This window comes from Pelophylax lessonae, assembly GCF_965119305.1.
Source record: "Pelophylax lessonae genome assembly, chromosome: 4".
NCBI classification, from domain to species: Eukaryota; Metazoa; Chordata; class Amphibia; order Anura; family Ranidae; genus Pelophylax; species Pelophylax lessonae.
Window position 1 is genome coordinate 606,484,942 of NC_138771.1, and position 72,089 is coordinate 606,557,030.

General features: G+C 45.6%; 1 protein-coding gene across 1 annotated transcript; it reads left to right on the forward strand.

Moving 5' to 3' along the window:
* Positions 1-1,136: 1,136 nt before the first annotated feature.
* Positions 1,137-41,982, forward strand: FBXW9 (F-box and WD repeat domain containing 9). Its single transcript, XM_082256664.1, has 10 exons — positions 1,137-1,617; positions 4,152-4,291; positions 8,545-8,673; positions 8,782-8,894; positions 12,459-12,550; positions 22,091-22,239; positions 24,388-24,501; positions 29,114-29,203; positions 33,818-33,883; positions 41,630-41,982. Exons 1-10 carry the CDS (start codon positions 1,206-1,208, stop codon positions 41,702-41,704), a joined length of 1,380 nt encoding a protein of 459 aa, XP_082112790.1. The 5' UTR covers positions 1,137-1,205; the 3' UTR covers positions 41,705-41,982.
* Positions 41,983-72,089: the final 30,107 nt, after the last annotated feature.

The window sequence follows — 72,089 nt, forward strand, 5'->3', positions numbered from 1 at the left end:
GTTATCCTGCTGAAAGGTGAACCTCCGCCCCAGTCTCAAGTCTTTTGCAGACTCAAACAGTTTTTCTTCTAAGATTGCCCTGTATTTGGCTCCGTCTATCTTCCCATCAACTCTGACCAGCTTCCCTGTCCCTGCTGAAGAAAAGCATCCCCACAACCTGATGCTGCTGCCACCATGTTTCACAGTGGGGGTGGTGTGTTCAGGATTATGTGCAGTGTTAGTTTTCTGCCACACATAGCGTTTTGCTTTTAGGCCAAAAAGTTAAATTTTGGTCTCCTCTGACCAGAGCACCTTCTTCCACATTTGCTGTTTCCCCCACATGGCTTTTTAAAAAGTGCAAACAGGCTTCTTATGACTTTCTTTTTGACACTCTTCCATAAGGGCCGGATTTGTGGAGTGCATGACTTAAAGTTGTTGTGTGGACAAATTCTCCCACCTGAGCTGTGGACCTCTGCTGCTCCTCCAGTTCCTGCTTCTCTGATTAATGCGCTCCTTGCCCACCCTGTCAATTTAGGTGGACGGCCGTGTCTTGGTAGGTTTGCATTTGTGCCATATGCTTTCCATTTTCGGATGATGGATTGAACAGCGCTCCATGAGATGTTCAAAGCTTGGGATATTTTTTTTTTTTTATAACCTAATCCTGCCTTAAACTTCTCCACAACTTTATTCCTGACCTGTGTGGTGTGTTCCTTTGGCCTTCACTATGCTGTTTGTTCACCAAGGTTCTCTAACAAACCTCTGAGGGCTTCACAGAACAGCTGTATTTATACTGAGATTAAATTACACACAGGTGAACCCTATTTACTAATTAGGTGACTTTTGAAGGCAATTGGTTCCAGTAGATTTTAGTTAGGGTTATCAGAGTAAAAGGGGCTGAATACAAATGCACGCCACACTTTTCACATATTTATTTGTCAAATATTTTGAAAACCATTTATCATTTTCCTTCCACTTCACAATTATGTGCCACTTTGTGTTGGTCTGTCACATAAAATCACAATAAAAAACATTTACGTTTTTGGTTGTAATATGACAAAATGTGAACAGTTTCAGGGGGTATGAATACTTTTTCAAGGCACTGTATATCCTATAATGCTGATGTAAACGATAACCAAATATTCTCTGTACTTTTTTCTTAATGAAGGTCTAGTTGTGGAAGCAGCGATTGACCCTGACAGGACCTTCTATGTCCTCCAACACCTAACATGGCTACTGCTCAGGGGGCGGACTCCGAGAATGACTCTGATGGTGAAATTTCTGAAGATACGGAAAGGCAGGCACTAGATTATGTGTCCAGGGTACTTGGCGCTCACACCCTGCAGGACAAAGGCCAGCAACCTCCACACACACTGCCCGTGGGGGCTCACGACAGCATCAAGCATGAAGGTCTGGATCTGAAGAAATCTCCAGCAACCGCAGACCATGGGGAGATGTCCTCAATGCTCTTGCGTCTTCCCTTGGAGCTGATCCTGCACATATTGACCTATCTGGATCCACGGTTCATCCTTGGCGTTTTGCCTCTTGTGTGCCGCGCTTTCCGGGATGTTGTGGTGGATGAGGTGACATGGAGGTTGCGGGTTCAGAGGAGGATAGGTGCTAATTATCCAGTGGTAGAACGTGAGTAATGCTATAAAGCAGTGATTCCTGTTCTCCTAATACACAGTATCAGTACACCCTGACCTCTCCTGTCCTAATACACGGACACACTGACCTCTCCCCTCCTAATACACAGACATCAGAACCCACTGACCTCTCCCCTCCTAATACACAGACATCAGAACCCACTGACCTCTCCCCTCCTAATACACAGACATCAGAACCCACTGACCTCTCCCCTCCTAATACACAGACATCAGGACACACTGACCTCTCCCCTCCTAATACACAGACATCAGGACACACTGACCTCTCCCCTCCTAATACACAGACATCAGAACCCACTGACCTCTCCCCTCCTAATACACAGACATCAGAACCCACTGACCTCTCCCCTCCTAATACACAGACATCAGGACACACTGACCTCTCCCCTCCTAATACACAGACATCAGGACACACTGACCTCTCCCCTCCTAATACACAGACATCAGAACCAACTGACCTCTCCCCTCCTAATACACAGACATCAGAACCCACTGACCTCTCCCCTCCTAATACACAGACATCAGAACCCACTGACCTCTCCCCTCCTAATACACAGACATCAGAACCCACTGACCTCTCCCCTCCTAATACACAGACATCAGGACACACTGACCTCTCCCCTCCTAATACACAGACATCAGGACACACTGACCTCTCCCCTCCTAATACACAGACATCAGGACACACTGACCTCTCCCCTCCTAATACACAGACATCAGGACACACTGACCTCTCCCCTCCTAATACACAGACATCAGGACACACTGACCTCTCCCCTCCTAATACACAGACATCAGGACACACTGACCTCTCCCCTCCTAATACACAGACATCAGGACACACTGACCTCTCCCCTCCTAATACACAGACATCAGGACACACTGACCTCTTCCCTCCTAATACACAGACATCAGGACACACTGACCTCTTCCCTCCTAATACACAGACATCAGGACACACTGACCTCTCCCCTCCTAATACACAGACATCAGGACACACTGACCTCTCCCCTCCTAATACACAGACATCAGGACACACTGACCTCTCCCCTCCTAATACACAGACATCAGGACACACTGACCTCTCCCCTCCTAATACACAGACATCAGGACACACTGACCTCTCCCCTCCTAATACACAGACATCAGGACACACTGACCTCTCCCATCCTAATACACAGACATCAGGACACACTGACCTCTCCCCTCCTAATACACAGACATCAGGACACACTGACCTCTCCCCTCCTCCTAATACAAAGACATCAGGACACACTGACCTCTCCCCTCCTAATACACAGACATCAGGACACACTGACCTCTCCCCTCCTAATACACAGACATCGGGACACACTGACCTCTCCCCTCCTCCTAATACAAAGACATCAGGACACACTGACCTCTCCCCTCCTAATACACAGACATCAGGACACACTGACCTCTCCCCTCCTAATACACAGACATCAGGACACACTGACCTCTCCCCTCCTAATACACAGACATCAGGACACACTGACCTCTCCCCTCCTATTACACAGACATCAGGACACACTGACCTCTCCCCTCCTCCTAATACACAGACATCAGGACACACTGACCTCTTCCCTCCTAATACACAGACATCAGGACACACTGACCTCTCCCCTCCTAATACACAGACATCAGGACACACTGACCTCTCCCCTCCTAATACACAGACATCAGGACACACTGACCTCTCCCCTCCTAATACACAGACATCAGGACACACTGACCTCTCCCCTCCTAATACACAGACATCAGGACACACTGACCTCTCCCCTCCTCCTAATACAAAGACATCAGGACACACTGACCTCTCCCCTCCTAATACACAGACATCAGGACACACTGACCTCTCCCCTCCTAATACACAGACATCGGGACACACTGACCTCTCCCCTCCTCCTAATACAAAGACATCAGGACACACTGACCTCTCCCCTCCTAATACACAGACATCAGGACACACTGACCTCTCCCCTCCTAATACACAGACATCAGGACACACTGACCTCTCCCCTCCTAATACACAGACATCAGGACACACTGACCTCTCCCCTCCTATTACACAGACATCAGGACACACTGACCTCTCCCCTCCTCCTAATACACAGACATCAGGACACACTGACCTCTTCCCTCCTAATACACAGACATCAGGACACACTGACCTCTCCCCTCCTAATACACAGACATCAGGACACACTGACCTCTTCCCTCCTAATACACAGACATCAGGACACACTGACCTCTTCCCTCCTAATACACAGACATCAGGACACACTGACCTCTCCCCTCCTCCTAATACACAGACATCAGGACACACTGACCTCTCCCTTCCTCCTTATGCACATATATCCGGACACAGTGACCTTTCCACTCCCCTCCTAATATAGAGACAGAACTCCCCCCACCATAGTACATAGACCCGAGGACACCCAATCCTGTAGTTCTGTACATGTAATCATTTATGTGATCTTTCTACAGAAGAACATTTTGATTGGCCAACTGCTTGCATTGAATTAGAAGAGCAGGTGTCTAATTGGTCAGATGAAGGAAAGAAGGCAGAGCATTTCTCATTGGCTGAGGGCCATTTTGCCCCTGTGGATGCCGTGCTGGTCTTGGAGGTAAGTTTCCTTGGCTGGCCCCATTACTGCAAAACTAAGCAGCCCAGTCAAATGTTTAGAAAATGAAGTTAAACTAAATACCTCTTCTGATGAAAAGCTTACCTACCTGATGGCTGCCTCCTGTGTCTTTTGAATGTGTTTTTCTTTCTGAAGATTTTAGAAGTCTTTTATACATACAAGACCCCAATTAAAATCCTACTGTATAAAGTAAAGTCCACATTGTGGTGGGCAGGCTCCTGCTATAATGTGCCTATATGATAAAAGCATTACTTGTTATGACTCCCTTCCTTCCCAATGGCACCCTCCTCCGGCATTGAGGCATCTGTGTTCTTCTTTGTTGCTCCATCATCACCTCTAGCACCTTTTTGAGAATTGCTCATGCCTGGTGCCAAGTGAAAAAAGACAGAAAACCTGAAAAAAAAAAAGGTGGCACTGATGAGGCAGAACTGGCAGACGACACTGATGAGGCTGCGCTGATGGGCACTGATGAGGCGTAACTGGCAGGCAACACTGATGAGGCTGCGCTGATAAGTAGTGATGGGCACTTATAGGTGACGCTGATGATGCTGTGCTGATGGGCACTGATAGGCTGTGCAGATGAGGCGGCACTGATAGGTAGCTCTGGTAAACTGCATTGACAGGTGTCACTGATGGGTCCTGATAGGCGACGCTGATGAGGCTTTGCTGCTAAGCACTGATGGGTGGCACTGATGGGTGCAGATGAGGTGGCAGTGATGAGCACTTATGAAGTGGCACTGATGAGCACTGGCAGTAAAGAAAGGGCGACCGATCAAGCCCAACTAATAACCTAGGAAGATGATGTTGGAGGTGGGCGGGCAGTGAGAGCAAGCCGCGCTCATCACAGCACCTTTAATCAGAGGGCCCTGGTTCGCACATAGGACTGTGTACCCTGCTCCAGCAGGCCGAAAAGCCAAGGCCTCAATTATCAGCCAGCCTGACACTAGTCCACGCACCCACGGGTGGGCTACATGGGAAGATCCCGATCACTGCTGCGGTGTATCCCAGGCGCCAGAATGCGATTTCCAGTTGCCATTGCAACCTGGCGTCTAGGTTTTGTCGAGTCCTGATCTAGGGTGACAACACCCCTATGCTCCCAAAAGGCATATTCTACAAATTTCTGTAAATGAGGAAACATGGGATTATGCCGCAAAGGTAGAGCTACATTGATGTCTCGAATTCCTCCAGTCGCTTAGCTTCCCTCCAAACAGTACAAGCCAAGTTCAAAATTGGAACTTTCCTCCTTTCCGGTAAATTTGAGGGAGCCTCTAATGCTATAAGCAAGTGGTTTAATTCAAGCACATGAGCTAAATGCGATTCCACTACAGCTGGGGTGACAGGTACCAGCCAGCCAGTCAGTCAAATGGCGCAGCTGTCCAGCTAAATAGTAGTAGTACATGTTAGGGAGTGCCATCCCAGCTTCAGCCTTTGGCCTTTGCAGGACAGAGAGTTTCAACTCCTGTCTATTGTTTGCCCATAAAAATGTGGTAAACAGTGTATCCAAAGTTTTGGAAAACGACTTGGGCACTACAGTCGGTATGTAAGAGGTCACATATAAACACTTGGGTAGAAGGATAATCTTGATTAGATTGATTCTGCCTGCCACAGATAGAGAGCTTGTCCCAAATAGTAAGTTTATTTTTGATCACTAGAAGGAGAGGATCTAGGTTAAGGCTTAGAGCTGTCATGGTTGATCATGTAATATTTATGCCAAGGTATTTAAAGGAGGACACTGTTTTAAGGGGACTGACTGGTTCCTCCCTAGCAAAGGCCTGAGGGTGTAGGGGCATCAAGGCTGATTTCTGCCAATTCATTTTAAGGCCAGAAAAAGCGCCATATGTATTGATAATCTGCATAGCTGCATCCAATGACTCCGCCGCATCTTGCGTCCGATCACCCGGAGAAATGCCCTTGATGAGGGTAGACTGGAAATCTTAGTGCCAATGTTTCAATAGCTAATAACAAAGGGGACAGAGGACACCCTTGATGGGTACCTCTATTCAATGAAATTGTCATGGATAATACACCATTTACCAACAATTGGGATACAGGATTCGCATAAAGGATGAAAACCCATTGTTGGAATTTCTCCCCAAATCCAAAGAACCTCAGTCCTGCCTTTAACCGGACTTTTTTCCATGTTTAGAGTCTTCAGCCATCTTGATTGGCTGGCCCATGATTACCTAACTTCCACACATGTGCATGGAGTTAATTCATCCTGGCACCCAAAGCATGCTTGGTGTTCAATTAGAAGAAAATTGCTAGCAGGAAAAGCAGAAGCTTTTATGAGAGAAGAGACATACATCAGTATTATGGTAAAAGCTTGTTGACGTGTATTAAAATAAAAATAAGTTCAGCTTTACCCCCCCCCCCCCCCCCCTGGATTCTGCCATATATTAAAAGAACAGTCTAGAGGTGGATTCTTATTTCTTGGGCAGCGTTTCTAAACAGTGCCACAGAAAAAAATCTGACACAGATGGCAAGTGCGCCTGTCGAATGGCATCAGGTTGACCAGCACAAACCATAGGGAAAATGCACAGAGCCAATCAGAGTGGCTTTGTACCTTGTAACCAGTGTGATGGCCAATCACAACATGTTTTCATTTCAGAGCTCCCCTCTCACAAGGAAGGGAAGTGGGGGATGAATAAATGGTTTATTATTATGCAGTATTTATATAGCGCCAACAGTTTCCGCAGAGACAACCTGAGGGCAGACAGTACAGTTGCAATACAATTCAATACAGGAGGAATTAGAGGGCCCTGCTCGTTAGAGCTTACAATCTAGGAGGAAGGGTCAAGTGATATAAAAATGAATAAGTGAGGGGGATGAGCTGGTTGAAAAAAGAAAAATACAGTTGTTATGTGGGGGTAGGATAGGCTTCTCTGAAGAGGAGGGTTTTTTAGGAATCGCCTAAAAGCAAACCGAGTAGGAGATAATCAGATTGGAGTAGGGAGTTTTATAGGATGGGAGAGGCTCGGGAAAAGTCCTGGAGGTGAGAATGGGAGGGGATGACAAGGGAGCTAGAGAGCAGGAGGTCTTGAGAGGAATGAAGAGAACGATTAAGTTGGTATTTTGAGATTAGGTTAGTGATGTAGCTTGGAGGCAGAGTTGTAGATGGCTTTGTATGTTAGTATTTTGTTGGGTGAGTAGGAGCCAATGGAGGGATTGACAGAGAGGGGTAGCAGACACTGAGCGGTTGTTAAGGTGGATGAGCCTGGCAGCAGCATTCATAATGAACTGAAGAGGGGATAGCCTATGTAAAGGTACGCCAATGAGGAGGGAGTTGCAGTAGTTGAGGCGAGAGATAACCAGGGAGTGAATTAGGAGCTTTGTGGTATCATTGGTTAGAAAGGGACATATTTTGGAGATGTTGCAGAGGTTAAGGCAGAATGATTTGGACAATGATTGGACACGGGGCCGAAAGGATAGAGTCCAGGATTACACCTAGAATTTTGGCATGCAGGGATGATCATTGTGCAATCGATCTTGACAGAGAGATCAAGGGAAAGGGCGCGTGGGGGAGGAATTATTATGAGCTTGGTTTTGGATAGATTGAGTTTGAGGAAGTGGTGTGACATCCAGGCTGATATGTATTAGTAAATTGGTGATCCGTGAGGAGGCTAAAGGAGTGAGCTGAGGGGTAGAGAGAGAAACTTGGGTGTCGTTGTAGAATTAATGAAGAGATTGTAGGCAGAAGCAGATCTAATGTGGGGGGGGGGGCTAATTATTTTGATTGTGGCCTTGTTTTGTTAAAATATAATTCCAGACTAAATCTAACTAATCTTAAAACGCTCCTTCCCCACTCCTAACACCTATGCTAACTAACTTGTGCAAAAAAAAAAAAAAGATGTATATATACTTACCTATTTCTAGGCCTTTCCAGTCCAATCATGTGGTCTGGCACCCCTTAGTCCGCCTTCGGCAGCTGCATGGGAGAGTAGGGAGCACCGACAACGTTATTCAGTCAGTCTAATCACTGTTGAGCTCTCTCTCCCCTCCCCTGTAGCTGCCCCTGGCTGACACGGGGGATCATGTGACTGGACTGGAGTAGCCTGAAAATAGGTAAGTATATACATCTTTCTTATACAGGTGGGGAGGGAGCATTTTTAGGATGGTCACTGTTCAGCTGACAATTTTCCAATTGGCTTCTTTGATTTTTCAGTTGTTTAATAGTTTGATCACCTAGATTGTGCAATGACATCACATTCTAACATCATATGTTATCATTTCTGCAGAGAGGGTCACTGTGTGTGTCTGGATCCCGGGACAGAAATGTCATCCTTTGGGACCTGAAAAAACTGGGGAAAAAACAGGAAAAAGTAAAAAGCAAGATGCTAGGAACCACAAAAACAGGAACTCACAAGGTAAAGTTGCCTTTCATACCTATTTTATACACGATAGCACCAAAAGCATAGTAGATTTTGTCACAGCTCTTAAATTGTGCTAAATGCTTTCTGCCCTGAATGTTCTAGGGGTGGGCCTGGTCCCTTGCCGCCTGTGACAATCATGTCTGCTCGGGCTCCTGGGATAGCACCATGAAGATATGGGACATAGCAGCCGATGGACAACAGGTTGGAGAGATCCGGTATGAAGGCTTTTTTTTTTTATTTAACATAGAAGCAAATTATTCATATAGGATAGATGGCATTTCTTTGTGCCCTTACATGTAGATCAGTGATGGCGAACCTTGGCACCCCAGATGTTTTAGAACTACATTTCCCATGATGCTCATGCACTCTGCACTGTAGTTGAGCATCATGGGAAATGTAGTTCAAAAACATCTGGGGTGCCAAGGTTCGTCATCACTGAATTGTAGATCAATCGTAAGTGATTCACAAGGGTGCCAAAAAGCCCCATCAATCGATCGTGTACCTTTTTTTAGTTTTTTATCACCACAAACAGTCAACTTGGGCCAATCAGTACTGCCACTATTTGTTGCTTATTGCGACAGATAGTGTTCGCTACATACAGTATACTGTGCTGTGTTCCAGCAGTGCTACAGGAACTTTCTGTCTGCTGCCAGAAAAAAAATCAACTCAGGCTGAGCACTTGAACAGACAAGGAGTCACTGCTCAAGGTGGTGTAATTGCCTGATGACTCACACAGGTGCATGCCCCGGCTCGCCTCCGTGAAAACTTGATAAAAGAAAAGGAATTGGCAGTCAAAATCCAGGTTTATTGACTGGACATCCAAATATGACAATCGTGACAAGGTAGACGCGTTTCACACACTGACTGTGTGCTTAATCATTAATTAATCATCAACCTGGAGTGCTGCCAATTCCTTTTCTTTTATCAGGCTGAGCACTGCTGAGCTATTCACGGGAAGCATTGTGTTTTTTCTTTTTTGACAGAATAACGGCTGAATGGCTGAAGTGGAGAGATGGGTGGAAAACTCCATGATCTCCGCATCAGCCATTCAGAGAAATCATTGTATTAATTGATAGCAGAGCTCAGCTCGACTTGATTTTGTTCTGGGAACAGAACAGAAAGTCCCCGTATCACTGCTAGCACACAGCACTGTATGTAGCTATGCGGTGTGCATCAACCTTGGAGCTGCGTACAGGCAGCCCATAGAAGTAGATGCATACGCAGTCCGTCATGGAGACAATTGCATGTCAGAGTTTGACATGCAGGCAGAATTGGGTGCATGGATCTGAACGCAGAGCCTCTAGTTAGTTTGGCACAGCTATTTAAAATGATACCAAAGCTGGAGGCTTTAAGGCTAGCTTCTCTGCACACTCTGCTTTTTTAATAAGTAAAATTAACCCCCAAATGATTCAGATCGCCAAACTAATTTTAACATTACACCAAGATAACCACAGTAAATACTAAATGCAGTTTTTAAATGATGATTTAATTTATTAAGGGAAAAAAGCTGTCCAAACTTGCCTGGCCCTATGTGAAAAAGTAGTATTTGCCCCCTAAGCTCCTACGCCGTCACCTGGAGGGAGAACAGCTCCCCCCCTGCCTTTGCTGAGCTGGCAGACCAGCTGGTCCAGAGGCTGCAGTTTATCTATGATGCCTCATTGGATGCGGCTCCTCTGATGGCTCACCTCTCTGTTTGGCGGTGGTCCTTCGGCGTGTCGTTTGGCTTAAATGCTGGTCTGCAGATCAGACTTTTAAAAAGGCCTTGCCTGATCTTCCCTTTCAAGGAGATCACCTGTTTGGAGCTACCCTGGATGACATTAAAGGTCTCACGGGGGGAAGAGTACCTTTCTTCCGCAGGCTACTAAGGGCAAGGAATCTGTCGTAGACATGGATCTTCCTTCTGAGCTCATAAGAGGTTTTTTCGTCCCTCAGGGGCGACTGACAAGGGCTTGAAGCCTTTCAGGACCTCCTCTTGCAAATCCAATTCAACCTGATCTGGCAAGTCGGGACCGGCGGACAAGGCTCCTTCTGCATGAAGGTGTACCCTCACCTGTATCAGAGGTGGGGGGAGGTCTTCGCTGGTTTCCGAACCCGTGGACTTCCCTGGTACAAGACTAGTGGGTCCACAATGTAGTTTGGTCCAGCTACAAGATCGAGTTTTGCTCTTGTCCCCCGTCCCCCGGTGAGGTTTTTTCCTTCCAACCTGCGCCTGTCTCCAGACCGGTTGCAGGGTCTGTTTGGGGCGGTACAAGACCTGTTCCTTCAAGGGGTGATTGTTCCAGTTCCGACTTCAGAACGTTTTCAGGGTTTTTACTGAAACCTGTTCACAGTCCCCAAATTTACTTCTAGGAAGATCTACCATCGTATGTGGAAGATGTACATTGCGAGGTGTGAGTCTTTTGGGGTGCATCCTTACTCCATCTCGGTGGCTCAAATCTTAACCTTCCTTCGACAGGGGCGTTGAACAGAAGTTGGCCTTGAGTACCATCAAGAGCCAGGTGTCGACTTTGGCGGTCTTCTTCCAACAACCTTTGGCCACACACTCCCTGGTGCGTACCTTTTCTTCAAAGTGTCCGACATTTGGTCCCTCCAGTGCGAGCCCTGTTGCCTCCTTGGGATCTCAATTTGGTGCTTTCAGCTCTACAGATGCCTCCCTTTGAAAATATTCAGGAGATTCCCCTGCTTATGCTGTCCCAGAAGGTGGCCTTTTTGGTGGCTATCACCTCTGCACACAGGTTGTCGCAACTGGCTGCGTTATGCTGAAGTTCACCTTATCTGGTGATTTACAAGGATAAGGAGGTGCTTCGCCCCTGTCTATCTTACCTTCGTAAGGTGGTCTCGGACTTTCATTTGAATGAAGACCGTGTTGGCTTCCCTGTGTCTCAGGCCTAAACATCCAAAGGAAATTGCATGCCTTGGATATAGTCCGGGCGGCCACCTGGTTGTCGGTGCACTCTTTTACAAAGTGGATGTACTGATCCTTTTAGCTGCAATGTTTTACAGGCTACTGTTTAGAGGACCTGATCCTCTTTGAGGGTGTATTGTTTTTTTTTTTGGGTGGGCTCCAGTTGTTTTTGGTTGAGCCCCTGTTGCCTGGTTGACTAATTTTTAGCCTTGGAAATGTTTTTGCTGTTTTTTACCCCTCATGTTTAACACTGCTTTGGGAAGTCCCAATGGTCAAGAATGACAGGAGCTGTGTCCGCCAGTGAACGAAAGAGAAAATAGGATTTTTGACTTAATGTAAAATCCATTTCTCTGATGTTCATTGACGGATACAGCACCCACCCTTATGTGGAGTTATAATTCTCCTGACACTGCTTGTTACAAAACTGAGTGACTATAGCAGGGAGAGGGAGTATACCCCCTGGGACTGCCCATGGGTGTAGCCAGAAGTTTTTTTTTCTGTAAACGAAGTGGAAAATAAAAGTTCTGACATTTGAATAACCGGGAGTTGGGCTTATTCTACACTTTGGCAGAAGATCAAGCACTGTGTACAATCTGGGCCCCGGATCCAAGGGGGCTATTTCAAGCCCAGCAAAGGTACTTGTGGACACCACCAAATAACTCTACTTCGGCACTCTTGTTACCTGGAAAACATAGTCCAGCTCTAGGTTCTTCATTAAACATGGAAAATCCAGCTGACATTTATGTATTGACTGTGAAGAAATAAAAGGGAGTTGATAATTTTTGAATAACTATCATGCAGCCACAATAATGGTGACTTTTTCTGCTTCTTGTAGCATATTCTAACCAGAAAACCCCCATTTTTTTTTTCTTAGTGGTCGGGCAGCAATCCTGTGCCTGGCTTATCTACCGGACATCTTGGTTGCAGGATCCTACGACAAGAGAGTGAGCATGTATGATCCAAGAGGTAATGAATTAATGCAGTAAGATAAAAAAAACTTGCGCCTTTACAACCACTTTAAGTTACTGTTCAAATAAATTCATTAAACAGATTCAAGATTGGGTCAGATTCAAGATTTAAAAAAAATAACAAATGGTATTAAGTGTTAACAACCTCTGCCCAGTATCTGTGTAGTGTGGGACACCTCAGTCAATGGAATTTAGGACACAGTGGGGAGATTCTGTGACACAGAAGCTGCCATAAAAATCCAAAAGTATGGCATGTTCCAGCCATTGGTCATCAGATTGTCGTGGTCAGGTTTCCATTGAGGGCCTACTAGGGGGATTGTGGCTTGTTCCTTGGGCAAAGAGGAAAAATTATTACATTCTGAAGATCAGACCTTTCTTAACTTGGACCTGTACAACTGATGTGATATTGCGGTAAGTTTGAACTGTGCCATTATAGCATGTATCAGCTAGAAGTATATAGTGGTTAGCACTTTCACCTAGCAGCAAGAGGGTCGCTGGTTCGAATCCCAAATACGACACTACCTGCCTGGAGTTTGCATGTTCTCCCTGTGCCTGCGTGGTTTTCCTCCGGGTACTCCGGTTTCCTCCCACACTCCAAAGACATGCTGGTAGGTTAATTGGATCCTGTATAAAGAAAAAAAAATTGTCCCTACTGTGTATGTATGCGAGTTAGGGACCTTAGATTGTAATCTCCTTGAGGGCAGGGACTGATGTGAATGTACAATGTATATGTAAAGCGCTGCGTAAATTGACAGCGCTATATAAGTACCTGAAATAAATAAATTAAAATATAAAGAAATCTTTTTACTCTAGAATAAAAAAGCAATCCTTAAAAAAAAAGTGTGTTCAGTTTGGAGCTGCAATAAAGTTTTTAAGGTGTTGCTTAAACATAGTTGTAAAAATATTAGATCCTAAATATCTCAAAAGGCGCTACCCTACAGATAAAGTACTGTCCTTCCACTATTTTTGGGTTCCCTCATAAAAGAGTATATCTAGACTAACGTTTATGCTGCATGTGGCTTTTCATAGCTAGCCAAACCTTTTGTTGTGAAGTATGAGTAGAGTACTTTGTGGATTTGGAGAGCAGTCTTGCCTCCAGTAATTATATAAATGAGATAGGCAAGGAGATTATATACAGTAAAACCTTGGATTATGAGCATAATTCGTTCCGGAAACATGCTTGTGATCCAAAGCACTCGTATATATCAAAGCAAATTTGCCCATAAGAAATAATGGAAACTCAGATGATTCGTTCCACAAAGTCCTTCAGTTTATAGACCATATATAAAAAGATTATAGCAATGTGATAGGTTGTGTAACCATAAAATGTCCATCCACTAATGGCGCCTCCACAGGGGGATTAGAAGCAAAAATCCAGCAGGAGCTACAGAGTATAAAATAGAAGAGAGACATCTCTAAGTGTAGCAATATGGTTACATTTATTGAGGTTTCAACATTTAGCAACTCGCATGGTTGATGAATAAAAGAGACAGATCTAAGAATGCAGGGATCCGGGGTAAAGCTGTCCACATAGACCATTTTCCGCACTGCCGGCTCTCACTGTCGTCAGTCTGCAGTCGTGACGAAGACTACCCTGCAGTAGAGCGATCTGAAAACGTGGAGCGCAATGTGGAAGGTATGATGTCGATGGCGGTGCGGAGCCGGGTCTATGCGGACAGCTTTACCCCGGATGCCTGCATACTTAGATGTGCCTGTTTTAATCCTCAACCATGTGAGTTGCTAAATGTTGTACCTTCATTAAATGTAACCATATTGCTACACTTAGAGGCGCCTCTCTTCTCTTTTATACTCAGTTGTGATGTGACGCTACTTGAGCAGTTAGACCCCCTTCCTTCCCAGACCAATTTTCAGCTTTCAGCGCTCTCACACTTTGAATGACAATTGCTCAGTCATGCTACACTGTAACCAAACAAAATTTTTATCATTTTTTCCACACAAATAGAGCTTTCTTTTGGTGGTATTTGATCACAACTGGGTTTTTTTTTCTTCATGATATAAGCAAAAAAAGAGCAAAAATTTTGAAAAAAAAACACTTTTTTTTAGTTTCTATTATACAATTTTGCAAAAAATTAATTTTTCTTCATACATTTGGGCCAAAATTTATACTGCTACATATCTCTGGTAAAATTAACCCAAATTAGTGTATATTATTTAGTCTGTGTGAAAGTTATTGAGTCTAGAAGCGATGGTACCAATTACTGAAAATTGATCACACCAGATGTACTGACTGCCTATCTCCTTTCTTGAGGCCCTGAAATGTCAGGACAGTACAAATACCCCCCAAATGACCCATTTTTGTAAAGTAGACAGTCCAAGGTATTTAGTAAGAGGCATGGTGAGTTTTTTTGAAGTTATAATTTTTTCCCACAATTCTTGGGAAAATGAAGAAAAAAAAAAAACGTTGTCAATTTATAAGCTATTTCTAACACATAGCATGTACACAGCAAAAATGACACCCCGAAATTCATTCTGTTACTCCTTCTGAGTATGGTGATACCACATGTGTGAGCCTTTTACACAGCCTGGCCACAAAAAGAGACTCCACGTCCAAGTAGCACCATAAGGCGTTTTAGGAGCATAAATACACATAAAACTTTCTTACTACCTATCACACTTTTCAAGGCCCTAGAGCACCAATACAATGGAAAAGTCCACAAAATGACCCCATTTTGGAAAGCAAACACTCCAACGTATATTCTATGAGGCATTATGGGTCCTTTGAACATGTCATTTTTTTCCACAAGTTTTTGGAAAATGTGGGAAAAAAATAAAAACTTTTTTTTTTTACACAAAGTTGTCAATTTATAGGATATTCCTAACACATAGCATGTACACAGCAAAAATGACACCCCAAAATACATACATCATGCATCCTAGCCACTTGCCTAGGCCTATTTTTGACATTTGGTGTTTACAAGCTAAAATCAGTTGTTTTGCTAGAAAACTGCTTAGAACCCCCAAACATTATATATTTTTTTTTAGCAGAGACCCTAGAGATTAAAGTGGAGATTATTGCAATATTTTTTATCACACCGTATTTGCGCAGCGGTCTTCCAAACGCAATTTTTTTGGAAAAAATTCACTTTTTTTAATTAAAAAATAAGAAACCAGTAAAGTTAGCCCAATTTTTTTCCATAATGTGAAAGATAATGTTACGCCGAGTAAATAGATACCCAACATGTCATGTTTCAAAATTGCGCACGCTCACGGAATGGCGACAAACTTTGGTACTTAAAAATCCCCATAGGCGACAATTTAAAAATTTCTACAGGTTGCCATCTTTGAGTTACAGAGGAGGTCTAGGGCTCAAATTATTCCCCTTGCTCTAACGATCGCGGCGATACCTCACATGTGTGGTTTGAACACCGTTTACATATGTGGGCGGGGTTTCCATATGCGTCGCTTCTGCGCGCGAGCTAACGGGGACAGGGCGCTTTAATTTTTTTTTTTTTTTTTTTTTTACTATTTATTTTATTTATTATTTTTTATTTTTACACCGTTTAACAAAAAAAAAAAAAAAAATTGATCATTTTTATTTCTATTACAAGAAATGTAAACATTACTAGTAATAGAAAAAGGCACGACAGGACCTCTTTTTTGTGAGATCTGGGGTCAAAAAGTCCTCAGATCTCACAAGTACACTAAAAGATAGAAAAAAAAATAAAAAATTATTATATAAAATGAAAAAAAAAAAAAAAAAAAAGGACATTTAAACCGGTTGCTAGGCAACAACATTTTCCGTAGCTCCGGTCCTCCAAGACCATAGAGTCAAGTGAGGGCAAGCTTGCCCTCACTCGACATCCTGTCTGTGAGGATCCGGGACCGGATCGTTTTCCCCGCTGCCGGCGGGTCCGGTAAGCGGGGAAAAGGACCGGACGCGGCGGGAGGGGGGGGGCACCTCTACCGCCATCCCGGAAGGGTGAACCCACGGCGAATCCGCCGCTGGGACCACCCTTATCGGAAAGCCAACCGTCCACCGTTTAAAAAAATACCAGGGTTATGGCAGCTATCTGCTGCCATAACACCGGTATTTAGGTTTAAACGGAGGACGTATATAAACCTTTTTGGACTTGGACATGGTGGCTGTATGTAGAGTGACAGGTACTCGGGTACTTTGTTGGGCAGGTGACAGGTACTCTGGTACTGATGAGCAGGTGGCAGGTACTCGGGTACTCCGATAGGCAGGTGACAGGTACTCGGATACTCTGATGGGCAGGTGACAGGCAGGTGATAAGTACTGATGAGTAGTACTGATAGGTGATACTGTACTGATGGGTACTGATGATCAGTACTGATACGTGATAGGTACTGATGAGTACTGATGAGTAGTGATGGGTACTGATGAGCAGGCGGCAAGTACTCGGGTACTTCAGGCGTCAGGTACTCTGATGAGCAGGTGGAAGGTACTCGGGTACTCTGATGGGTAGGTGACAGGTACTCAGGTACTCTGATGACGGGTACTCCGTTGACAGGTAATCAAAGTATCCGAGTACCTGTCATCAGAGTACCCGAGTATCCGTCATCAGAGTACCCGTCATCAGAGTACCCGAGTACCTGTCATCAGAGTACCCGAGTACCTGTCATCAGAGTACCCGAGTACCTGTCATCAGAGTACCCAAGTACCTGTCATCAGAGTACCCAAGTACCTGTCACCAGCCCATCAGAGTACCCGAGTACCTGTCACCAGCCCATCAGAGTACCCGAGTACCTGTCACCAGCCCATCAGAGTACCCGAGTACCTGTCACCAGCCCATCAGAGTACCCGAGTACCTGTCATCAGAGTACCTGATGGGCTGGTGACAGGTACTCGGGTACTTTGATGGGCTAGTGACAGGTACTCTTTATTGGGGGGGGGGGGGCAATCAGTGTGTTTGGGGTGCACTGTATTTGGTAACTAGCTGTTACCACACTCTCTTCCTCACACAGGATCAGTGTGTGAGGAGGAGAACACGGTGACAGCTAGTTACCGTGTTCTCTGTTGACATTTGTGACCGGCTGTGATTGGACACAGCCGGTCACGTGGTAAAGAGCCAATTTCATTGGCTCTTTACCTAGATCGGGGATCGACTCTGTCCGAGGGACGAGCCTCGTCCCCGATCGCTGCTTTGCGCGCCCCCGGGGGCGCGCATTGCAGAGAGAATGAGCGGCTCGTGCAGGAGCCGCTCATGTGATCGGCTGTGACTGACACAGCCGATCACATGGTAAACAGCCAATTTCTATTGGCTGTTTACCTTGATCAGGGATGGGCTATGTCCGAGGGACGAGCCTCACCCCCGATCGCCGCGCTGCGCGCCCCCGGGGGCGCGCAGTAGCCGCTAGAGCGGGCGGACGTCATTCCCCCCCCCCCCCCCAATGCCATCTCGTCTCCGCCACATACAACCTACTTTCTTCGGACTCCCCAGTACATTCCAACAAAGCATTATCTGCTTGGCAATCTGATCTCGCTTTATCACTCACCGATCAGGACTGGAAGAATATCTGTTTTATTTCTCACAAAAGTTCTCTTAATGTCTCGACTCAGGAGAACTGCTATAAGCTCCTGACTCGTTGGTACAGAACCCCAACGGTCTTACATAAGTATTACCCTGACTTGCCCGTTAATTGCTGGAGATGCCACAAAGACCCGGGCACACTCTTGCACATTTTTTGGATGTGCCCACGAAACCAGCCATTCTGGAAACAAATCGATGACATTATTACAAAAATCTTAGACACCCACATAAAAAACTTCTCACCAGCGCAATATCTGCTACACCATATCGGCATCCCTCTGCATCAATATTGCAAAACACTCCTCCCACGCTTGATTAATGCTGCTAAATCATGCATACTCGTGCACTGGGAATCAAACACATCACCCTCTGTACTGGAATGGCTACAGGGGATAGATAAAATAGCTAAACTTGAGGAATTGATTGCCATTGCTCAGGATAGAACTGATAAATACGCTCGCATTTGGGACCCTTGGATTTAATTTGTTAATTCACCCATGTACACCCTATTGACAACCACACTCCACTCTAGAAATATTTCCATTACCCACATGCCATAGTTTCTAAACAATCAGTACCTTTTACACCTGCTCTTTCAGACCCTACCCAACTCGCACCTCACAAGGATGAAGTGAGTGGGGATCATATTTTGCTTAATTGATCACGGTTTCTGGCTCCTCCCAACCCTAAACAAGAGAAGAAGATGGTAGATAGCCTCATTACATCCCCATTCCTTCATCACTTACATATGCTGCTTTCTTACGCTACTACTCCTTGGAGGCCATCCGTTGGCCGCCTGTGGGACAGAGACTGGGAGGGATCTCCCCTTCCTCCCCCTTATTCCCTTCCCTCTCCTGTTCACCCTCCGCCCCCCATTCCCCCCTCTCCCACTCCCCAATAGGCAAACGGAAGTGGAACCTGGACCCTTATATTCTGGGGACAGGACCCCGACCCCCCACACCAGACCCCTCACCCAGCAATGCAACTTTGCCTGCTTATCCCTTAACTAAAGTTTCCTGCCGATTAGACTTTGCTCCTCAGGGTGCTACTCCTGACCTCTATTGATACAAACAGACGTTACCTATATTGTTATACGGATCTAATTCTATCGCCCTAATTTTGCAATGCCTCCCTATGTGTTGTTTTGATCATTCTTTCTCAAGTAATGGCTTCAAAGTTTGTATCAAGCACTCCATTATACAATGGTCACAACCTTATATGAGCCCTGGTAAAAAGCTACTAACACGGCACTCTCTTTGATGTTCAAGTTCAATATTGTCTAAAAAAGTAATGTTTCTCCTGTTTACTTTGCCATTACTGGTTTTCTTATTGTTTTAATGGCTGTATGACTTCTACCATGTTACTCAATTTAAAATATTTTGGGGGAAAAAAAATCAACTACCTTTTTAAAAATGGAGTTAATCTGATTAATCCAGCTTTACAGGCAAGTCCCAAAGTTACAAACATCTGATTTGCATATGACTCATACTTAAAAATGGAGGGAGACAACAGGAAGTGAGAAGAAATCTCCCCCTAGGAAAGGAAATTCACTCCTGGAAGAGTTCTCATGGGATAAAGTTGTCTCCGTTGAAGCTTTATCACCAATCCTTGTTTCCACAACAACCAAAAATTTTAAAAAATCCCATTGTCACAGGGACAGAAAATGATGTGAAATCTTCTGAACAGGGGCACAGACAGCAACACAAACATTACAGGGGTGTTAACCCTTCCTTATCCTATCCAAAAAACATAAAAATATTTTTTTTGGCTGGAGTTACTCCTAAAAATGAACCTGTTCCAACTTGCATACAAATTCAACTTCAGAACAAACCTATAGGATCACAGGAATTAAGTTTACTTACTTAGGCATTGCCCCAAGCTACACCACTACTGGAATAAAGTACCGGATACCCTAAATGCAGTTAGCAGGGTAAATATCCTGTTATCCTAAATGCTGCCTTTTTAAGTGTCTTTGAGGATGTTGTACAGGAGGAGTGCCCTAGGATAGCCATAGGGCGCGCCATATTCCATGCCCGAAAACGAATCTTACAGCTTTAGAAATCTCCTGACCCCCCCACACATAAATCATGGGTAACCTTGGTAGGCAATTTGTTACTTCTGGAGAGTCCTTTTTATCAACGCAAGGGTTGCTCCAGTGAGTTTGAAAAGCTGTGGGGTAGGTGGTTGGATACCCTGCACTCAGCCCTAATCAGCTTATATATCAGAGGCTTTTTCTGTGCCCAGGTCTGCTGTAGGGGTTTGACTCTTATCCATCTACAGTATCTCACAAAAGTCAGTACACCCCTCACATTTTTGTAAATATTTTATTATATCTTTTCATGTGACAACACTGAAGAAATGACAGTTTGCTACAATGTAAAGTAGTGAGTGTACAGCTTGTATAACAGTGTCAATTTGCTGTCTTCTCAAAATAACTCCACACACAGCCATTAATGTCTAAACTGCTGGCAACAAAAGTGAGTACACCCCTAAATGAAAATGTCCAACTGGCCCAATTAGTCATTTTCCCTCCCCAATGTCATGTGACTCATTAGTGTTACAAGGTCTCAGGTGTGAATGGGGAGCAGGTGTGTTAAATTTTGTGTTATCTCTCTCACTCTCTCATACTGGTCACTGGAAATTCAGCATGGCACTTCGTGACAAAGAACTGTCTAAGGCTCTGAAAAAAAATAATTATTGTTCTACATAAAGATGGCCTAGGTTATAAGAAGATTGCCAAGACCCTGAAACTGATCTGCAGCATGGTGGACCATACAGCGGTTTAACAGGACAGGTTCCTCTCAGAAGAGGCCTCACCATGGTCGACCATAGAAGTTGAGTGCACGTGCTCAGCGTCATATCCAGAGGTTGTCTTTGGAAAATAGACGTATGAGTGCTGCCAGCTTTGCTGCAGAGGTTGAAGGGGTGGGGGGGTCAGTCTGTCAGTGCTCAGACCATACGCCGCACACTGCATCAAATTGGTCTGCATGGCTGTCGTCCCAGAAGGAAGCCTCTTCTAAAGATGATGCACAAGAAAGCCCACAAACAGTTTGCTGAAGACAAGCAGACTAAGGACATGGATTACTGGAACCATGTCCTGTGGTCTGATGAGACCAAAATAAAATGTATTCGTTTTAGATGGTGTCAAGCGTGTGTGGCGGCAACCAGGTGCGGAGTACAAAGACAAGTGTATCTTGCCTACAGTCAAGCATGGTGGTGGGAGTGTCATGGTCTGGGGCTGCATGAGTGCTGCCGGCACTGGGGAGCTACAGTTCATTGGGGGAACTATGAATTTCAACATGTACAGTGACATACTGAAGCAGAGCATTATCCCCTCCCTTCGGAGACTGGGCAGCAGGGCAGTATTCCAACAGAACGACCCCAAACACACCTCCAAGGCGACCACTGCCTTTCTAAAGAAGCTGAGGGTAAAGATGATGGACTGGCCAAGCATGTCTCCAGACCTAAACTCTATTGAGCATCTGTGGGACATCCTCAAAAGGAAGGCGGAGGAGCGCAAGGTCTCTAACATCCAACAGCTCCGTGATGTCGTCATGGAGGAGTAGAAGAGGACTCCAGTGGCAACCTGTGAAGCTCTGGTGAACTTCATGCCCAAGAGAGTTAAGGCAGTGCTCAAAAATAATGGTGGCCACACAAAATATTGACACTTTGGGCTCAATTTGGATATTTTCACTTAGGGGTGTACTCACCTTTGTTGCCAGCAGTTTAGACATTAATGGCTGTGTGTTGAGATATATTGAGTGGACAGCAAATTTACACTATTATACAAGCTGTACAGTCACTACTTTATATTGTAGCAAAGTGTCATTTCTTCAGTGTTGTCACATGAAAAGATACAATAAAATATTTACAAAAATGTGAGGGGTGTACTCACTTTTGTGAGATACTCTATATTTAATGATTTCAGATTTGCATCTTTTAGAACTACCTGGAATTCAGCTGTAAACTAAACTGAGCAAATATATTAAAGTGACCATTGATCATTTGGATAATTATTTTCCCAGCCTCAAATCCAGTGATCAAATCCAGAAAGTTACATTCCAGTCCAGTGTTGTCACTTGTGGCCGACGATCGTCACATTGTGTCAGGTGGTGAGGACCGAACATTGGTGGTGTTTGACCGCAGAGGGAATGCAGTTCTGCAAACCATACAGGTAAGGCATGAAGGTTTATGTGTGTTTACAATATTCTTCATGTCCCTTTTTTTCCAGTTAACAATTTAATAATGGGATGATTTTTTTTTTTTTTTTATTATTCCGGGAGGGACTTGTGTATGAACTTTCGTTCCTTTGTGAGCAGTATCATTTCAAACAACTTCTCAATATGTGTGTAGTTGTACAGCTTTCTACTTTATACCAGAGCAGAGGAAGGGAAGCTTATTGCAGCAGAACTTCAGCATGTGTTGCGTTTGTTGGGCTAAAGTCAGTTGGTAGGTAAACCCTTCTATTCTACATTAATTATGTAACTAAAGTCAACAAGTCAGGTAGCTAATGGTCAGCATAGCTTGACCTTTTGCCATCTACAGGTTGAATTGTGACATGTTTTTCCCATACAGTATCTCACAAAAGTGAGTACACCCCTCACATTTTTGTAAATATTTTATTATATGTTTTCATGTGACAACACTGAAGAAATGACACTTTGCTACAATGTAAAGTAGTGAGTGTACAGCTTGTATAACAGTGTATATTTGCTGTCCCCTCCAAAATAACTCAACACACAGCCATCAATGTAGATAATAAAAAAAAAAAAAGATTGAGGGACTTTATATGAGGTGCTTATGAAAAAAGCACCTCCATCCCTGTTATGGTCAAAAAGAGGGCCAGGGAAAAATATAAAACTATAAAACGGAGTAAAAAGGGGGGACCAGAAATGTATTTCAAGAGGTTCTTCTGTGTTGAAAAGTTTGAGAAAGGCTGATCTAAATGAGTGTAGTGATTGGCTTTAGATCTAATTCAACTCTTAACTGTAGTGGTAGGCAGGGCTGGCCCAAGACATTGTGCTGTCTGGGTCCGAGAATGAAATGCTGCCCCCCCCCCCCCCCAAAAAAAAAAATTCACGCCGTCCAAAAGGCCCCCACATTCTATAAGACTATGAAAGCAGTCAGAGGAGTGTGAGTGTGTATGGAGTGACAGCAGGAGCAGGACAGAGCAGTAGACACTGGGCAGATGAGCGCACCAGGCTTTCTACTGTCTATAGTGCCACAGTGCCCTGCAGGGCTGCGGGCATGGTACAGGAGAATGCAGTGCTGCGGGCATGGTACAGAAGAATGCAGTGCTGCGGGCATGGTACAGGAGAATGCAGGGCTACGGGCATGGTACAGGAGAATGCGGGGCTGCGGGCATGGTACAGGAGAATGCGGGGCTGCGGGCATGGTGCAGGAGAATGCGGGGCTGCAGGCATGGTGCAGGAGAATGCGGGGCTGTAGGCATGGTGCAGGAGAATGCGGGGCTGCGGGCATGGTACAGGAGAATGCGGGGCTGCGGGAATGGTGCAGGAGAATGCGGGTCTGCGGGCATGGTGCATGAGAATGCGGGTCTGCGGGCATGGTGCATGAGAATGCGGGGCTGCGGGCATGAGAATGCGGGGCTGCGGACATGGTACAGGAGAATGCAGGGCTGCGGGCATGGTGCATGGGTTGCGGGCATGGTAGAGGAGAATGCGGGTCTGCGGGCATGGTACAAGAGAATGCGGGGCTGCGGGCATACTACAGGAGATGCAGTGCTGTGGGCATGTACCATGCCTGCAGCACTGCATCTTCTGTAGTATGCCTGCAGCCCCGCATAATGGCAGATTGGCAGGTAGTGTGGCTGCAGTGTGTGTGGAGCAGTCCCACTTACCTTTGTAAAGGCGCCTTAGGATTTAAAAATGGCGCCGCCCGGCACCACATGTCAAAACGTCCACGGCCGGCCTGACATGCACACTGCGCATGCGCCGCCGCCGCCGCTCGGGAAAGCTAATACATGTTCGCCTATTCCCGGAAATAGCCGAACGTTTACGGGCTTTGCCGAGCGGCGGCGGCCCATGCGCAGTGTGCATGTCAGGCCGGCCGCGGGTCACTTTGTTTTTTTTTTACCGATAGCCAAAGAAGAGAAGAGGCGGCCGGGGGCCGCCCCTCTCTAGTGCTGCCTGGGTCCCATGGTCCCACCGGGACCCATGGTAGGGCCGGCTATGGCGGTAGGTGTTTGGCAGTGTGACAGTGGTGGGTCAGGCATTCATTTACCATTTCATCAATATAATTTCTCACAATCTGTATCTGTATATAATAACTCCTGTCCTCTATTTGTTCCTCTCTTACATAGATGGACTATTATGTGTTCTGCATGGTTTATGAGGCACCACAGCTATGGGCAGGAAACAACCAAGGACTAGTCCATGTGTACGAAAGCCAAGGAGGAACATTCCAGCACCTGCGGGTACTGGAAATTACAGTTTATTATTGGTATATTGTGGAGAGAGATCTGAGTGCAATTTTTCAATTTTTGGAATCATTGTAATGAAGGTTATTTGCTAGAAATGGAAACCAGTAGCCAGAACCTTCAGACTAAGCTGAAAACAGCAGTAGATGAACAGCATCCGGGTTATGGGATGTTACAGCAATACAAGGTTAAAATCCAGAAAGCAAAAATCTGTAACAAGTGGAGGAAAGAATCCAAGCTGCCAAGATCCTGTGTAACAAGCCAAGGTCCGAATACAGACAGCGAAGATCAGAGTCCATGTAACAAGCGGAGGTTAGAAGTTTAGATCCCATAAGAAGCCCAATAATCAGGCAAGGAAACCGTAAACTAAGTGGAGTTATTTTCATAATCCTTCTGCGCTGCATCCCCAGAATCAATATGCAATCCTATATCAATTGCAGACAAAATTCCACAAATGTGAATAAAAATAATGACAAAACCACACATAAATAAAAAAAAAAAAATCCAAAGCAAATTTTCTGGAATGTTTTTCGGCAACAACCGCTTCTTCAGGAGGAATTATATAAAGTACCATCTATAATAGAGACAATAGCCTGTTATTATGTCCTAACAAGAGAATGGGTGATAATGGGGGGGTAAAGGTCATTCACATTAATTAGAAAACAGGAAAAAATCCAAGCTAGGTCAAGCAAAAAGAACGAAAGGGTAAGCAGCCACTTAACCAACTATGATACCAGCTGTAAATGATCAATATAAATAAGAAGCGATGTTAAATCCTAGTAGTACAATCATGAATAATCATATGGTAAATAATGTGGCATAAAAACAACCAAACCTGCAGTGAATAAATTATGAGCAAATTATATCATTGAAAAAAATCAATCATTTTAAAGTGATGATATAATGAAATGGTTGCAAAATCCACTGTTAGGTGAACATAAAGTCCTTTCAATGAAAAAATCCTTTTCAGTATTAAACAAGAGTGTCCATAAAGTGCAAAAAAGTGTATAAGTAATGTTGATTGATGAAATCCACCACTAAGCACCAACACTTGGCATACGCTTCTTACCAGATGGCATGGACCATAAATTATAATGGTCATAAAAGCACACAATAACCCGACATCCGAGGTGTACAAAGGACAGGAGGAGTTGCAGTCAGGTGGAGGGGAGGACGGAGCCAGGTGCACAGAGGACAGGAGTAGTTTCAGCCAGGTGGAGGGGAGGACCGAGCCAGGTGCACAGAGGAGAGGGGGAGTTGCAACCAGGGGAATGGGAGGATGGAGCCAGGTGGAGGGGAGGATGGAGCCAGGTGCAAAGAGGAGAGGAGAGATGCAGCCAGGTGGAGGGGAGGACGGAGCCAGGTGCACAGAGGAGAGTATAAACATTTAATTTTTTTTATAGAAGTAGATCATCCCTATTATTTTTTGTCTGCAAGTTGCTTTACACAGATTTTTCAATTTATCTGTATGCTTCCTGCTGCCTGTTTTCCTCTGTCCGCTTATCAGAGGAGAAGCCAAGCTGATGGGAACAGCCTGTATAGATACAGAGCAATGGGCGGGTGTAGTTGGGTGTAGGCGGGGCATAGGTGGGAGTGGACGGGGGCTTCATGAGGGGGAGTGGGCGGAGCCTTGTCAGGACTTCGCTAATGATTGAGTTGCCAGAGCTTTTCATGGAGTGTATGAGCAACTCCCCCAGTGATGTCATGACAGCACAGTGTAGTCTCTTCAGAGCAGTATCACACAAAAGGAGATGACAAAGGAGGCATTTAGAAACCGAGGAAATAGCGTTGTCTCCTCATTAAAGGAAGTGGACATGAGAGCTTTCAGCTGCAGGGAAAAACATTCAGTGAGATGTTTAACAGATTGTAGAGTTGCATCACATGTTTTTTTTCATGTTGAGCATAGTTCTTCTTTAAGGTGTGTACCAGGCTTTAGACACAACCTTACTTATATTTATGTATTAAAGGTGATATGTATAATTATATAGGTGACCCTCGCTTTTCCTTGTATTATTCTACTAATCCTTTTTTTCCTTTTCTTTGTTCTGTGTTTTTTCTTCCTGTTTTGTGGTCGCCTTCTCCTCCTGTCCATTACTGCGATCTTACTCCTCCTCCTCTTCTTACTTTTTTTTTTTTTTGTCCCCTTTATCTTTTTACTCTCTCTCTTTTATTCATCCTCCTCATTTTACTCTTTCTCCCCCCTCTCTCCTCATCTCATTACTGTTCCTCTCCCCTCTTCTCTTTGCTCTTCCTCTCCCTTCCATCCTCGTCTCTTTACTCTTCATCTACTTATTCACCTTTTATATTTACTCTTCCTCCTCATTGATCTTCTTGTTTATAATGTTCCTCCTGCTTCTCCACTTTACTCTTTCTCTCCTCTCCTCCTTCACTTATTTTATTATTACTCTACCTCTCTTGTGCTTCCGTTTTTGTTTTTTTTGTGTCTGACTTCATGTCATCTTTTTGTCTCTCACATCTACTGCTCATGTCTTTCTCTCTCACTCCCTCTCTTAACTCTTCCTATTTCGTCGATCCTCTTCTTTTTAATCTTCCTCCCTCCTCTTCTCTATACTCTTCCTCTCCTGTTCCATATTCTCTTGCCTTCCATCTTGTTCTCTTAACTCTTCCTGTTTTTCGTTGATCCTGTTCTTTCTAATCTTCATCTCTCCTCTTCTCTTTACTCCTCCTCTTCTGTTCTGTCTATTCTTCTTTATTCCTCCTCTTGCCTTCTGTCCTCTTAACTCTTCCTGTTTTGTTGATCCTCTTCTCTTTTTACTCTACTCTTCCTCCCAATTTTTTTCTATTCTTTTTATTATTCTTCCTCTTGCCTTCTGTCCTCTTCTCTTTACACTTCCTGTTTCATTGATTCTTTTCTTTTTAACCTTCCTCCCTCCTCTTCTTTTTACTCTTCCTCTCCTGTTCTGTTTTCTCTTCTTTATTCTTCCTCTCGCCTTCTGTCCTCCTAACTTTTTTTGTTCTCTTCTCTCTTTACTCTTCCTCCCTCCCTCCCTCTTCTCTCTTTACTCTTCCTCCCTCCCTCTTCTCTCTTTACTCTTCCTCCCTCCCTCTTCTCTCTTTACTCTTCCTCCCTCCCTCTTCTCTCTTTACTCTTCCTCCCTCCCTCTTCTCTCTTTACTCTTCCTCCCTCCCTCCCTCTTCTCTCTTTACTCTTCCTCCCTCCCTCTTCTCTCTTCTCTCTTTACTCTTCCTCCCTCCCTCCCTCCCTCTTCTCTCTTTACTCTTCCTCTCTCTCTTTACTCTTCCTCCCTCTTCTCTCTTCTCTCTTTACTCTTCCTCCCTCTTCTCTCTTCTCTCTTTACTCTTCCTCCCTCTTCTCTCTTCTCTCTTTACTCTTCCTCCCTCCCTCCCTCCCTCTTCTCTCTTTACTCTTCCTCCCTCCCTCTTCTCTCTTCTCTCTTTACTCTTCCTCCCTCCCTCTTCTCTCTTTACTCTTCCTCCCTCCCTCTTCTCTCTTCTCTCTTTACTCTTCCTCCCTCCCTCCCTCCCTCTTCTCTCTTTACTCTTCCTCTCTCTGCTCTCTTTACTCTTCCTCCCTCTTCTCTCTTTACTCTTCCTCCCTCCCTCTTCTCTCTTTACTCTTCCTCCCTCTTCTCTCTTTACTCTTCCTGTCGCCTTCTGTCCTACTTCTAACTCCTTTCTGTTTTGTTGATCCTCTTTTCTTTACTCTTTCTCCCTCCTCTTCTCTTTACTCTTTCTCTCGCCTTCTGTCCTCCTAACTATTTCTGTTTTGTTGATCCTCTTCTCTTTACTTTTCCTCCCTCCTCTTCTTTTTACTCTCCTCTCGCCTTCTGTCCTCCTCCTAACTCTTTGTTTTGTTGATCCTCTTCTCTTCTCTTTACTCTTCCTCCCTCCTCTTCTCTCTTTACTCTTCCTCCCTCCCTCCCTCTTCTCTCTTCTCTCTTTACTCTTCCTCCCTCCTTCTCTCTTTACTCTTCCTCCCTCCCTCCCTCTTCTCTCTTCTCTCTTCTCTCTTTACTCTTCCTCCCTCCTCTTCTCTCTTTACTCTTCCTCCCTCCCTCCCTCTTCTCTCTTCTCTCTTTACTCTTCCTCCCTCCTCTTCTCTTCTCTTCTCTCTTTACTCTTCCTCCCTCCTCTTCTCTTCTCTCTTTACTCTTCCTCCCTCCTCTTCTCTTCTCTTCTCTCTTTACTCTTCCTCCCTCCTCTTCTCTCTTTACTCTTTATCCCTCTTCTCTTTACTCTCTATCCCTCTTCTCTTTATTCTCTATCCCTCTTCTCTTTACTCTTTATCCCTCTTCTCTTTACTCTTTCTCTCGCCTTCTGTCCTCCTAACTATTTCTGTTTTGTTGATCCTCTTTTCTTTACTTTTCCTCCCTCCTCTTCTTTTTACTCTCCTCTCGCCTTCTGTCCTCCTTCTAACTCTTTGTTTTGTTGATTCTCTTCTCTTCTCTTTACTCTTCCTCCCTCCTTTTGGCCCTCCCTTCTTTACTCTTCCTCTCGTCTTCTGTCCTCTTTTCTTTGCTCTACTTTCTCTGCTGTACTTCTGATTTTTGGTCCTTGTCTTCATCTATCTTCTTTTTTATTCTTGTCTGTCACATCCCTGTTCTTGTCTCTCTTTCCCTCCTATCAGTGTTTTGATGTAGGTCACACCTCACAGATCACAGGTATCTGTCACTCTGCAGGAGCGCTCTACACAACTTCCACTGATAAAACCATGAAGGTGAGTAAGCAAAATAGTAGGCACTTAGTAAATAATGTACTGTGGATCTTTTTTTAGAGTAATGAACTGTGCAGTCTGTGGAAATTTTAATAATTTGAAATGTTTTGAGCTGAACTCTGGCCAGTTCCTGATGAACTGCACAAAATTAGCTTTGTGGGTGGCGCTGCTGTTCCTCTCCTGCCTGGCATCTTTCGAACTAAGGAGCCGAGCAAAAAAATTGTGTAATGAAATTGGAACTGAAGAATTGTTTATTTATTTTTTTTCCTTAAAAATAAATTACAAATCCAATAACCAGGTCCTTTCAAGGGGGACATCCATATGAAGGTGTAAATATTACAGATATAAGTACAATACTCCCATACATATGCCCTTTACTATCCACTCATTGGTATACAATGAAAAATAATTATTTCATCCCCTGCAGATTTTGTAAGTTTTCCCACTTAGAAAGAAAGGGTCTATTTTTATCATAGGTGTATTTTAAATGATAGAGGCCGAAAATCTACCAAAAATCCAGAAAAAAACACATGATACAAATTAGGGATAGACCAATTATCGGCAAGGCCGATATATCGGGGGCCGATATGCACTTTCCCTGATATGTCGGTATCAGCCCTGGAACTGGCCGATATTTTTGTGACGTCATTCTGCCATCTTAGGCCGCCTCCCTCGCCTTGGACAGCCTCGTCTGGAGTCGGGACTAGTCTCGCGGGAGTGTATCACAGCCATCCACCCACCCGTAGCAGCCCAGTGTCAGCCAGCGACCCAGATCCCCAGGCCCTGTGCCAGCCAGCCAGCCACAGGCCCTGTACCAGCCAGCCAGCCACAGGCCCTGTACCAGCCAGCCACGGGCCCTGTACCAGCCAGCCAGCCACAGGCCCTGTGCCAGCCAGCCAGCCACAGGCCCTGTACCAGCCAGCCACAGGCCCTGTACCAGCCAGCCACAGGCCCTGTACCAGCCAGCCAGCCAGCCACAGGCCCTGTACCAGCCAGCCACAGGCCCTGTACCAGCCAGCCACAGGCCCTGTACCAGCCAGCCAGCCACAGGCCCTGTACCAGCCAGTCAGCCAGCCACAGGCCCTGTACCAGCCAGTCAGCCAGCCACAGGCCCTGTACCAGCCAGTCAGCCAGCCACAGGCCCTGTACCAGCCAGTCAGCCAGCCACAGGCCCTGTACCAGCCAGTCAGCCAGCCACAGGCCCTGTACCAGCCAGTCAGCCAGCCACAGGCCCTGTACCAGCCAGTCAGCCAGCCACAGGCCCTGTACCAGCCAGTCAGCCAGCCACAGGCCCTGTACCAGCCAGTCAGCCAGCCACAGGCCCTGTACCAGCCAGTCAGCCAGCCACAGGCCCTGTACCAGCCAGTCAGCCAGCCACAGGCCCTGTACCAGCCAGTCAGCCAGCCACAGGCCCTGTACCAGCCAGTCAGCCAGCCACAGGCCCTGTACCAGCCAGTCAGCCAGCCACAGGCCCTGTACCAGCCAGTCAGCCAGCCACAGGCCCTGTACCAGCCAGCCAGCCAGCCACAGGCCCTGTACCAGCCAGTCAGCCAGCCACAGGCCCTGTACCAGCCAGTCAGCCAGCCACAGGCCCTGTGCCAGCCACCCACCCACCACAGGGTGCCAGCACTCCACCCACCACAGGGTGCAAGCCATCTACCGTCCACAGGGTGCCAGCCAGCCATCCACCACAGGGTGCCAGCCAGCCATCCACCACAGGGTGCCAGCCAGCCATCCACCACAGGGTGCCAGCCAGCCACCCACCCACCACAGAGTGCCAGCAAGCCAGCCATTAGGCATTAAACAAAAATTAACATGTTCAGTACCAGATTTGTGTCAAAAATTGTCTTTATTTTTCAAAACTTTAAATGTACAAAATATCGGCCGATACCGATACGTTGTGACCAAAATATTGGTATCGGCCCTGAAAAAAACCATATCGGTCTATCCCTAATACAAATGTTATAAACTGAGTTGCAGTTCAGTGAGTAAATATTTGATCCCCAAGCAAAACATGACCTAGTACTTGATGGAGAAACCCTTGCTGGCAAGCACAGAGGTAAGACGTTTCTTGTAGTTACTGACCAGGTTTGCACACCTCTCAGGAGGGATTTTGGTCCCCAGTTTTTTTTACAAATCTTCTCTAAATCCTTAAGGTTTCTTGGCTGTCGTTTTGGCAACTCAGTTTCAGCTCCCTCCATAAATTTTCTATAGGATTATTGATCTGGAGACTGGCTAGGCCACTCCATGACCCTAATGTGTGCTTCTTTTCTTCTTTAGCCTCTGTATTTTTTGGGTCATTGTCATGCTGGAAGACCCATCCACAACCCATCTTCAGTGTTCTGGTGGAGGGAAGAAGGTTCTCATCCAAGATTTTTCAATACATGGCTCCATCCATTGGCCCCTCAATGCAGCAAAGTCGTTCAGTAAGTACCTTTAGCAGAGAAACAGCCCCAAAGCATAAACACAGCAAGTCCCCCTCCTCAAGAAAGCACATGTACAGTCATGCCAGTGAACATTTAAATCATTCAGGGAAGGATTGGGAGAAAGTGTTGTGGTCAGATGAGACCAAAATTGAGCTCTTTGGCATTCACTCCACTCGCCGTGTTTGGAGGAAGAAAAATGCTGTCTATGACCCTAAGAACACCATTCCTACAGTCAAGCATGTAGGTGGAAACATGAGGCTTTGGGACGTTTCTCTGCTAAAGGTACAGGCTGACTTTGCCTCATTGAGGGGCCAATGGACGGGGCCATGTATTGTAAAATCTTGGATGAGAACCTTCTTCCCTCAGCCAGCACACTGAAAATGGGTTGTGGATGGGTCTTCCAGCATGACAATGACCCAAAACATACCGCCAAGGCAACAATGGAGTGGCTAAAGAAGAAGCACATTAAGGTTATGGAGTGGCCTAGTCAGTCTCTAGACCTTAATCCTATAGAAAATTTATGGAGGGAGCTGAAACTTCAAGTTGCCAAGAGACAGCCAAGAAACTTTAAAGTGATTGTAAAGTCTAGTTAAAAAAAAAATGACAAACCTGTTATACTTGCCTCCTCTGTGCAGTTGGTTTTGCACAGGGCAGCCTGGATTCTCCTCTTCTCGGGTCCCTCGTTGCTGCTCCTGGCCCCTTCCTCCTAACCAGTGCCCCAACAGCAAGCAGCTTTCTATGGGGGCACCCGAGCCAAGCTGCACCTCCGTGTGTCCATTCAGACACAGAGCTGCCGTTTGGCCCACCTCCCTGTCTCCTGATTGGCTAACTACCTTTGACAGCCATGGGAGCCAATGGCGCTGTGGCTGTGTCTCAGCCAATCAAGAGGGGAGATTCATGGATGGCCAAGGGACTCGTGGACATCACTAGACAGAGATGGGGCTCAGGTAAGTATTAGGGGTGCTGGGGAGGCTGCTACACACAGAAGGATTTTTATCTTAATGCATTGAATACATTAAGATAAAAAAAACCTGCCTTTACAACTCCTTTAAGGATTTAGAGAAGCTCTGTAAAGAAGAGTGGACCAAAATCCTCCCTTAGATGTGGGCAAACCTGGTCACTAACTACAAGAAACGTCTTACCTCTGTGCTTTCCAACAAGGGTTTCTCCACCAAGTGAAGTGGTTAGCAGGTTTGTTATTTACCTAGAGAATATAGGAAGTGGTGTTTGTTCACTGATCTTGGAACAAGGTGTTATCAATTTAAAAGTTCCACTGGGGATTTGGTAAGTTATGGTGTTTGAATGTAATGTATCCTCTGGAGTTCTGTTTTAGAGTAAATTTGGCCTGGCCTGTAAAATTTATAAAAATTTAAATTCAAAATAACAGCATTGCTGAAGAGCAGACCCTTGTTTTACCCGATAATACCTTTTTATTTTTTAAACAGATCCTTTTCTCCCAAAACCCCTAGGACCAAGTTTTGCATTGAGCCTTTACTCCTGCCCAAGTCATGGTTAAAGCAGCGTTCCACCCAATAATGGAACTTCTGCTTTAAGGACTCCAGACCCCAGTACATGCCACATTTGGCATGTCATTTTTTGGGGGGGAGCAGGTACCTAGTTTTGATAGGTACCCGCTTCCACTTCGCTCAGGCCGCCTAGGCGGCTCGAGCGGAAGTTCTCCTCTCCTCCTCCCTGCAATCCTCTGGGGCACGTCACGGATCCCAGAAGATTGCACGGATATTCAGGACACGCAGCGCGACTCGCACATGCGCAGTGCCAACCGGATGTGGTGCCTTCCTTTGAGCTGTGATTAAAATGCAGAAGGTCTGCATGTTATCGTAGCTCACTGCAACTCACCTGAAGGCTGCTTTGCAGTGAGAAGGGGGCACATGACAGGTGTTTTTATGTGCCCTAGCAGTGATTGGTGTTCTTCCAGTGTGGTAAAACACCAGTATCACTCGTGTGAACGACCCCTAATCACAGCTTGGGCAGAGGTTGATTTTCCATGTACCATATGAACCTGTGATGCAAAGGGCTCCACCAGGTGACAGACATCAGTCTGAAAACTAACAGAGTTGTTGGAAGACATTCCAAGGATCTGCTTTTGAGAACTGTTGTTTCATAAAAATGGTTCTTTTTAAGAACTAAATGTATTCTCTATAGCCATCAACATTGTGCTTTCTACTTCCAGGTCCATATTCCTACTGACCCTCCACGCACACTGTGCACACTGGGACACAGCAACGTGGTCAATGGGGTAAGTCTATTGTTTGAAAAATAAAATTTAAAGAGCTACTCCTTTAAATATATTATTGTAATGTTTACCTAAATGTAATTTTTAATGTGAATTTCTCACTTGATTGTCATTTCATATTTGAAATAATACTTTGGAAATCATTAACATGTTGGATTGTCATCTGTTCATGTCTGCGACTAGCAGCTCTACACAAGGAGAACCTGCCAGGTCTGAAATGTTGGCTAAGCTAAAAATGCTGCTGAAGTATGGCCACCCTGTGGTACATGCAAGGACATGTGATAATCTTTAAATCCGTCCCTATGTTTTTGTGGAGCTCCTGGATTGCAGACCCAGGCTAAATAACTCAGCCTCCACTTATGTCTCTCTTGACATCTACCCAAAGCCCACCTTCGCCGCCTAACATTCCAATGCCAGATCCTCAGTAGCCAGTAACGTTGAATGCTGGGAGAGGAGTTAGTGCCATCTTTGTCTCCAGCGGTTTTGCTAGCTGAGCCAGTTTTTAGGGCATGACCAGTTCACTTTAAAGAGAGGCTTGATTAGTCTTTTGGTCTGTTGCTATCAACCAGGTTGGACCTGACTACCAGGCATTATTAAAAGAGAGGAAAAGTAAAGCCTCAGAATTGTGTTGCATGGCACAGCAGGAGGTTGAGCCTGTAGTGAGCAAATGTGGCTGCTTCCATATTAAAATAATAATATTTAAAAAAAAAATTGGATGAACATGACAATAATTTGCCTATCCTTGATCAATTCTGATTGTATTATGCATAAAGCCTGTGTAAATTTAAATAGTTCATTTGGAACGTCCCTGGATTAGCACTAGCGGACTTGGTCATGGACCGGCTGCTAGGTCTAAATGCCGATTAATGCCCTATTCTTGCTGATGTATATACAACAGTACCAGTATTGGGGCTATGGTTACTACTTTAATGCAAAGATCTCATTTGTACGTGCATACACACTGTGACATGGTGCTGATGAAATTGTGTCTGTATGTATATTTTATACAAATCCAACCTGCTGGCTATGTGGTACTGGCTCAATGTTAAAGTATTTTCTCTGTCGCTCATTGACAGACGTAGTCCTCGTTGATTAATAACAACTCGGGTTATACTGCCCTCTACAGGAGTAGGACTAGACAGGAAAGAAAACGTTCTGGCCACACCCTAGGGGCAGTCCCAGAGGGTATATCCTCTCACTTCCTGCTACAGCAAATCAGTTTTTTTTCTGTCTAGTTAGGAGTAAGGACCTAGATGCCTTGCTAGGATCTTCGGTCCTGGCAGGATTTTTTTCTTAGAAAGATTTTTTAGACAGCTTTTTTCTCCAGTGTTCCTGTGAGATCTTCAAGCAAGAAAGCTGGAACTGGGCGACGGGCTGGATGTTGAGATCCAGTGGTCACCCCAGTTCAGCCTACGAGCGCGTGCAGGCCATAGCTCCGCGCTGGGTCGGCCGCGACATAGTCCCACTGGACGGGGACTGACCCTGCGAGTTAAACGTCTCGCTTAAACGCCAATGACCATGAGTCACGGCGTCCGTATTGGTCGACAGCCCTCCCACCCCGGCGGAGAGGGGTACTGTCAGGAGTTGGCGCCCGCCTGGTTCCGGTATGGTGAGTAGTATGTTCCCCCTTTTCCCCCTGACGGGTTTGTGGTGAACGCGGGCCCCTCTCTGAAATGGTAAGGATGGGTCTCCCCTCTATCCTATAACATGTCACAGATCCCCCTATTTGAGTGTGATTTTTGTGAACAAGAAACCAGGAGGCTTGGTTTGGGAGCTGACAATCTAATGTCATTTCAAAACTGTAAAGATGACTGAAGTCAGTGGCAGTACTAGAATATTACTGTGGTAGCATAAGGTATCCTACCTGTCAGAGGTGTTCACAGGGCGATGTCTATGCATGTATAACTGCAGTCCAGATCGCATTCCTCCAGCAAGGGCAGGCTGCCTTCCGACGGCCCACGGACCGCATGCGGCCCGCCAGGGTCCGGTACCGCCGGCCAGGCTGATCACCATCCAGGGTGAAGTTTGGGGGGCCGATGCACTCCCGCAGGCCGCTAGGCCGAATACAGCATCCCGCAGGCCGCTGCTAAGCCGCCGCTATCCTACAGGCCGCCGCCATTGTCTTGCAGAGCACACGAGGCCACCATATTGGCGTAGCCTCGTGTCTCCAGCATGGGGGCGGCCATGTTTGAGGTGACCAAACACCTCGTGGAGCCAGAGGGAGGCGCCGGAAAGCGTGTTAAGGGGCGGAGCCGCCTCCTTTACCCAGGAAAAAGGGCCAAAGACTTCCTGTCTGTAACAGGACAGCACTGAGCAAGCTGATGAAAACTTCTGTGCATCAGGGATGAGCCTTGGGGTCTCTCTCTATCTCTCTCTCTCTCTCTCTGTGGGGTCCAAAAAGGCAGGTAACACTGAGGGGCGCTGTTGCGACTGGGGGATACAAAAAAAAAAAAAGTTTTTTGTTGCTGGCAAATGTCTTGTATAATCATTGACCCTGCCGCATAGGTATCCCCACCTGATCCCCTCAAGGTGGCCGCAGGACCCTCCAGTACCCCACTTGTTTTTAATGCATTATCGGCAGTTTTGGAGTCTTTGGTATCCCAAGTGGAGGTGGCCTGTCAGGGACGGGGGTCAAGAAGCGACCCCCGCCTACCCCTATTTTTTATCTGATACTTCAGATACGGATTCGGAGCTGGTCAATGCAGCTGCAGGTCCCTCTTATGGGGCTGTTGTCTCAGGTAATGTCTCCTCAGCAGTGAGGAGAACGTTTCTGCCTCTGCCATAGCACAAGAGTGGTGGATGCACTAGTTGTGTCCGTCCGGGAAACCTTTAGTCTTGAGGTTACACCGGCAGAGGTAGCTGAGACTGAAATTCTTTTTTTGTACTTGTTAGCCTACCAAAAGGGCGAAGGATTTTCCTTTACCCAAATGGGGTCGTTTTGAAACGAACCCCTGTTATTTCCGAATGCATGGCTAGGCGCTATCCGTTTGAGGAATCCCTCTTTAAAGGATAGACGGTACCACCTGCTGTCTTGCCACAGACTGTTAGGATAAAGAGGACCTCGTAACCAACGAGGACCTTCCCTTTCTGCTCATAAAGAGTTTGTTTGTTCCGCGAGGGCGGGCGATAAGGCGAAACCCTCCAAAGCCCCTTCAGAGGGTTTTTCAAAGGGCGCTGGTCGGCTAAACAAAAAGTCCGGCTCAGCCAAGCCTGAAGAATACAGCCTGATGCGCCCCTACCCATCTCTGGGGTGGGGGGATGTCTTCACCGGTTTCTGGATCCATGGCTTGCCAGAACCCCGGACTAAGGGGTTCGCGAGGTCATACGGTCAGGATACAGGATCGAGTTTCGATCACTTCCACCGGTACGATTCTTCCCTTCTAACATTGAACGGTTTCAGGGGTTCTATTCGAACCTGTTCACAATGCCCAGGAAAGAGGGCAAGGTGCGTCCAATTCTGGACTTGGGGAAAGATGGAGTCCATCCGAACAGTGGTGGCCTCCCTGCATCAGGGGGAGTTCCTGGCATCCATAGACATTTAGGATGCCTATCCTTATATCCCCATCATCGCAGGACATCAGCGTTTTCTTCGCTTTCCCAAAGATCATCCCTGGTTCCCACCAAGAGACTGAACTATCTGGGCCTAATGTTGGATACATCCTGGGCAAGAAAGTTTCTCCTTGCGGAGAAACTCCAGAAGGGTCAGTCAACGATTCGGATGTTGCTGTCCGTCAATTGGCTGGGACTGATGGTGGCCTTCTTAGAGGCAGTACCGTATACCCAGTCTCATACCCGAATTCTCCTGAAGGAGATTTTTTTCTAATGGAATCAGAATTCCGATTTCCTGGACAATCGGATCCGGTTGAGCGAGCAGACCAGGAAGTCTCCGATGCTCAACCAGGGGAAGTCATTCCTTCCGATAGCATCCAGGTTACCAATAGGGTATCGGAACTGAGAGCGATCAGATTTTGTCTGATTTACTGGACCGAGCAGCTCTAGAGCAGCCCGATTCGGATCCAATCGCACTATGCCACGGTCGTGACTTATGTCAAGAAAGGGGCACTTAGAGTGTCCTGGTGGCCATCTAAACGACTAGCATCTTTCATTGGACGGAACGGTTTGTTCCGGATCTCCCCGCAGTTTTCACTCCGGGGGTGGGAAATCGGCAGGCAGATTATTTCAGCCATCAGATTCTGGATCAAGGGGTATGGCCTCTTCATCCAGAGGTTTTTCACTAGCTGTCCCTTCATTGGGGCACCCCGGATGTGGATCTGTTGGCACCTTGGCTCAACAGGAAGGTGCGGAGGTTTGTAGCTCGCACCCGCGATCCTCTAGCGGACGCAGCAGAAATGCTGATCGCCCCGTGGGAGCAGTATCCGCTACGGCATGCCTTCCATCCTCTCAAGTTACTGCGGGAACTTCTTCGCAGGATAGAGGTGTAGGGAATTCCAGTTATTCTGGAAATTCCGGACTGACCTCGTCGAGCCTGGTACGCCGACTTGGTGAGGCTACTCGTGGACGCTTCTTGGAGACTTCCTCTCAGGGAGGATTTGCGGTCTCAGGGACCGATCTTCCATCTTGCTTTACAATCGCTGGCTTAATGGCCTGGCCATTCAGACCCAGGTACTGAAGGACAAGGGAGTGTCAGCTTCAGTTATTCCTACCTCTAGTTAAAGCAAGGAAAGCGACTTCCAGCACATGGAAGTCTTATATGGCGTGGTGTGAATCTTTTGGATTTCCCCCACATACCTATTCGGTGAACCGAATCTTGGTCTGTCTGCAACAAGGGGTTGAGCAGAAACTGTCCTTGAGCGCTATCAAGGGTCAGGTTTCAGCGTTAGCAATCTTCTTTCAGAAACCTTTGGCTAACCATTCCTTGGTGCGGAATTTCATCCAGGGGGTGCGACATCTGGCTCCGCCAGTGCGCGCACCCTTACCGCCTGGGATCTTAGTGTGGTCGGTTCTTCAGAAACTTCTCTTTGAAGATATTAGGGAGATTCCCTTGCTTACATTATCCCAGAAGGTGGCCTTCTTGGTGGCCATTACTTCTGCACGCAGGGTGTCAGAACTGGCCGCATTATTTTGACGTTCCCCAGATCTGGTGGTTCATAGGGATAAGGTGGTTCTTCTTCCAGATCCATCCTTCCTTCCTAAGTGGTTTTCAGAGTTTTCATCTGAATAAAAATATTGTGTTACCTTCCCCGTGTCCTAAGACTAGCCATCCTTGGGAGTTTGCATTACACTCCTTGGATGGGGTTCAGAAGGATACACTTGACTACTACGAACTTGTTTTCGTAAGACGGACTCACTTTTTGTGATCACGGATAGCCCCTGAAGGGGGTTGCCTGTGTCTGCCGCGACCATATCTAGATGGACCAGTCAGACGGTGGTACAGGCTTATTCTATTAAGGGTCGGAATCCTCCGTTCCCTGTTAAGGCGCACTCTACTCGGGCGCCTAGTGTCTCCTGGGTCTTCCGCCATCAGGCGTCAGCGATCCAGGTTTTCAAGGCGATGACTTGATTGTCGGTTCATACCTTTACAACATTTTATAAAGTTGATGTGATGGCATCGTCAGATGCCTCTTTTGGCCACAAGGTTCTGCAGGCCGCAATCTGAGGAGACTGTTGGTCTACCTCAAGGGTTTGTTGGGTGTTTCACTCTTTTTGCTCGATGAGTCCTTGATGCTTCTGGTTGGCTCCGGTTGGGCCTTCTGGATTTTGATTTCTGTTATCCCACCCCTCATTTGTGGTACTGCTTTGGGACGTCCCGAGTTGTTATTAATCAACGAGGACTACGTCTGTCAATGAGCGACAGAGAAAAATGGATTTTTGTAAAATCTTACCGTAAAATCCTTTTCTCTTAAGCTCATTGACAGACGTAGTACCCGCCCCTCTGTTTTTGAGTTGGGTTGGGTTAAATTCTCTAAACACTGCTTTGTGACATAACTGATTTGCTGTAGCAGGAAGTGAGAGGATATACCCTCTGGGACTGCCCCTAGGGTGTGGACAGAACGTTTTCTTTCCAGTCTAGTCCTACTCCTGTAGAGGGCAGTATAACCCGAGTTGTTATTAATCAACGAGGACTACGTCTGTCAATGAGCTTAAGAGAAAAGGATTTTACGGTAAGATTTTACAAAAATCCATTTTTTCTGGATTAAAAAAAAATAGTTTAATTTGGGTCAAGTAGGCCCAATCAAATTATTTTCATTGCTAATAAATGCGGCCGCTGTCAACACTGCTCCATCAGCAGAAGGAAGTCCCTGTACTGCTGCCAGAACACAGCGCTGTATACTGTATGTAGCTGATGTTACATACAGATTGTACAGTGCTGACCGCAGCCACATGTCTTAGCAATGGAAACCGTTTGTTCAGGCCTGCTTGACCTAAAATGAACTACAATCAACTGCCGGACTGGGCAACGGACAGGATAATATAGATCCAGTGGTCACCCCAGTCTGGCCAGTGAGCTTGCGCAGGCCTCAGCTCCGCGCTTGGTCGGCCGTTACCTAGCCCCACCGGACGGGGGCTGGCCTGCAAGTAAAACGCCTCGCAAGGTCGCATATGACCGGGTCTCGGCCCAAGTCACAGCGTTCCTCCTGGCCAACAGCCCCCCCATTTCGATGGAGAGGAGGTTCTGTCTGGGGCGGTGCCCGCCTGGTTCCTGGTATGGTAAGTAACTTTACCACCACCGGCTGGAAAACCTGCTCACCTCAAAGTTAAGATCAATCAGTTTTGTAAATAAATCACTCCTGCAATCTCATGCTGCGATCTCCCCTCCAGGTAAGTGTGCTTTATTTAATAAGGGAGCATTTTAAATAAACTTTGTTTAAAGAGAAAGTAAACCCTCCTCTGCAAGTTGTACCTATAGGTAAGCCTATGATAAGGGTTACCTATAGGTACTGTAAATATCTCCTAAACATGTACCGTTTAGGAGATTTTTACCTTACATGCAGCCAGTGACATCACTGGCGCATGCGCTCTGAAGGAACGGCCGCTGGTTCCGTTCCTTCAGAGTCCCGTGCCGTGACAGTCGGCTCCCGCACGCGTGCGCGGGAGTGACGTCACCGCGGCTCCAGCCAATCAGATGGCCGGATGCCGCGATCCCGGAAGACGGGTGACTGAACATGTCGCCCGTCATAGAGGTAAGCGGGCGGCACGGCGGGGGCACGTTCTAAGGTAAGTATTTCATAATGAGCTAGTATGCGATGCATACTAGCTCATTATGGGGTTTCTCTTTCAGGTTGAAAAAAAATAAATAAATTTGGGTTTACAACCTCTTTAAATGGAGAGCACTATGTTGTCTGCCTTTGTGATTACATGAGGTTTGACAAGCAGTAAGAGGAGATTACAGAGCCGAATGCCTGGAATGGAGATCGCAGAATGAGATTGCAGGAGTGATTATTTACAAAGCTGGTTGATCTCAACTTTGAGGTAAGCAGGTCTTCCAGCCGGTGGTGGTGTGCATTTTTTGGTGTCATTAAGTGAAGGGTGATTGAAGAACACTGCGGTGGATCATGTTTTATTTATGGACTTTGTTTTTTGGGAGGAGATTTTTTCATGAATTTTTGATGTTTATAAGGTTTTTGATTGATGACACATGTACAGCCGTACATGGCTTTACAAGGAGTGAAAATGATGAAATGATGCGCTTGTACCATTGGATTGGCTTTATTTTCTGCCATTTCACATTTTGTTTTCAAGTCTTTAATCAACCCTCATCCCCCTTTTTTTTTTTTTTTTTCCACACAGGTCAGTGCGGCTGGAAGCACTGTGGCTGCGGCTTCTGGAGAGCAAACTGTGGAGATCTGGAGGTTTCCAGAATAAAATCTTTAACTGCCAGTTGTTCTTATGTCTCGTGATTGTAGTATAATGTGGTGCATAGTCCATGCAAAAGAGCTTATCATGCCATGATATGCATTTTCATCTGATGGATACCTTTAAAAACCAGTATAACCACCAGTAATCTGTTTTTATAGGGCCTTTCCACAATCTCCTGCATTTCATAAATCAGGCTGACATTAGGGAAGTCAGTGTGACCCAGCATGCTTGACTACATTAAGCAGTGCTGGCAGTCTTGCATGGTTTGAGGCACAGGCGACAGAAGGAGAAGACGCATACAGGGTGGACAGTGTGATGATGCTCCTTTTAATCAGTTTTTTAAAAGCTATTTAAATCCAATGTGCAGAAGCTTTAAAACTGCAGTATTGAATAGCGGTGTTGCGTTGCTCATTATGAAGTGTGGCATAAATGTGTAAATTTAAAGGACTGGTTGAGCAGAATTACATTCATTTCAGCTTTGTGTTTAGCTGTCTTGACTAAAGTCACTTTCTTATCCACTTCCAGACCAAGTTTTTTCTTGTAACAACCAATATTTTTTGCTAGAAAATTACTTAGAACCCCAAACTATATATATATATATATATATATATATATATATATATATATATATATATATATATATATAATATATTTTGTGTGTGTGTGTGTGTGTGTGTGTATGTGTATATATATATATATATATATATATATATATATATATATATATATATATATATATATATATATATATATGTATATAAAATGTGTGTGTGCATATGTATGTGTGTGTGTGTGTATGTATATATGTATATATATATATATATATATATATATATATATATATCCGATATATCGAGGGCTGATATGCACTTTCTCCGATATATCGGAATCGGCCCCGGAGGTTGCCGATATTTCGGAAAGTGCTGTACCAGAGCAGCTAGAGGCATTACCCCGGTACCGGCGTCCATAGCCGACGGTCGGCTGTCTTGTAATGACAACCGATGCGGCTGAGAAGCCTCTCGGCTGTCATTACAGGGAGCGTCGTCGTACAACTCCCCCCCGCGGCTCGCCTGGGTCTCCCGTCCCACCGGGAGACCCGGGCAACCAGCCTGCACGGCCGCCGAAGACCTGATCAAAGCCGCATTCGGCTCTAAACGGGTCTCCGTGTATAAACCCGGAAGTGATGTCATGATATCACTTCCGGGTACTCGGCACCAGATTCAAAAAAATTACAGTATTCAAAACAGCCAAACTTGACGTTTTGAATGCTTTTAAGTGCAGAGGAGGGGTTTGGGGTCTTTTAAGGCCCGTACACACGTACCGATCGTCGGCATACAAACGTCGGTGGACGAAGGATCTGCCGATTGTACGCGTGTTAGTATGGTGCCTCCGACAGATGTCTGCGCACAATCCGCGGACAAAAGTCTTTCGTGCAAACATGAAAATATTTGTATGCCGACACCAGAACGGACGATTGTTCGCCTGTCAGTACACAATTCGGCCGACAGACCGCAGATTTGCAAGACTGGGCATGCTCAGAAAATAGAAAACACAGGGAAAGTTAACCATTACATGACATCACTTCTGCAGTCGGCGGACAAAATTCTTGTGCTGTCCTTGTGCTGTCCTTGTGCTGTCTTTGCACTTTTCAGCAGACACCGACATCCCGGGGAGAAAAGAGGAACATTTGTAAGCCGACCATCGGTACGTGTGTACGGGGCTTTAGACCCCCAGATCCCTCCACAAGAGTACCTGTCAAGTGATAAAAATAAAAAAATTTTTTTAAATGTACGAAAATATCGGCCAATATCAGTCGATACCGATATGCATTGGCCAAAATATTGGTATTGGTAACGTAAAACTGATATCGGTCTATATATATATATATATATATGTGTTTGGGGGTTCTAAGTAATTTTCTAGCAAAAAATACTGGTCGTTACATGTAGGCACAAATTGCAAAAAAAAGACTATATAAAATATAATACTAATAAAATAATATATATATATTTTTTTTTAGGCTGAGGCCCTAGAGAATAAATTGGTGGGTTTTGCAATTTTTTTTTTTTTATGTCCCACACTTTTTGCACAGCAGTTTTTGAAACGCAATTTTTTTGGGGAAAAAATGCACTTTTTTTCATTTTAATGCAAAGCAACACAATAAATAGCCCTTTTTTTGGTAATGTATAAAAGATGATGTGAGTAAATAGATACCAAACATGTCACACTTTGAAATTGCGCAACAGCGACAAACAATGTAAATTTTACTATCCATAGACGACGCTTTAAAAGCTTTTGCAGGTTGCAACTTTAGATGAACAGATGAGGTCTAGTGCTAGAAATATTGCCCATGATCTGATGTTCACGGCAATACCTCACATGTGTGCGATGATTGCTGTTTACATGCGCACAGGTCCGACGCGCGCATTCGCCTTTGCTCGTGAGCACAGGGCACTTTAAAACAATTTTTAAATTATTCATTTACTATATATTTATTTATTTTTACAATGTTGCTTTACATTTTTTTACCACTTTTATTGCTGTTTTAGGGAATGTAAACATCCTTGTGGCAGCAATAGGCATGCGACAGGTACTCTTTTTGGAGAGATCTGGGGTCCATCTACCTGTTTTATTTTTGGCAAAAACTCTTTCATTATGTTTTTTAAACAAGTAGAAACTTTGTAATTATTAACCCCTTCATTAGCAAAGTAAAACGAATCCGAATGCCTGAACACAGTTTTGCAACTTTGGAAAAAAATGTTGAATGTAGCTGTTTATTTTTTGGTATTACCATAACCGACCACCAAAGAACAACGTAAAAATAAAGTCTCCTGCTCCTGACGAATGCAGCAATACCACACCTGTGTATTATTTTTTGTTTGTGACTGTAGTAGAGCCCAGAAATCTTAGTGCACTTTTTGTTTTATTTTATCCTACCTAAAACACCCTGACACTAACACTGATCCTACATTTAAAAAAAGGCCTTTTATTTTTTAAACTACCGGTCAAAACAAAATCTTTTACCGTATGTATTTTTTTTCTATAGATTCCATAGAAAAATATCTTTTGTAAAAGAATATGGCCTAGTTTAAAAAAAAAAACACTGTATGTATTTGTTATCCTAACTCCTTCCCGATGAGCCTCCGCATACATTCAGCCTGATGGAAGTGGATCTTTATCCTTGGGGCTGCATATACTGTATATCCCGCAGTGTTTGTGCTAAGAGCACACTGCAGAGGATGCTCCAAGCACACAGAATGAGCTGCCAGTGACAGCTCTGGGTCTCGTACTAACGATCAGGAACCTAGAGGCTTGTATCCTGATCACTGGAATAGCTCTTATTGACTATCGCAGTGATCAGTCACTGTACAGCCCACTCCTGTTTTTTTTTTTTTTTTTTTTTTTTTTTTTTTACCTATTAAGGGCCCATGCACACAGGGCGTCAGAAAAAACGAGCTACAGAGCCACTTCTAACACCAGGAAAAAGCAGCTGTAAAAACATGCTTTTAACAGCTTTTTCCATTGGCGTTATTGCACGTTTGGCCACGTTGCTTTTAGCAGCGTATATTTTTCTGCCTCCATTCAAAATCAATGGTTACCTATGGGAGTCCATTGATTTGAATGGAAGGCGCATGCAAAGTCGGATCAGGATGATCCGACTTGCGGTGCGACTTGTGCTCTGAGAATCTTGAGGGGGAACTCCACGCCAAAATGGGAAAAAATGGTGTGGGGTCCCCCCCAGGTTCCAATCCAGGCCCTTCAGGGATACCCCATGTGTGAGACTTTTTTGGCAGTCTAGCCGCTTACAGGACCCCATAAACCAATCACCACCTTCAGGCTTTCCAAGGGCGTAAATTGTTGATTTCACTCCTCACTACCTATCGCAGTTTCAGAGGCCATGAAATGCCAAGACAGCACAAACTCCCCCCAAATTACCCCTTTACGGAAAGTAGGCACCCTAAGCTATTTGCAGAGAGGCATGTTGAGTGTTTTGCAGATCTCACTTTTTGTCACAAAGTTTTGAAAATTGATTTTCCCGAAATAAATGAGAGCTGCAAAATACTCACCATGCATCTTAGCAAATACCCTGGGGTGTCTACTTTTCGAAAGGGGTCAGGAGAAGCAGCAGAATGTATTTTGGGGTGTCATTTCACATGGCATGGCATGTGTGAGCAATATATAATTTAGTGACAACTTTGTGTAAAAAAACAAAAAAAAAATAATAATAATAATTTTCCCAAAACTTGTGGCAAAATATAAAATATTCCATGGACTCCCCATGCCTCTCAGCAAATAGCTTGGAGTGTCTTCTTTGCAAAATGGGGTCATTTGGGGGGGTTTTGTGCTATCTTGAAATTTCAGGGCCTCCGAAACTGTGACAGGTAGTGAGGAAGTAAAATGTGCAATTTACGCCATTAGAAAACCTGAAGGTGGTGATTGGTTTTCGGGGTCCCGTACACAGCTAGGCTCCCAAAAAGTCTCACACATGTGGTATCCTTGTACTCAGGAGGAGCAGCAGAATGTATTTTGGGCTGTCATTTTACATACATGTGTGGGCAATATATCATTTTGTGACAACTTTGTGTAAAAAAAAAAAAAAAAATTAATTTTCCTGAAACTTAGGGCAAAATATAAAATACTCCATGGACTCAATATGCCTCTCAGCAAATAGCTTTGGGTGTCTACTTTCCAAAAAGGGGTCATTTGGGGGGTGTTTGAACTGTCCTGGCATTTTATGCTCAATCTTAGCCACACATCACCCACTCTTCTAGCCACTTGAAAACCAAGCCTTTTCTGTGACTTTTTGTTTACATGAAAACATTTTTTTTTTTACTAGAAAATTACTTTGAACCCCCAAACATTATATATTTTTTTAAAGCAGAGGCCCTACAGAACAAAATGATGGATATCGCAATTTTTTTCATCACACGGTATTTGCGCACAGATTTTTCAAACAAAATTTTTGCGAAAATAAAACCCTTTTTTTAAATTTAATGCACAAATACACTGTATAATTCCTAATTGTTTGGTAAAATTTAAAAGATTATCTTATCCCAAACATGACATACTTTAAAATTGCACACGCCCGTGCAGTGGCAAAAAAATACGTACATTTTTAAAAGCCTTTACGGGTTACCACTTTGGACTTGGAGGATGTCTACTGCAAGAATTACTGCCCTCGACCTGGCGTGCGCGGCAATACCTCACATGCATGCTGCAATTGCTGTTTACATAGACCAACCCTTGCGTGCACCTTTGTGCGCAAGCACGGGGGGACAGGGGTGCTTGAATTTTTTTTATTTTTTTTTTATTTTGCTTTTTTAGGTTAGTTTGACACCTTCCCTTTCATTTTTTTTTTTTTTTTTTTAATCCTTTTTATTGTTATCACATTGAATTTAGCTGATGAGTGTACCTGCAAGGCAAACTGAACAGTAAACATAAAACACTACATTGGTACCTGAAAAGTAAAAAATGGTTATCAATGAAAAACAGTAAATGTAGGAAGAGAAGTAGAAGGGCAGAGTAAGAATAGAAAATTAACTCAAACGACAACTATTTTTGGCTTTTTTATTTTATATTTGTTTTCTCATTTTTTTCTTGTAACCTTTTTTTTTCACTTTTTTTTTTTTCTTCAACTCAACTGTAACATTCCAGGTTAGGGTCTCTCAAAATGTCGATAGCCATCGAACATCTTTCGAGACCCTGTGTTAGTGTGCCCTACACTGTGCCGTGCTGTACCCTACGCTAATACTCCACTAGTGTGTGGTAGCTTTGGAAACATTCCCCGATGCAGAGACCATGTTGGTCAGGACAGAAGGGACAATAAAAATGGGTGTCCCGCCTAAATCCACGCCTGCTACAGACACAACATCTTCTTTGGGGGCTTCTTTTGGCAGGGGTACTCGGGAGGACATGTGGAAAATGCCTCTCATGCAGCCAGCTCACTGCATCTGGTAGGGAAAGTGAGGCAGGAGCACCTCCTGGATTCAGGTAGTTCGTCCTGATGCTTTGTATAGCACAAAGGCGTTCAGCAAAGCCAATTGGAATAAATAAACAGACACTTTTTTGTACCAGCGTCTGGCTTTATAGGCAACTAAGTACGGCGCCAAAAGCTGGTCGTTGAGGTCCACCCCTCCCATATTAAGGTTATATTCGTGGACACAGAGGGGCTTCTCCAAAACACTAGTTGCCATATAAATTTGGATCGTCGTGAATGGAGGACAGAACGAAAACATCCCGTGTATCCCTCCACTTCACTGCAAGCAATTTGTCAGTTTTCAAGCAGGCTCTCGCCCCCAAACCAAGACAGGAATCTACAAGCCATTGGGGGAAGCCCCGGCGATTAGGTCACACGGTGCCACATGCGCCAATTTGTAATTCAAACAGGTGACTAAAAAGTGGCACGCTTGAATTAAAATTGTCCACGTACAAATGGTACCCCTTTCCGAATAAGGGTGACACCAAGTCCCAAACTATTTTGCCGCTGCTCCCTATGTAGTCTGGGCAGTTGGGGGGCTCCACAGTGCTATCTTTACCCTCATAAACACGGAAACTAACTGTATAGCCTGTGGCCCTGTCACACAGTTTATACAGCTTGACCCTTATCTGGCACGCTTGCTGGGGAGATACTGCTTAATAGCAAGTCGGCCAGTAAACTTAATCAGGGACTCCTCAACGCAGACAACTTGTTGGGGGGTAAACAGGTCCGGACTGGGAAAAAAAATAGGCCCGGGCATTTTAGGCTGAGCAGCCCATTTTTTTTTTTTTTTAAACAAAATGACCAATGATGAACAACTACCGGTTTCTCTATGTTTTTTTAGTTATATTTAGCCTGCACATCCATGCGATCCGATTCTGCGAATCGCACTGCGTTTTAAAAAATGATTGCGGGGTGTCGTTAACCTAACATACACTCCGCAATCATAAATGTCATCAGTTCAAAGTTAACCATGAATAATGATCCTATAATTATTGCTCTCATTCCAGTGTGCAGGGTCATATATTACACCTGTAGTAAAATCAAGGTTTTTGTTCAGAGGCGCCCCCAAAATGTGTATGTAGTTTCTTATGGTATTGGTGGGATAGGGGTGACATCCGTAGCAGTGGTGGTGGTGGGATAGGGAAGACATCAGTAGTGGTGGTGGGATAGGGATGACATCAGTAGTGGTGGTGGTGGGATAGGGATGACATCAGTAGTGGTGGGATAGGGATGACATCAGTAGCAGTGGTGGTGGGATAGGGATGACATCAGTAGCAGTGGTGGTGGGGATAGGGATGACATCAGTAGTGGTGGTGGTGGGATAGGGATGACATCAGTAGTGGTGGGATAGGGATGACATCAGTAGCAGTGGTGGTGGGATAGGGATGACATCAGTAGCAGTGGTGGTGGGATAGGGATGACATCAGTAGCAGTGGGAATAGGAATGACATCAGTGGCAGTGGGAATTGGGATGGCATCAGTGGCAGTGGTGGTGGGGATAGGGGTGACATCAGTGGTGATGGGGGATAGGGGTGACATCACTGGCAGTGGGGATTGGGATGACATCAGTGGCAGTGGCGGTGGGGGATAGGGGTGACATCAGTGGCGGTGGGGGATAGGGGTGACATCAGTGGCAGTGGTGGTGGGGATAGGGGTGACATCAGTGGTGGTGGGGGATAGGGGTGACATCAGTGGCAGTGGTGGTGGGGATAGGGGTGACATCAGTGGCAGTGGTGGTGGGGATAGGGGTGACATCAGTGGTGGTGGGGATAGGGGTGACATCAGTGGCAGTGGTGGTGGGGATAGGGGTGACATCAGTGGTGGTGGGGATAGGGGTGACATCAGTGGCAGTGGTGGTGGGGATAGGGGTTACATCAGTGGCAGTGGTGGTGGGGATAGGGGTGACATCAGTGGTGGTGGGGATAGGGGTGACATCAGTGGCAGTGGTGGTGGGGATAGGGGTTACATCAGTGGCAGTGGTGGTGGGGATAGGGGTTACATCAGTGGCAGTGGTGGTGGGGATAGGGGTGACATCAGTGGCAGTGGTGGTGGGGATAGGGGTTACATCAGTGGCAGTGGTGGTGGGGATAGGGGTGACATCAGTGGCAGTGGTGGTGGGGATAGAGGTGACATCAGTGGCAGTGGTGGTGGGGATAGGGGTGACATCAGTGGCAGTGGGAATAGGAATGACATCAGTGGTAGTGGGGATTGGGATGACATCAGTGGCGGTGGTGGTGGGGATAGCGATAACATCAGTGGTGGGGATAGGGATAACATTAGTGGCGATGTTGAGGATAGGGATGATATCAGTGGGAATGATGAGGATAGGGGTGACATCAGTGGCAGTGGTGGTAAGGATAGGAATAACATCAGTGTCAGTGGTGGTGGGGATAGGAATGACAATGTCCACTGCCACCGATGTCATCCCTATCCCCACCACCACCGCTACTGATGTCATCCCTATCCCCCCCATCACCACTGCCTCATGGGAGGGGGGGAGAGATCAGGCAGAGGTATGGCGGTGGGAGAGATGGGATCAGGCAGAGGTATGGTGGTGGGAGAAATGGAATCAGGCAGAGGGATGGAGGTGGGAGAGATGGGATCAGGCAGAGGGATGGAGGTGGGAGAGATGGGATCAGGCAGAGGGATGGAGGTGGGAGAGATGGGATCAGGCAGAGGGATGGAGGTGGGAGAGATGGGATCAGGCAGAGGGATGGCGATGGGAGAGATGGGATCAGGCAGAGGGATGGAGGTGGGAGAGATGGGATCAAGCAGAGGGATGTTGATGAAAAGATGGGATCAGGCAGAGGGATGGCCGTGGTAGAGATGGGATCAGGCAGAGGGATGGCCGTGGGAGAGAAGGGATCAGGCAGAGGGATGGCTGTGGGAGAGAAGGGATCAGGCAGAGGGATGGAGGTGGGAGAGATTGGATCAGGCAGAGTGATGGCGGTGAAAGAGATGGGATCAGGCAGAGGGATGGAGGTGGGAGAGATGGGATCAGGCAGAGGGATGGAGGTGGGAGAGATGGGATCAGGCAGAGGGATGGAGGTGGGAGAGATGGGATCAGGCAGAGGGATGGAGGTGGGAGAGATGGGATCAGGCAGAGGGATGGAGGTGGGAGAGATGGGATCAAGCAGAGGGATGGAGGTGGGAGAGATGGGATCAAGCAGAGGGATGTTGATGAAAAGATGGGATCAGGCAGAGGGATGGCCGTGGGAGAGATGGGATCAGGCAGAGGGATGGCCGTGGGAGAGAAGGGATCAGGCAGAGGGATGGCGATGGGAGAGATGGGATCAGGCAGAGAGATGGAGGTGGGAGAGATGGGATCAGGCAGAGTGATGGCGGTGAAAGAGATGGGATCAGGCAGAGGGATGGAGGTGGGAGAGGTGGGAGAGATGGGATCAGGCAGAGGTATGGCGGTGGGAGAGATGGGATCAGGCAGAGGGATGGAGGTGGGAGGGATGGGATCAGGCAGAGGGATGATGGTGGGAGAGATGGGATCAGGCAGAGGGATGGCGGTGGGAGGGATGAGATCAGGCAGAGGGATGGCGGTGGGAGGGATGAGATCAGGCAGAGGGATGGAGGTGAGAGAGATGGGATCAGGCAGAGGGATGGCGGTGGGAGAGATGGGATCAGGCAGAGGTATGGCGGTGGGAGAGATGGGATCAGGCAGAGGGATGGCGGTCAGAGAGATGGGATCAGGCAGAGTGATGGCGGTGGGAGAGATGGGATCAGGCAGAGTGATGGCGGTGGGAGAGATGGGATCAGGCAGAGTGATGGCGGCGGGAGAGATGGGATCAGGCAGAGGGATGGCGGTGGGAGAGATGGGATCAGGCAGAGGGATGGAGGTGGGAGAGATGGGATCAGGCAGAGGGATGGAGGTGGGAGAGATGGGATCAGGCAGAGGGATGGAGGTGGGAGAGATGGGATCAGGCAAAGGTATGGCGGTGAAAGAGATGGGATCAGGCAAAGGTATGGCGGTGGGAGAGATGGAATCAGGCAGAGGTATGGCGGTGGGAGAGATGGGATCAGGCAGAGTGATGGCAGTGGGAGAGATGGGATCAGGCAGAGCGATGGCGGTGGGAGGGATGGGATGAGGCAGAGTGATGGCGGTCGGAGGGATGGGATCAGGCAGAGCGATGGCGGTGGGAGAGATGGGATCAGGCAGAGTGATGGCGGTGGGAGGAATGCGATGAGGCAGAGCGATGGCGGTGGGAGGGATGGGATGAGGCAGAGTGATGGCGGTGGGAGGGATGGGATGAGGCAGAGTGATGGCGGTGGGAGAGATAGGATGAGGCAGGCTGTCACATCACATGTAACAAGCAAACTGGCATGCCGCACGGCACATGTTTTCTATTAGCAGTGACTCACTGCTGCTAGAAAACATGTGCCATGCGGCATGCCAGTTTGCTTGTTACATGTGATGTGACAGCCAGGTGCACATTTTCAACTTGAAAATGTGCACCTGGCTGTCACATCACATGCAACAAGCAAACTGGCATGGCATGATGGCACATGTTTTCTAGCAGTGACAGCAATTCCAGAGCAGTCTGACCAGAACACTGCTCTGCCGGTGGAGGCCAGGCCAGAACCACAAATCCCAGCGATGACACATGGTGTGTTGTTTCCTTTCCTTACCTTGTTGCAGCAGCCAATGTTCTTGTCTCTCCCTCTGTCAGTGTCTGGCTGGCTGTCTGCGGTGCGGTGCCGGCGACTTCCTTCCCGCTTTTTGCCGACAACAAGCAGGGGGTCCCCGGCCTCTAGCTCCACCCCCTTCAGCCTTCAATCACCTGACGCCAGTCCACCCCTCCTGAGCGCCGCGGATGCCGCTGCGGAGCCGGCCGCAGTGAGCGGCGCTGGGCTCAGCTCAGCATCAGCACGGCTGCCAGCTGAGCCCAGTGCTTAGGAGTGAGTGGCGGGGAGTCGGGGACAGCAGCGGACGGCCTTCAGTCTCCGCGGAATCGGCCGCGGAGAGGCCAGCAGCGGCAACCGCCATTATCGGTACACAGTCCAGACATAGTTACACTGTCTGTCTGTGACTGCACTTCATGCGCCCGGAGCGGAGGCCTCGGCCCACCGGGCATATGCCCGGTCTGCCCTATGGTCAGTCCGGCCCTGGGGGTAAACAAGGCTGCAAACCGCTGATTGAAGTGGTTTACGAGGGGCCAAATATTGTGGAGCCGGTCATATTCAGGGTCTCCCCGAGGACAACAGAGTTCATTGTCACTGAAGTGCATGAACCGCAGAATTTGCTCGTATCTCGCCTTGGACATAGAAGCAGAGTACACAGGTATATGGTGAATTGGGTTAGTGGACCAATATAACCGCAACTCACTCCTTTTAGTTATACCCATGTTGAAGGAAAGGCCCAGAAAAGTTTTAAACTCTGAAACTGTTATAGGTTTCCAGACGAATTCTCTGGCAAGTGACGAATTTTCAGTTTGCAGCGATATATTGACCAGCATATTAATTGCTTTGGTCCACAATAGATCTGTAAAGATCTTCCGTGAAAAACAGCTAAAAAAAATTAAGGGGAGTAAAATTGGCTGTTTCCAGGGTTGGGCAGTGAATGGGGGGGGAAGTACGGGCGCTGTAGAATATGTGGGCTGCCAATTAGGATATGCCAGTTCTTCAGGGAGGACACTATGGGTCTACAGGCCTGTCTTCGAATTCTCTGTGGCTGCGGGCCACTACTCGTGCTAGCCACCGCACCAGCTTCAACTGCACTTATGGGACTCGCCACATCGTCAAGTGCTGGTATGTCTAGATCCAGGGTGTACTAGGCCGCTGGTGCTTGCCAGTTCACCAGAAGTGTGAGCGGCACTAGTACTGGCGCTGTTCCATACGAGCACCCTGCAATTCGTGCACCTCCAGAACGGGGTCGGGTACGCCTGACCTCAGCAGGGACCTCTTCGTCGTCGGAGCTATCTGTCAGGGAGCTACTGCTCTCTACAGGCTCGTATACTAAAGCCCCGTACACACGATGAGATTATCGAACGATCTGTCGTCCGTTTTTTGTGGCATGCTAGTCTGATGTGGAAAGTCAAGAGGTTATTTTCATACGAATTTTCCCGTACGACAGAATTCTAATTCAGAAGTGATGTCATGTGTTGGAGGGTTTTGTATGTGTTCTTTCGTCTCTGAGCATGCCTAGTCTTGCTCTTAAGATTTTTTTCCGTCGAAAACTGTACTGAGATGAAAATCGGAAGTTGTGTTGACGGACGATAAAAATTTTATAGCCTGCACATCAGGATTTTTTCGGCTGAAAAGTCTGAGTCGGCTGTCGAAAGCACCATACTAACAATCCGAAAATCGGCAGATCGGTCGTCGGACGAAATTTCCCTTCAGATTTTCTTATCGTGTGTACCGGCCTTTACCCTGATTCTGCCAGTGAGGCTTCCCCATCACTCTCATCTGACATGGTCAGTATGCTGTAGGCCTCTTCACTACTGTACCACCATTTGGACATTTTAGCCACTAAATTTACAGGTACAGTAGTGTGACTCACAGGTAAAAAAAAGCACCTGGTTGTCAAGGACTATTTCAAAAGCTACAAAAAAACTGCTAGTGCTAACAGGGATCAGGCCTGACTCTTCTAACGCAGCGGTTTTGTGTGTTGTGTTTTTTGGAAGTGACAGTAATCTATTGATTACTGCACTTGCCTGGGTGGGGTGGGCTGGGCTGGACGGAGGGGCTAAACGCAGGTGCTGGCAGGTGTCGTGACTGATCCTGCTAACGCTGCCTTTTGGGAACCCTAAACTATTGGGGACGCTAGTATAGTTCTGATCAGATCAAAGATATTGATCCGTTCAGATAATATACTAGTAATGGAGGTGTATGTGTGTGTTACTGGTAATCAAGGGGTTAACTAATATTTCTAACTATGCGGCAGGGATCTGCGCTGTCCTGGATTGACGCTAACTAGTGTTAACACTAACTAATGTCACCTGTGACACTAATAATAGTGATCAGAAAAAAAACTGTACACTACAAAAGTGACACTGGGACAGGGCAATGAAGGGGTTAACTGGGGGTGATCAGGGGGTTAAATCTTTATTTGGGGGGGGTAGGGGGTATCCTAAGCCTACTTGGGACAGAAACTAACTTACTAACGCTAACTGAAGTCACAATCACACTATTACAGAAAACCACTATATACCTGTATATAGTGTGCAATGTGACAGGGGGTGAAGGGGATAACTGGGGGGATCAGGGGGTTAAATCTTCATGGGGGGGTGGCGGGTATTCTAAGCCTAAAAGTAATGGTCGCAAGTGCTAAACCAAGTCACACTATTACAGAAATATAGAAAACTGCTATATACTGTCTATAATGTGTAATGTGACAGGGGGTGTAGGGGTTAAATCGGGGTGATCAGGGGGTTAAATCTTTATAAGTGGCGGGGACCCTAAACCTACTTGGGACAGAAACTAACACGCTAGCGCTTACTGAAGTCACAATCACACTATTACAGAAATACAGAAAACCGCTATATACCTGTATATTAGTGTGCAATGTGACAGGGGGTGAAGGGGTTAACTGGGGGGATCAGGGGGTTAAATGTTTATGGGGGGGTGGCGGGTATCCTAAGCCTAGAAGTAACAGTCGCTAGCGCTAAACCAAGTCACAAGGCACACTAATATAGAAATATAGAAAACTGCTATATACTGTATACAGTGTGTGCAATGTGACAGGGGGTGTAGGGGTTAACTGGGGGGGGGGGGTTGATCAGGTGGTTAAATGTGCCTATTTACACGTGTGGAAGTGTGCTTGGTGCATTACTTACAGTTGATCTCTCCTCTCACGCTGGAATCCAAAAAGGATTTTGGGAGGGGGGAGAGGGTCATTTCTGTGCCTGTGTTTACATTACAAGGTCTGTGATTGGTCAGGACCAAGCAGCAGGTCAAGGCCAAAAAATAATTGGCCTGGACCTGATGACTGATCGGTTCTGAACCGAATCAGATCATCGGTGGGGCCAGGGGCCCCGGGAGCGAGCTCCGTACTTGTACGGGGCTTTGCCTGTACGAGCCAGCCTGCTGCAGTACATCTGCGGCGGTTGGTCGTAAAGTGGTTAATAAATATAACAAAAAGCTTTCAATGTGATAGATCAGAAAGGGACAAAAAAGAAAACTTCATTGATAAGGTTTTGAAAAGATATGAAATTATATCTTTGTGGTCTCTAACTCCATCAAAAAGTTAAAAGTCTACTGGTGCAGAATATCATACATAATAAAACAAAAAAAAATGTTTGGAAGACTACAACAGACTATGAATATTTTTTATATATAATATATTGGATGACAGGAATTTTTAATGACCCGTGTCCTTGTTTGAAACTCTATTAACAAAAAACGAAATAAAATAAGGGCCACAATAAAGCCTGGTTCACAAATATGCAAATTGGATGTGTTTTTAACTGGAAAATGTGAAATAACATTGGTTTCCATTGAAGCTGTTCGGGTCTGGTATGGATTTTAGGCGAAAACACCGCACCAAAATAAAAAAATTAAAAAAAAATTGCGTGAGGTCCCCCCCACAATCCATACCAGACCCTTATCTGAGCATGCATCCTGGCAGTCCAAAAAAGGGGGGGGGAGGGCGATCAAACGCACCCCCTCTCCTGAATTATACTAAGCCACATGTTCTTAACATGGGGGGGGTTCTTGGGGTGACCCCGCCCCCTTGGGACATCATCGACCCAGCATGCCTTGGTTGATGACATCAGAAGAGGCAGGGCCACGCAATGGCATCACCGGGTGCCCCCACTTCTTAAGCCCCGTACACACGTACCGATGGTCGGCTTACAAATGTTCCTCTTTTCTCCCCGGGATGTCGGTGTCTGCTGAAAAGTGCAAAGACAGCACAAGGACAGCACAAGAATTTTGTCCGCCGACTGCAGAAGTGATGTCATGTAATGGTTAACTTTCCCTGTGTTTTCTATTTTCTGAGCATGCCCAGTCTTGCAAATCTGCGGTCTGTCGGCCGAATTGTGTACTGACAGGCGAACAATCGTCCGTTCTGGTGTCGGCATACAAATATTTTCATGTTTGCACGAAAGACTTTTGTCCGCGGATTGTGCGCAGACATCTGTCGGAGGCACCATACTAACACGCGTACAATCGGCAGATCCTTCGTCCACCGACGTTTGTATGCCGACGATCGGTACGTGTGTACGGGCCTTTAGTTTGTTTAGCAGGGGGAGGCGGTGGAGCCGTCAGATGGCTAGAGCCTTCGTCTGGCACAGACCTTTTTTTTTTTTTTTTCCGGTCAGTTGACAATGGATTTACACCAGGGGGACATTATTAAGAAAAAAAAACAAATGTCAAAAACTGTGTGTGCTTTTATTTACTTTTTGACACTTTTCTATGTGAATGAGTAGGGGTACTATGTACCCCTACTCATTCACATGGGGGGCCCTTCTTACAGGGGTTTTAAGATTTCGATAAGTCACCCCCCTGCACCCCCACAACCATTGGGCCAGGGTTGTGGGGAAGAGGCCCTTGTCCTCCTCAACATGCGTACAAGGTACTTTGGGGGGCACCCCCCCCATGTTGAAGGCATGTGGCCTGGTATGGTTCAGGAGGGGGGGCGCTCAATCGTCCCCTTTCCTGGCCTGCCAGGCTGCATGCTCAGATAAGGGTCTAGTATGAATTTGGGGCCCCCCATGCCATTTTTTTTTTTTCAAAAACATTTTCGTGTGGGGTTCCCCCTCAAAATCCATACCAAACCTAAGGGTCTGATATGGATTTAGGGAGGCAACCCCCAACCTATTTTATTTTTTTTTTAATTCTGGTGTGGGGTTTCCCTTAAAATCCATACCAGGAAAAGGGAACCCCACTGACAGCTGATAAGTCATCAGTTAGGGACGCGGTGGTTGTCTTCCCAGCCCAATCCTTAACAACCAGATATTGTTAAGGACACCAGCGCCCTTCCGCTCCTACAATTTGCATCAGAACTGTATTTAAATCGCAGATGAACCACTGAACAGCTACTTTGGAAATTCGCTGTGAAAACGGACCTGAAATATGCAACGCGAATTCGCACCCACTCACTATTAACCACTTGCTGCCCAGCTACTGTACTTATACAGCGGCAGGTCAGCTCTAGTTTCGCAGTTTTCGTAGGACAGCTAGAAGGGGCACGCGAGGGGAAGCCAATCAGTGAGTCCGGCGGCCATGATGTCCGCCGGGCACTCCCCGTTGAGACAGAACGGTGGTCTGCCAATGTAAACACGGCACAGCGGTCAGTAATGAACACAGGGATCCTGTGTTCCTCCAATTTAGGAACACAGGTCTCTGTGTTCATTCAGCAAGCCCATCCCCCATACAGTCAGAAAGCACCCACTAGGGACAAATTTAACCCTTTGATCGCCCTTGGTGTTAACCCCTTTCCTGCCAGTGTCATTATTACAGTTATAGTACATATTTTTAGTACTGATTACTGCAGTAATGTCACTGGTCCCCCCAAAAATGTCAGTTAGGGGTCCGATTTGTCCGCCGCAATACCGCAGTCCCACTAAAAATCGCTGATCGCCGCCATCACTAGTAAAAAATAAATAAATAAAAATGACATAAATCTTTCCCCTAGATTGTAGACGCAATAACTTTTGTGCAAACCAATTAATATACACTTATTGGGATTTTTTTTACCAAAAATATGTAGCAGATAAAACATATTGGCCTAAATTGATGAAAAAAAATTTAATTTAAATTTTTTTTTTTTTTTATTGGGAATGTTATTTAGCAGAAAGTAAAAAATATTGGGTTTTTTTCAGAATTGTCGCTCTTTTTTTGATTATAGCGCAAAACATCAAAATCACAGAGGTGATCAAATACCACTAAAAGAAAGCTCTATTTGTGGGGAAAAAAGGACATCAATTTTATATGGGGACATCGTCACATGACCAACGCAATTGTCAGTTAAAATAACGCAGTGCCGTAACGCAAAAAATGGCCTGGTCAATAAGGGGGTAAAATCTTCTGGTCCTTAAGTGGTTAAATAATAGTGTGGCTGTCTGGTCTGGTCACAATGCCTACATACAGAACTGATAAACACAAAGAAAGTAAAAGAAAAGAAAAAAAATTGAGCCTCCAGGGTATTAACTGACAGATTATCCACTAAATCAGTGGTTCTTAACCTTGTTGGAGGTACTGAACCCCACCAGTTTCATATACGCATTCACCGAACCCTTCTTAATTGTAAAAATAAAATATGATTTTTTCAAATTCAAAACATAGGTATATATTTAGGTATATATTTATACATAGGTCAGGGTACAGGGATCAGTAAAGCCACACACCACGGGGCTGGGAGGGCACACACTGGGGGAGGGTCAGAAGGGGGAAAACTGGGGGGGGGGGGGGGGTCAGGAGGGCACACACTGCGGGGGGTTATGAGAGCACACACCAGGGGGTTGGAAGGGTATACACTGGGGGGAGGATCAGGAGGACACACACTGTGGGGGAGTGTAGTGAGGGCACACACCAGTGGAGAGCCAGGAGGCCACACACTGGGTGTCAGGAGGGCACACATCAGTGGTTGGGAGGGCACACACTGGGGGGGGGGTTGGGAGGGCATACCATGGAGTGTCAGGGGGGCACACACTTGGGGGGGTTTGGGAGGGCATACCATGGGGTGTCAGGAAGGCACACACTGGGGTGGGGGGGTTGGGAAGGCATACCATGAGGTCTCAGGAGGGCACACATTGGGGGGGGGGGAGGTGTTGGGAGGGCATACCATGGGGTATCAGGAGGGCACACACCGGGGGGGTTGGGAGGACACACCATGGGGTGTCAGGAGGGGACACACTGGGGGGAGGTGTTGGGAGGGCATACCATGGGGTGTCAGGAGGGCACACACTGGGGGGGTGGTTGGGAGGGCATACTATGGGGTGTCAGGAGGGCACAAACTGGGGGGGGGGAGGTGTTGGGAGGGCATACACCAGAGGCCATTCACAATGCTTTATTGAGCTTAAATGAAAAGGACATGCATTTCCATTTGTCAGCTAACAGCACCTCTATGCTAAGCTGCAGTAACTCAGCAGACATAGCATAGAGGTGCTTGTAAACAAATCCACCATGTACAGCTAGCTGAGCCTACCTCCAGGAACATTCACTCGGCTCCCTCTGCTCACACTTCCCTCTTCCGCGATCTCCGTGGTCAGGTACATCCCCATCCCGCCCACTCAAGCAGCCTGCAGGAGATAGGCTGGAAACCCATTGCCCCCCCCCCCCCGCCGAACCCGCGAGACTGACTCACCGAACCCCTGGGGTTCGATCGAACCCAGGTTAAGAACCACTGCACTAAATAAATAACAAAACTATAAATACTTTGAGATATAATAATGACAATATACAAAATATTACAAATCAAAAATGAAATAGTCACCACCAATTAAAAAGTCAAATGACACCATGCACACAAATACTCCTAAATATACAACTAGCCTAGACAATTGCAGTCTTACTGAGAAATAAGAAATCTAGAAAATTAGGCTAAGCCAATGGTAATAAAGTTCTGTCTGTCCTGAAAATCTACAAACAAGTGACTTTCCAAAAATAACTGCATGGCTGTATTCCACATATGACAGATCATTAGGCACAGAGTTTTTCAACAAATTAAGGGAAGCAATGCAGCATGAATAGCAGCGGCGGCGATGTTATAGCATAATAGCACAATAATGAGTCCAGCGAAACGGAACCTAACAGCCAGAGATAGTTAAGTCTGTATTACCCAAACACCTTGTTAAAACTCCATGGTACCAATATCCCATTACAATTACAACCCCCGGAGTCCTATACCAGCAAAAGAGTGCGCAGGGGATGCATATACAAGTCTCTGCGCACTCTCTTGCTGTTTTATATTCTTACTTAAAGCGGAGTTCCACCCAAAAGTGGAACTTCCGCTCATTTGCTTCCTCCCCCCCCCCTCCGGTGCCACATTTGGCACCTTTCAGGGGGGAGGAGGGAACGGCCCCCGCCTCCTTCCCCCGCCGCTAAGCCAATCCACAGTAGGGACCTGCCCGTGAAGCTGCAAGGCTTCACTGCCGGGTTCCCTTACTGGCAATGGTGGCGGCAGCACCCGAAAGCCGATGGAAACATCAGCTCCGGTGCCGACATCGCTGGACTCCAGGACAGGTAAGTGTTCTGATATCAACCAGTTGCTGACCGCCAACTGTATATTTACTGCGGCAGGCTGGCTCGTATATGTAAAGCAAAGTAGATCTATGTTGCTCGCCTGGGAGGAGCTAGGGGGCAAACACGCGCTACCGATCGTCAGCAGGGAAGCCGATGCATGTGTCAGGTGGCTCCGATTGCCGTCTGACACCCGCGATCGTTCCCCGCTGAGAGAGAAGGACAGTCGGCTGTTGTAAACACATCTGACCGTTCTTCTCCCTGGAATGATCATAGAGCGCCTGTGATCCTTTTATATAGGATCACATGTCTCTATGGTCATCTCAGAAGCCACGCCCCCCCCACAGATAGAATCACTCCCCTAGGGTCACATTTAACCCCTTGATCACCTATACTGTTAACCCCTTCCCTGCCAGTGTCATTATTACAGTAACAGTGCATATTTTTAGCACTGATTACTGTAGTAATGTCACTGGTCCCCCAAAAGTGTCAAAAATGTCAGTGAGGTGTCCGATCTGTCTGCCGCAATGTCGCAGTCCAGCAAAAAATCGCAGATCGCCGCCATTACTAGTAAAAAAAAAAAACAAGCATTAAAAATGACATAGTTAGTACATAGACACGATAACTTTTGCATAAACCAATCAAAATACCCTTATTGCAATTTTTTTTACCAAAAATATGCAGCAGAAAACAAATTGGCCTAAAATGTTAAAAAAATTGAGATTTTTACTTTTTTGTTTTTTTTTTTAATTAGAATGTCATATAGCAGAACAAAAATAATTTTTTTTTTTTCTTTTTTCTTCAAAATTGTCGCTCTTTTTTTGTTCATAGCGCAGAAAATAAAAATTGCACAGGTCATCAAATACCACCAAAAGAAAGCTCTATTTGTGGGGAAAAAAAAGACGTCAATTTTATTTGGGTACAGCGTCGCACAATCGCGCAGTTGTCCGTTAAAGTAATGCAGTGCCGAATCACAAAATAGGGCCTGGTCATTAAGGGGGAAAATCCTTCCGGTCTTAAAGTGGTTAAAAATCAGCAGCTACAGTATGTGTTGCTGCTGACTTTTAATTTTTGGAGGGGGGAGGAACTCCGCTTTAACGTCTCTAGAAAATCTTGTCTCTTAAACTCCTGCCTCTACTAAATCCTCTAGTTCAGGGGTATGCAAACTGTGGCCCTCCAGATGTTGCAGAACTACAAGTCCCATGAGGCATAGCAAGACTCTGACAGCCACAAGCATGACACCCAGAGGCATGATGGTACTTGTAGTTTTGCAACAGGAGGGCCACAGTTTGCATATTTCTGATTTAGTTGCTTGTAATTCTTGCAAGGTGCAGGTATGCCGCATTGGTTTGTTCTTTACCAGTGGTCTAGAATGAAAATAATTCACATGCAATGATGCAACAAACTTTTAGATGTTAATTTTTGGAACATAGTTATTAGACAACCTTGATTCACAAATTCAATGGCCAGATCCAAAAACGCGACTGGTGTTTCATCACAGGTGCTGGTTATTTCAAATTAAACTGGTTCTTTCCAAATGATCCACAAAATAAGTTTTGGTGACATGAGTCACAGCCATGATAGGCTGGGGCAATGCGCTGTTATAGATGAAGATATGGGTGCAGCTGGGTGGGGCTGCTATGAGCATCTGGACTGCCTCCGGTGCCGACTGAGAAAGAGAGAGACATGCTTTCTTTTATGAATGCAATATTTACCCATAGCTCCCAACTGCCCTGACAATTGTATATAATACACAGTAGCAAACTAAATGGCATAGGTAGGCATAGCCAGATTTTGAGGCATGGTCCCTGATTTTGAGGGACTGTCCCTGATTTGGAACAAAGTCCCTCTGTCCTCCTCATTTGTCCCTCAATTTGGTCTGATCTATATAGTTGTATATAAAATGCACTGTTTATCATTCAAAAAGTTTTTCCCAGTGCTAAACCTTTCATCCAATTTCTAAATTTCTGCATTGGTAAATTTCAAAAGTCAGTATAAAGGAATAGTAATGGTTAAAAAAAAAATCTCTTTTTTTTTTTTCTTTCTCCCTCCTTTCTCTTCCCCCTTTCCTCCTTTCCTCTTTCTCTTCTCTTTGGAGTGTTGGTGCTCAGATGCACCGCCCTCCTCTTTCTATTATAGACAAAATGGTTCTAGGTGCTGGTTACACAGACTCAATATGGATATTGTTTGACCTTATGTTATGATACCGGCGTATTCTAAGGAAATATTTTACTTATTTATGCCAATGTTGTATGCTTCTTTGTTGTGCCCACTTCGTGCTTCAAAAAAGTTATATTTGAAAAAAAAAAATCACTTGTAGGTTTAAAGCGGAGTTAAATACCTTTTTTAACTAAAAATACCCATATAATACTAATCCATCGCCCTTTACAGAACCGCTATTATCATACTTACAAGGTATACAGTATTGGATTTTAGTCAGAATCTTACTTTTAAAAACGCTGTCTGGGCGCGGCCATCTTGGATGTGGGCATCTGAAGCCACAGTGAAATCTGCTGTGTCCTTCTTCCTGATTCCAGGGAATGTTCTGGGAGTTCTTCCTGATTCCAGCCTCCTGGGAGTGATGACAAAGAGCTCCCAGGATGCAATGCAAAGGCGGAAGTGATGTCGGTGGCCCGCGGCCACAGAGATGAGAGAAGGAGGAAGTACAATCAAAAATGCCCTGAAAATAAGGTAAGGGACCCCCAAAAAAAATTGAAAATGCCCAATTGTTGATCAGCATAGCGAGCACTCCAGGAATCACTGAAGTTGCAAAATAGGCCGGAACTCCGCTTTAACTGATCATTTTTTGTATAATTCTCCTTTAAGGGGGCATGGCAGTGGGTGTGTCCTATGCCTACATACTTTTTCTAATAAGTGTCCCTTGTTCCTATCGCAAAAAGTTTGGAGGTATTTTTACCTATTGGATGCAGCACTTGCCAAGTGAGTTTATTTGGAGTTTAATGTATCATACTCCTAGTGACTAAATTAAATACATTTGTGATATTGTAGCAACACAGTTACTAATGTGTTACCATTGACTGTACATGATATCTGTATGTTCATTATTACATGCAACTACAGACACCCCTCTCTGGGTATATTTGAACTTCTGAACTGCCATAAATCCCAGTGCTTTACTCTGGCTCCCAAGATCACTTCTTTCCTCCAGGGATAGAAAGTCCTTAGAAAGTCCTTAGGTCCTTTGCTTGGTTGGCTTCGCATGACTTTACCTAGGTTCAGCATTTTCTAAGCTTCCATCAATTTCCATTCTGATCAACATCTGAAAGCCCCTTGATCTGAATATTTTGATATCTCCAGATCAGACTTTGGGTTAGATCTCTTACTAGAAACGCTTGCTATGAGGGCACTCAGAAGGCAGGAAGAGCCAGAAGTGCTGGGGGACCCCAGAAGAGGAGGATTGGGGCTGCTCTGTGCAAAACCATTACACAGACCAGGTAAGTATAACAGTTTTTTTTTTAACCGCTTAACAACAGGCAGCCGCTCCTGCACAAACCGCCATAGGTATACGTCGGTCGCGCGCCTGCAGCTAGGGGGCGAGTGCGCGCCGCCACCAGCGCGCTCCCGCCCCCACTCGTCAGCAGGGATCCCAATGCACGATCGCTCCCTGCTGAGAGAGAACGGTCAGCTGTTGTAAACACAGCTAATCGTTCTTCTCTCTGGAATGATCATAGAGCCCATGTGATCCTTCTATATAGGAACACAGATCTCTGTGATCATTTCACAAGCCCCGCCCCCATACAGTTAGAAACACGTCCCTAGGTACAAATTTAACCCCTTGATCACTTACTGTGTTCAGTGCCATCTTAAGAGCCTTATAGGCCCCTGGGCAATGCAGTGCACTGGGGCCCCCTGCCTACACAATCCTGCACGAGAATAAAAATGCAAGTTATCGATAAGGCGATATTTATTTATATAAATATTACAGGGAACACTATATACTACAAGAGTCTCTTGTAGTATATAGGATTCCCTGTAATATGTATATAGTAAGGTATATACTCCAGGTAGTTGTCTCTTGTAGTATATATTGGTCCCTGTAATATGTATATAGTAGGGTATATACTCCAGGTAGTAGTTGTACTCTCTTGTAGTATATAGTGTTCCCTGTAATATGTATATAGACTATATACACATTACAGGGAACACTATATACTACAAGAGAGTACAACTACCTGGAGGATATATACCTTACTATATACATATTACAGGGACCAATATATACTACAAGAGTCTCTTGTAGTATATAGTGTTCCATGTAATATGTATATAGTTAGTAAGGTATATAATATACTCCAGGTAGTTGTCTCTTGTCTTGTAGTATATATTGGTCCCTGTAATATGTATATAGTAAGGTATATATTATCCTCCAGGTAGTAGTTGTACTCTCTTGTAGTATATAGTGTTCCCTGTAATATTTATATAGACTATATAGACTATATACACATTACAGGGAACACTATACTACAAGAGAGTACAACTACTTACCTGGAGTATATACCTCACTATATACATATAGGCCAGGGACCAATATATAGTAGGTAGTATATCCTCCTCCAGCCAGGACAGGTAGTAGTTGTCTGACTGTCTCTTGTGTCACTCACTGACTGTCACATTGATTAGATCCCCATCATCATACAATGCCATCATTATCACTTCACATTATGCCATTGAGAATGAGTTAAAAAAAACTGGCAGACTTACCTTACCTTACTTACCTTACCTTACACCCGGCGGACAACGGAACGGGGGGGGGGGGGCCCTAGACCACCAGGGAGTGGGACATCACATGCCACCAATCCATCGATCCATGTGGGGCCCCTTGGCAAGTGGGGCCCCCGGGCAACCGCCTGGTATGCCCAATGGAAAAGACGGCCCTGACTGTGTTAACCCCTTCCCTGCCAGTGTCATTATTACAGTAACAGTGCATATTTTTAGCATTGATTACTGTAGTAATGTCACTGGTCCCCCCAAAAGTGTAAAAAATGTCAGTCAGGGGTCCGATCTGTCCGCCACAATATCGCAGATCACCGCCATTACTAGTAAAAAAAAAAAAAACTAATAAAAATTACATAAATTTTTCCCGTTGTTAGTAGACGTGTTAACTTTTGCGCTAACCAATCAAAATACGTTTATTGCAATTTTTTTTACCAAAAATATGTAGCAGAAAACAAATTGGCCTAAAATGTTAAAAAAATTTAATTTTTTAATTTTTTTTGGGAATGTTATATAGCAGAATGTGAAAAATATTGTTTTTTTTTTCAGAATTGTCGCTCTTTTTTTGTTTATAGTGCAAAAAATAAAAATCGCACAGGTGATCAAATACCACCAAAAGAAAGCTCTATTTGTGGGAAAAAAAGGGCATCCATTTTATTTAGGTACAGCATCGCACGACCGCGCAATTGTCCGTTAAAATAACAGAGTGCCAAATCGCAAAATACGACCTGGTTATTAAGGGGGCAAATCCTTCTGGTCCAGAAGTGGTTAAAGAACCTTTACAATGTTGGTATATTGTCTCTATATAGAGATTATTTGATACATTTTTAAATATCTGGAATGAATATAATTTGTATGTTTATCTAGTATCTATGTAGTATAGAATGCAGGACAAGGTGGAATTTTAATTGGCATGTTTTTATCATGGTGTTTTACGTAACAATGTAATTGCATAATAAAGATCTAAACAAGGTCACGGCTCTATGATTTTTGTTGTATAGGTAATGTATTGGATAAGTGGAATTTTATGGGCTGTTTTAGGCTTTTAAACAAGTTTTTCCCTTGTTAGGTAGGGTTCTCATATACTTTAGGCTTTTGGAAGACCGCTGAATTCTGACCTGCAGAGTTCACTCTCCTATGTTGGTTCATCTGATTTGTTAAGCAGTTGCTTGGCCTTCCTAATTTACAGAGAATCCGGAAAGTATTCACAACTCTTCACTTTATGCACATTTTGTTATGTTACAGCCTTATTCCAAACTTGATTAAGTTCATTATTTTTCTCAAAATTCTACCAACAATACCCCAGAATGACAACATCAAAGAAGTTTGTTTGAAATCTTTGCAAATGTATTAAAAATAAAAAAGGAAAAAATCCCATGAACATACAGTATCTCAAAAAAAGTGAGTACACCCCTCACATTTTTGTAAAAACTTTATTATATCTTTTCATGTGACAACACTGAAGAAATGACACTTTGCTACAATGTAAAGTAGTGAGTTTACAGCTTGTATAACAGTGTAAGTTTGCTGTCCCCACAAAATAACTCAACACACAGACATTAATGTCTAAACTGTTGGCAACAAAAGTGAGTACACCCTTAAGTGGAAATGTCCAAATTGGGCCCAAAGTGTCAATATTTTGTGTGACCACCATTTTTTCCAGCACTGCCTTAACCCTCTTGGCCATGGAGTTCACCAGAGCTTCACAGGTTGCCACTGGAGTCCTCTTCCACTCCTCCATGATGACATCAGGCAGCTGGTGGATGTTACACTGTAGTATCTCACAACATTTATTAACCACTTAAGCCCCGGAAGATTTTACCCCCTTCCTGACCAGGGGTATTTTGCGATTCGGCACTGCGTGACTTTAACAGACAATTGCGCGGTCGTGCGACGCTGTACCTAAACGAATTTGACGTCCTTTTTTTCCCACAAACAGAGCTTTCTTTTGGTGGTATTTGATCACCTGTGCAATATTTTGATCATGCGCTATAAACAAAAAAAGAGCGTCAATTTTGCAAAAATAACAATATTTTTCAAATTTTTTTATATGTAATTCCCCAAAAAAAAAATGTAAAAATCAAAATTTTTTAACATTTTCGGCCAATTTGTTTTCTGCTACATATGTTTGGTAAAAAAAATCACAAAAAGCGTATTTTGATTGCTTTGCGCAAAAGTTATCGCGTTTACTAACAAAGGGAAAGATTTTTGTCATTTTTGTTGTTTTTTTTTTTAACGCGTAATGGCGGCGATCTGCGATTTCTTTTGCGGTACTGCGACATTGCGGCGGACAGATCGGACCCTTGACTGACATTTTTGACACTTTTGGGGTTACCAGTGACATTACTGCAGTAATCAGTGCTATACATATGAACTGTTACTGCAAAATGACACTGGTAGTGAAGGGGTTAACTTTATTTGAGAGGGAGGGGCTGTGTGTGTCCCTAGGGGCGTGATTCTAACTGTGATTGGCTGTCTGTTGAGCTGTAGAAACAGTGATCAACGGTTCTTCATAGGAGAACCGTGTGATCACAGTTTCTACACAGGGGAGAATGACAGGCGGCTTGTTTACACAAGCTGCCTGACTTTCTCCCTCTGCAGCGGCGATCGCAGAGTGACCGGCGGACATCGGGTCCGCCGGTCACACGCGCGGGGGGGTCCGTGACCACGCGGGAGCGCGCCTCTGGCGGCGCGCGCTCGCTCCCTAGACCCTCACAGGCTAGCGACGTAGACCTACGTCACTTTGCCTGTGAGGGGCTGACTGCCGACGTAGATAGTCGTGCGGCAGTCGGCAAGTGGTTAAAAGAATCAACAGATATCCACTCACATGAGGGGATAAATACAAACAGGCACATCATAAATAGAAGTTGCTTCCATGGTGCTGGAGAAGTTGGTACAGGGCTTTCACTCTCAGAGAGCTTGAGAAAGGAGCGTTGCGGGCTCTCTATGGACTACCACACATGCTCGGAAGTGCGTTGCATCATTTCCTCCCAGTGATCCACTTCCGGCGGGCGCTGTGTGTCACGCTGCACTCCAACACTTGCAGACTGCCATCAAATCCTCCAGCCCTGGCCTTGTGGGTCTGACTGTTGTTACAGTCTTTGCTGACAACTCCCCGAAATATTTTTCAAAACTCCCACGGCACACCTGCAAATCTCTTGTGGAACACTAGTGTGCCGCGGCACACAGTTTGAGAATCACTGCTCTTGAGCCTAGTGTGCCAAAACATTTTTGTAATAAATATAGAGTGTGGCAGATAGAGCCATGCATTAGAAGAAAACGAGCAAACTGGAGGCACTGAGGACTTTCATGGTACCGTATGAACATAATGAGACAATATTGTAAAAAATATACAAAAGTTTATTATATACACATAATAAAAAATAAATTGTGTCCGAAAACCAACCACCAGATAGTGGGATGCAACTCTATAACATACAGCACTATCTCTTAAAGATTGGGTATTCACTGCGGTATCTCCCATAATAAAGGGGCCCCTCAGGAAAGAACCAGTCGTGCTCTACATGTTTCGCGGATATACCGCTTCATCAGGAGTTGACTGAAGAGGACTGTAGGATCTGTAACAAAATATAAAACCACAGATAATATGAAGAACCATCAGCATATAAACAAAGAAAAAACAAACTGATCACACAACATAATGGTATATGTACCATAAAAATAGATCATCTTAAGCCTAAAGGGCAAACTACTCTAGACCCAGGTCTTGGCCCATTATGTACCATCACCCAAAGCTCTTAGGATAATAGATAGCCGGACTCACCAGTGGTCACCCAGATGAAAAAGAGGCAATGCCAACTGGCGATCTCCCAGGCGAGTGTGGGACACAGACTTGATATTGAGAATAAAGCTTGTGAAAAGGGTAATAAATATCATCAGTCAGACCACAACAAGATCAGCTTGTTGGGCTATAAGTGAGCGACAGACAGTATTCAAAGACAGACCGGTGGAGAGAGCGAGTTATCCAAGAAAATGTCCAAACTCAAATAATTCTAAAGAATATATATATAAGGAACATCGATCTATTGGACTGTCAATTATGCCATATCATATTGAAGGTCAAAGGATAATAGCTCACCTAATATGAGATCTTTAAAAAATGGACGTATAGCCATTCATCAGTAAAGGGGGAAATTCATACATGTGGCATCCAGATGTGTTGTCCCTGAATGTGCTATGCCTGGACATTGCCTAACTAAGGGTTTGCAGCGTCCATGTACATATACCATTATACTGTGTGATCAATGTTTGTTTTTTCCTGGTTTATATGCTGATGGTTCTTTATATTATCTGTGGTTTTATATTTTGTTACAGATCATACAGTCCTCGTCAGTCAAGCTCCTGATGAAGCGGTATATCCGCAAAATATGTAGAGCATGATTGGTTTCTTTCCTGGGGTAGCCCCTTTATTAGGGGAGATACCACAGTGGATACCCAATCTTTAAGAGATAGTGCTGTATGTTATTAAATTGCATCCCACTATCTAGTGGTTGGTTTTCTGACACAATTTCTTTGTTCGTTGTGTTACCCCCTAGGGGGCGCTCTTTTATTATGTTTATATAATAAACTTTTGTAAATTTTTTATTATATTGTCTCATTATGTTCATACAGTACCATGAAAGTCTTCAGTGCCTCCAGTTTGCTTGTTTTCTTCTATGTTCAATGTTAGGATGAAGGTACCCGGTTAATCATTGAGTATTTTGAAGTAGCACATACTATATTTTAGTGATCGACCGATATCGTTTTTTCGGTGCCGATACCGATATTTCACCGATCGCATATCGGTATTGGCCGATATTTTCACACATGTAAAATTTTGCCCAAAAAAACACAAAATTTGACACAAATCTCTTAAAGAGGAAGTAAACCCTCCTCTGCAAGTTGTATCTATAGGTGATCCTATGATAAGGCTTACCTATAGGTACTAAATATCTCCTAAACATGTACCGTTTAGGACAGGGGTGGCGAACAAGTTCGACAAAAGGAGCCAAAATTTTAAACTGTGAGAGTCAGAGAGCCACACCACGCAGTGACCTGCCAATGATCGCAGAGTGCCAGCCACACATTGCCCCCAATGATCGCAGAGTGCCAGCCACACACTGCCCCCAATAATCGCAGAGTGCCAGCCACAGCATTGCCCCCAATAATCGCAGAGTGCCAGCCACAGCATTGCCCCCAATGATCGCAGAGTGCCAGCCACACACTGCCCCCAATGATTGCAGAGTGCCAGCCACACATTGCCCCCAATAATCGCAGAGTGCCAGCCACAGCATTGCCCCCAATGATTGCAGAGTGCCAGCCACACATTACCCCCAATAATCGCAGAGTGCCAGCCACACATTGCCCCCAATGATCGCAGAGTGCCAGCCACAGCATTGCCCCCAATAATCGCAGAGTGCCAGCCACACATTACCCCCAATGATAGAAGAGTGCCAGCCACACATTGCCCCCAATGATAGCAGAGTGCCAGCCACACATTGCCCCCAATAATCGCAGAGTGCCAGCCACACATTGCCCCAAATAATTGCAGAGTGCCAGCCACACATTGACCCCAATGATTGCAGAGTGCCAGCGATCCCCCGTACTTACCTCACGCAGCTTCTCTTCAGTCCCCGGCTCCCCGCGTCTCCGAGTCTTCAGTCCTCCCGCGGCGCCTCCTCCTCGTCCAATGGCACGGTGTTTGCCTTTCGGCCAATCAGGAAGCGGGAGGACCCGCTCCCTGATTGGCCAGGAGGAGGATCCGTGTGACAATAGCGAATTCTCATTCGCTATTGTCACAGAATGGGCGGGTCAGGGCGCACTGCTGCTCCCTGGCCGCCACGTCTGCGGCTGCGCGGTCCGAGCGCGGGACATTCAATTGTACTGCGCTCGGATGCGCAGAGGGATTCAGCCACAGTATACTATAAGAGGCAAAGAGCCGCATTCAGTTCGGCCGGGAGCCGCATGCGGCTCGAGAGCCGCGTGTTCGCCACCCCTGGTTTAGGAGATATTTACCTTACATGCAGCCAGTGACATCACTGGCGCATGCGCTCTGAAGGAACGGCCGCTGGTGCCGTTCCTTCAGAGCCCCGTGCCGTGACCGTCGACTTCCGCACGCGTGCGCGGGAGTGACGTCACCGCGGCTCCGGTCAATCAGATGGCCAGATGCCGCGATCCCAGAAGACGCGCAACTGAACATGTCGCCCATCATAGAGGTAAGCGGGCGGCACGGCGGGGGCTCGTTCTAAGGTAAGTATTTCAGAATGGGTTTCTCTTTCAGGTTGAAAAAAAAAATGGGTTTACAACCTCTTTAATAAACATGTGAATCTTTATTTATTAACATTTTTTAACATGAAGTGCTCGTTCCTTGCACCTTAACTGCTTAAAACTGATAGGAAAACTTCAATTGCAGGGACATTTGCTTTGCATTTCACAACATCTGATTGTGCATTATGCATTATAAAGTGCTGCAGTAGTGGACTCACTCACTGCAATATGTTACTGGAGTGCAGTCAGTGCAAAACTGCTGGAAAAAAAGCTAGGCAA

Bases quoted from the DNA above. Each gene is read 5' to 3' on its own strand.
- FBXW9 (XM_082256664.1), top strand. From the start codon at position 1,206: ATGGCTACTGCTCAGGGGGCGGACTCCGAGAATGACTCTGATGGTGAA. The intron at 8,674-8,781 runs GTAAAGTTGCCT...TGAATGTTCTAG, and splicing joins CAAAAACAGGAACTCACAAG to GGGTGGGCCTGGTCCCTTGC. The intron at 22,240-24,387 runs GTAAGGCATGAA...TCTCTTACATAG, and splicing joins CAGTTCTGCAAACCATACAG to ATGGACTATTATGTGTTCTG.